The following is a 64,119-nucleotide window of genomic DNA, read 5'->3' as shown; positions in this document are numbered from 1 at the left end:
TGTATGTATATATGCCTCGGTACACGAAACGACATTGGAAATACATCACCGAAGACAGCGCGCCCGCCGAGCCAAGAAGTTTGAGATGAATCGTTAATATAGTTTATGCAAGTCTTACCTCCCCTGCGGAATGAGTGATAATTCAAGAGCTGTCGGCAAAACATGACGAGCGACGAAGCGTGATGGGATTTTTATGACAGCGTTACGTGTCGTCACGCCATTGGTGCCAGCTCAAGAGCCCCGCCCTGCCGCTCCGGGGCCTCCGCCGCTGTTTGTCCGTCAACACAGCTGTAGGCGCGTGCCGCTGCTGTGTACGCCCTCGCTCAGCGGTGACCGGCACGGCGACGAGACAGCGGTCTCCCCGCTCCTGACGCTCGGGGGAGGGGCAAGGGCAGGGGTGCCGGGCGCTGTGTGTCCGCCGAGAGGGTCGACTCGTCTGAGCACACCGGCTGTTGACACAGCGCCGGACCGGCCGGCCCGGACCGTCTGGCCACACACAGCTGGCGGCCGAGGGGCCGGATGGAGGCGTCACTGCTCGGCTCAGCTCTCCTCGCTCATCAGCACAGTCTCCGCACACTCGCAGTCATGCAGAATGCTAGCACACGCTGGCTGGCTCTTTGAGGAACGCCCAAATGTGCATCGATGACCACGGGTGTTTGTTGTGCATAGGCCGCCCGGAGTCGCTGACGGTGCACAGTGGTGATTGCACAGGTGCCCAGTGGTGATCGCCATCGCACAAGTGGTGAGCATTCAAGGATGCACTCAAGGCCTTGCCACTAGTTCGCAAGGCTACACCAAGCATGTTTCCAGGCGTTATGTTTGACATGGCAGCGCCGTTCAGGCCAGGACCCTTCGGCGGGCGCAATGCCGACCTCCACCATCGGCCCTCAGCCAGTGGACATAGCCCGCCGCTGCCTCTACCATCGGTCCTCAGCCAGTGGACATAGCCCGCCGCTGCCTCCACCATCAGCCCTCAGCCAGTGGCCATAGGCCGCCGCCGCAGCCGTTGCCGGTCTGACCGTCATGGGACCGGCAGCAGGTGGCCCCTGCGCGGATGATCGCAGCCGTGTCGCAATTCACTCCTCTCGGCTGAACTCGATAGCAGCAGTTGGAGCGGCGTAATATGCTAATTGGGAGATTAAGTCGGTTTAAAGGCACTCGAGGACGGTCGGTTTGAATCGGATGAGTCTGAAGTGGCGGCCGATGGGGTGTGGAGGGGTCGCACACGTGGCAGTTCATACACAATGGTGATTGAAATCTGAATAGAGGTTCCGAGATCAAACGGGAAGTGCACCATTGCATTTACGACGCCTCATGCGCACGTCAGCTTACTCGTTACTCATATCGGAAACTTCAACTCTTAGTACAAACTTGTGAGCGGTGCATCCAATCTTCGGCGGCAAACTGTGCGGGCGTGACAGTGCGACGTTTTCGTGTTAGGCTGGTGTTTCCTCAGGATGTGCTGGTCCTTTCTCTTTCCGGCGTCCGCGGACCGATCAATGGAACACCATATGCTGCGTGCTACGCATCTGTCCCGCAGACCCGTCAGGTAACACGACATTCACCCTCTCGTCATGATCCTAGATCACAGCATTACTTCTCCGACGTCCTGAATAGTTCCATTAGCTGTTCCTCCATGTCTTTTCTGGGAAGGTCGTCACGGTGCTGACTGAAGTGCTCTCCGCACCGTCCTGTGTTTTGCGATCTTTCCTTGACTTCTGGAGTGTTTCTGCACAGCTTTCCTTTGTCAGTTTCCTTCACGTTTTTCGTTTGCCTTGCTCATGCTGCATACTTCAGGCATGTTGTCAGAATATCCTCTAGGAGAATGGTCGAGGGGGGGGGAGGGGAGGAAGACGTTGGTGTAACTTTTCACTTTTCTCCCAAATTCTGTAAACCAGATCGACCAGTATCCAGCGCAAGTGCCTCGGCTCAGGGAGGTGGGGACGGCTCATGTCCCCGTGTCCTCCTTTGGCTACGTCCATGTCTTGTTCATTCTTGGCTTTCAACAAGTCTGCTTCTCCGTTAAATCTTTATATCGATACATGCTTTCCTCCGTCGTCGGGATTCTGTTCGTACCATTTGTTCCATTGTTTTTCTCTGTACTATTGTTTAACGCTCTGTCATTTCACCGCGTGCCATACGTTCCAGTCTCTCTTTAACGCTTTGTTCCTCCTCGTTCATCGCGTTCATCGCATGTCGTCACCATTCTGCGTTCATTTTTCTGCCTAGAATCGCCGAGTCCCTGTTTCTCGGTATGTTCGCTGTCCACCGCGCCCGTCTTCCGTGCCTGGGCTCCCTGCCCACCACTCGCGTCTTCCGTGCCAGTGCTCTCTGTCCAAGGCTCCCGTCTTCCATGCCAGTGCTCCCTGTCCGCCGCTCAGCTGTGCGTCCAGCTCCCGATGTCCCCTGTTTACCGTTCGCTGTTACGGCCCCGGCTGCCTGTTTGCCTCTCCTCCCGTGTTCAGCGTTCTCGTGCGACCAGCCGCCGCTCGGAGAGCCGTTGTCAGCCCGCTATGATGGACTGTTCTAATGACGGCCGACCCCGCGGCACGGCCACGTGCTGAGAGCCGCCGGCCACCACCTGCCCCCTCCCCCTGGCATAGGGGAGGGGACAGGCTCGCCGCCGTTGCACGCGCTGCGGCCGATCGGTAAGCGATCTGCGGTTGTTGCAGCGGCACTGACATGGACGCGGCGCCGGCCGGCCAGGTGCCGCCGCCGCATCGCCGCAATTAGACCCAATCAAACACAAGCGACGCCATTAGAGGGGCGCGCGCGCCGCGGCCGACACGGCTCGGCCGACACCCGTCATCAGTCGCAGGGGGCTGCGGGGATGACACGGCACGCACGGCTGGCCTCGCATCGCCGTCAGCCGCTCCCCTACACTGCGCACGCTCCACACGACAGGCTAAGAGCGATGGGCGCTTCTGCACTGGGAGAACGGCTATTTGTGCATTGATAATGCACGCTACGTAGACATCATGCAAGTAAATGAACGGGTGGGTGAAAGCCGCGTACTTAATTTGCTGTTTAAATATTTAACGTCCTTGCAAAGAGTTAGCGCTTTTTAAAGTGCTCGATGCGGCTTACGATAATTCACTAGGAGATTGACGCACTCTAAAATGTAAGCCTTTTGAATGGTTCGAATGGGCGACTATATGTCAAGAGAACTTGCTAAGCCTGCTGCGTGTACCCTGAACCCACCACCCAAGTCGTGCCGTTCTTCTCAAGAGAACTTGCTAAGCCTGCTGCGTGTACCCTGAACCCACCACCCAAGTCGTGCCGTTCTTCTCAAGAGAACTTGCTAAGCCTGCTGCGTGTACCCTGAACCCACCACCCAAGTCGTGCCGCTCTTCTCAAGAGAACTTGCTAAGCCTGCTGCGTGTACCCTGAACCCACCAGCCAAGTCGTGCCGCTCTTCTCAAGAGAACTTGCTAAGCCTGCTGCGTGTACCCTGAACCCACCACCCAAGTCGTGCCGCTCTTCTCAAGAGAACTTGCTAAGCCTGCTGCGTGTACCCTGAACCCACCAGCCAAGTCGTGCCGCTCTTCTCAAGAGAACTTGCTAAGCCTGCTGCGTGTACCCTGAACCCACCACCCAAGTCGTGCCGCTCTTCTCAAGAGAACTTGCTAAGCCTGCTGCGTGTACCCTGAACCCACCACCCAAGTCGTGCCGCTCTTCTCAACAGTTCCACACCCTCCCTTTCATCAAACAGGAATGCGAAGGGTTTTTCGCCTTCTATGACGCCGCGGCATGGCCGGCCCGGGTCTGGGTTGACCCTTGTTGGCGAGTTTCCAGCTGACCATTCCATTTCAGTCGGGCCAGGCAATGTGTCCTCTCCGGGGCCCGTACCCAGTGCCACTGGATTAAGAATCCAACATCCTTGCCCTAGACTACGGAGACAGCATTGAGGTTGGTTGGTATTGCCTTGCAGCGCTGCTGTGTAACCCACATAACCGTAAAAGTTCAGCAACGCCCTTCCCATGTCCGCAGTATGAACGTTGGTTCAATCTGTAGTGCTCCCCATATAACCTAATGCTCGCCGGCCCGGGTTCAGCAAACATGTCTCTTGCGCCACTAAATCAACAGCGTTTCATTTTCCAGCCCTCTATGTGACAAAAAGCAGAAGGTTCGATCACATCACCGGAGCTCGCAGGAAGCTCCACTGGGTGCCGTTCAGCGCAGTCGTTTGGCAAGGGACAGCGTCCTTGTTCACACGGAGATCCACCGAGGGCCGTATCATACAGCATCAAGTCCCTCACAGAGCACCGCTCCCATGTGCCCAAGCGTACCACCCGTACATCATCTGACTCGTACCAGAGCACAGACCAGCGACCCTACCACCGCTCCGAAGTGTCCACGCACATATTCCGTGCACCCAGTGACTCGTACCAAAACACGGAACAGCAACTCTAGTTTGAATGCGTTGGAGTTGTTAGGCCCCTGTATGCGTCTTAGCGATGTGCTCGTGTTGCTAAGTGTGCATCCCCATTGCATGTATTTACAGTACTGTACAGTGTATGTATTTACAGTACTGTGCAGAGTATGTATTTACAGTATTGTACAGTGTATGTATTTGCCGCACTGTACAGTGTATGTATTTACAATACTGTACAGTGCATGTATTTACAGTGATGTACAGTGTATGTATTTGCAGTACTGTACAGTGTATGTATCTACAGTGCTGTACAGTGTATGCATTTACAGTACTGTACAGTGTATGTATTTACAACACTGTACAATATATGTATCTACAGTACTGCACAGTGTATGTATTGGCAGTACGGTACAGTGTATGCACCTACAGTACTGTGCAGTGCATGTATCTACAGTACTGCACAGTGCATGTGTTTGCAGTACTGTACAGTGCATGTATTTACAGTACTGTACAGTGTATGTATGTACAGTGCTGTACAGTGTATGTATTTACAGTACTGTACAGTCTATGCATTTAGTTGTCCTGTGAATGACAGGGCGCTTTTCAATGTGGCGAAGCCCTGACAGGCTGCAGGGCTAGTGTGAAGCAGCTATGCACAAAACAAAAACCAGGGCATCAGGGACTGGACGGCAGAATAACGATGTGCGGATAACATCGGGGCCAGAGCACATGCCTGTCAAAACACCCGCGCATGTTGGTTGTTGCCGAGCAGTAAGTACACAGTTATCCACACGGCGTGCTGAGCAATAAGTACACAGTTATCCTCGTTGCTGAGCAGCAAGTGCACAGTTATCCGCACGACGGAGGTGTAATGCGGCCCAGCATCACTTCAGCGCGGACGTTTTGTCGACAACGAGCGGGCTAACCGGGACCTGCTTCGCCCTGGTCTGCTTTGCCCTCCTGCCTGAAGCGACCTCGCTCACGGCCCACGAGCCGCTGCCAGGCCGCCCCATCAACAGGAGCCCGGGCCGCAGGCGGATGTGGCGCGCGCCGCCCGTATCGCTGCGAATGTGGCGCGCGACGGGAGCGGCCCTGCTATCGGGCTGCTGCTGGGAAGATCTGGACTTTTCCGGCCAAATCTCCGCCCTGTTACAATGCCTCCTGTGAGCCGCCTATCTGGGTGATGTTGATATTTGGGGTGGCGCGCCGGGAACAGCGTCAACAGAGGGCTTGATTGCGCAGAGTCGTGCGCCCGGCCGGCTGGCCGGCCACACCTGCGCAGACTTGATCGGTCACTTCCGGGGCCGTCACGCCCCCGGAACCGTCCCGCGGAGCAGGGCGTGGAGCCAAGGCCCAGTGAGGTTACAGCTCGCGATCATCTGGGGATTGTCGTTCAGTGCGTGTACAGGCGATACGCAGGATGATACTTCACGCTTGATGCTGTTGGCCTACCCGACGAATTGAAGGCGACCAAGCTCCACCCACGTTTTGTACTGCCTTTATCATTTACAAATTATCAAGCACTTCGAAAACGAAGCTTTCAGATGGAGACTGGTGTGCATGTCTTGTCATGCAAAGTGATGTTGAGCCACATTGTACCTCCGCCGTGCTGGTATCTGCGTGCTCACTGCTCAGCACGCGGCGGGGAGGGGCGGCTTTCAACAACCAACATTTAGGGGTGTCTTGACAGGCATGTGCCCAGGCCCTGGTGTTATCCGCACATTGTTGTACTACTGTTCAGCCCGTGATGCCTTTGTTTTTGTTTTGTGCACTGTGTGGTGCACATTCACACAGCTGCTTCACACCATACTGACATATCAAAGTCTCAAAATCCTGTCCGTTGCCTTTGATAATGTCTTGGCTGGTCAGTTGTCAAAGCACAGTCTGACCTACCGCGTGGTTTGTGTGGGTCGACACCCAGATACGGCAAAGCTGGCCAACAGGCAGCCACTGTCTGCTTGTGCTGTGTTGCTCTGTTATGTGGCGAGACGTGGCGCCCGGTGTCCAATATATGAGTGTCATTTTGGCACACACCCAGGCCTTTTAGAATGAGGCAAATATCTTATAAAGCAGGTATTTGTGTTTATGCCTCCGAAACCTATATATAGTTAACAGACACAGTTCTCAGCGTGCCTAATTTTGTATTGTTTTGTCAGAATATCTATAAAGTCGTACTCTCCACCCGTTCCACCTGCGTGCTGTCGAGCCACTAATGGCAGGATGACACTGGTGCAAGGTACCGTACTGTAGAAAGAGACATGTACACCAACACAGTGCAGTCGGGCAGGACGGGCAAAAGCGTCTCTGCGTGCCCTCCGACCGTATCCCTCCGACCCAGGAGCGCGTCGCTTTAGCGGGCCACTCGAGCCGTTTCCTCGCGACCGGGGTCCTCTGCGCGTGTCAGCACACCAACAGCTGGCTATCTGAAGCTCAGAATTTCACGATGTAGACTCGTCCTGGCAAGCTGGTGAGCAGTCACCGACTGTTTGCATCAACAGTTGACGCGAGTGATTCGGGCCGCGTGGCTGGCTACCATGGCCAGTAGCCATAACGCCGCCGTGATCAGCCACACTTTGTTAGCTAACCACTGCCACCTGTCAATAACAGGCGATAGCCTCGAATTCTGGGTGCCGATTTGGAAACTAACGACGAGCGTCTGCCAATTGCAGCATGAAGTGTAGGCCATTCCATCACCATAAATTCTGATTGCTCACCGACAGCGCCAATCGAATCTATATGGTCCAGCATCCGTTGTCCATGCACCATTGGGGCTCACCGTTTGCAACTGAAAATTGCCTTAACGGATAATTTGCACGGCAACAAACTAGTGCCACCGACCATGAGGGTGCTTTTTGATTGTCAGAGGGGCGTTCCTCATGACGAGCTAATATGCTGTCGTAATTAAGCCGAGCTGCAGTTTGCACAGCACGCGGCGCTCCCACAACAGGTTGTAGCCGTTCCTGAAAGGAGTACAGGGGAGAGCAAGCCATTGCGGTACAACGTCGGTGACCCATAGACCACTTCTTCATTAGGGCTGTAAACGCCAATCAGCCAGCGGCTGGGCTGTAGATGTCAGTCAGCGGCCGGGCTGTAAACGCCAAACAGCCGCTGGGCTGTAGCTGTGCAGTCACACGCCCGCTACGGTGTGCAGGTCCCCCCCCCCCCCCGAGCGGGGCCGGTCGGCGGCGGCCGACGTCGCCGCCGACGCCAGTGTGGCCGCGCCGTGTCCAATGGCTGAAAGCGGCGTCGGTGTCGACACAGCTGCCGCGCGCCGCGCCATTGTGTCGGCGGACAAAAGCGGCGCGGCGGAACTGTGCGCCGCAACCGCCGCGCCGCCGACCAATGAGCGGCTAATGAAGCCGAGCCGATGCGATTGCTACGGCCGGTCTGCTGCTGCCGCCGTCCGCTCCTCCACCCCCCCCCCCCCCCCCCCCCCCCCAGTCCTGCGGTTCGAGGGCAGGGGTTTGTGTCTTCACAGTTCGGGCCTGCCCGGTTCGGTAGTGGCCGCCGCTCACTCCTTCAATCACACACTCTCCGAACCAGCGGTCAGGGGCCCCCGTCCTGAAGCCTGCTCGCTGCAGTCACCTACTTCCCGCTGTCGCCCCGCTCGTAGTCCGCTGAGCTAGCCGACGGTAGTAGTGGAAAATGAAAGGCAAGAACGGATACCAGTGCTTTCTATCTGTCTCTCCAGTCACATGTCTATTATGAACGTCTCTTTGATGCTCTCCTCTTGCCTTGAGTATTCACAGCTTTCGTTTTCCGCATCTTACAAATGTGCTCAGAGTTGTTTGAATGCCTGCATGTTTACCAGTTAGGCAACCTTTGTGATTGGCGCCACCCCCAGCTCAGCACTCTGGCCACGGGGTCCTCAGATATATTCCATACTCTCCCTAGCGCATACAATTCGCACAAAGACACCATCAACGATCAGAGTTCATTTAAAAATTGCTTGCGAAAAGCATTGATGCTGCTCATTCCCAGGTGAGCTGTAGTTGGATCAGAGCGCTTTTACCATCCAATATATGCGCCTGGATGTTTTTAAAAGAATGCTGCGCAGCTAAAAATATTTGTTTTAGGCCTGCTGATTGCATTACCCATGGCAATTTTCCCATGGCAATTTTCCCTATTCCCATGGCAATTTTGCCCAAAACCATGCAGGAAGTTACTTCGCCAACCCGGCCAGAGCTCAATCTCTGATTTCATGCACTTTGATCTAAACCTAACTTGCTTCACCTGTTGGCAACTACAGCCTAATCATGCACCCCGGCAGGGCTGGTTTAGCCAACATTTTTGGAAAGCACACCCATGTTTTCACAGCATTGTCATTGAAACGACCGCCCAGGGTGGCGCGCTCCCCACACAAAACCCGCCGTCCAGCTCCAAACAAACGCCGGCCCCTCCCCCCGTGCCGCCAGATGAGCAGCCACACCGCCGGCTCGAGAGCGGGGGAAGGGAGGGGTAGTGAACTGCACCGCCGGAAGGGTTAAACCAAATAGGAGTATTTTCACCGTGATTGACTGACAGTTAAAACGCAGCTGCCGACTAATGAGATTAGGATTACTGGGCCGTCGGGTCAGCACAGTGGTGCGGGATTAAGCGGCGGCTGCGCAGGGGAACGAATGGCGCCGCCGCGCTCTCGCTACCGGATTAAACCGCCAGCTCTGAGCTGCGGCCGCTTCATTCCCAGCCAGAGAGATCGAGCTGCGATAAGGCCCCGCTTCCCCAGGCGGAGGTCAAGCTACGAAATTGGACCGGCCTGTCTTACGGCGCCTTCCAACACTGGACCGGTCTGCCTCCCGGCTCCTTCCAGCACTGGACCGGCCTGTCTCACGGCTCCCTCCAACACTGGACCGGTCTGTCTCACGGCTCCTTCCAACACTGGACCGGCCTGTCTCACGGCTCCCTCGCCAGCCGTGGCTCGGACAGCAGACGTGGCACTCGGCCCTCCATCACCGCCACGGCCGTGCAGCCGTGCCGCGCGAAACACGCCGGCTGCCCATTGCCAGCCGCACGCAATCCGTGACACGGCCGCTCTTCCCACTGGCAATTTCAGGGCATTTTAATGGAATCGTTCCGCCCGCTGATGGGAGGCAGATGAGCGGCGTGCCCCCTCCCCCACCCCACTTTCCCCCGGCGCGGACGCTGCCCCGATTTTTGCCGGGAAGCGCTGAATTAAGTGGGGTGGGCAGTTTTTGGTGGGCGGCGGTCGTGCTGGATGGTTCGGCGCGGGGATGTTTTATTAATAGCCACGCAGGTGTCTGATGATCGCAGGGGGCCGGCATCATTTGACCCGGCCCCTGCGGGACGGCTCTGTGAGCCATCACTGGGACCGCAAATGCCATGTATTAGAGACGTGTAGTGCAAGGCTGAGCCAAATCGCATCCATTTATTAGCGAACTGGCCTGTAACGTCCTGCGGGGCGCACGACAGAACCATGTTAAAAACAGACATCAGTGTGCACTTAACGAACAGCGCAGGTGCGACTTTTGATGCGCATTGCCGCTGGTTAATATTTGCGCTTGGTTTTCACTATCACGTTTTTGCACAGGAAAGGTAAAGGTCGGACAACCCCGGCCGACGCGCTGAGTGGGATGTTCATCGATTTGAGACGCATCGCGCTTTTCGAAATTCATTGTCATGTGTCTATTGTTTGAAACGTACGGAATACCGAACGCGAGACAACGTACCGCATTGGACCCAGACCAGAAAAGGGAAGAGTAAGTGAAAAGAAATGGACAGGAAAGCGACAAGAACATGTAAAAAAGCGACAATGCGAAGATGGAGTCGGATGCGACACCGTATGCCACCACGGAAAGGAACAGGGGGATGAGGTACTAGAGTGAAATACAAAACCTTAGGAAGGTCAAAATCAAACGCATGTGCATACACAGCCAGAGAAGGGGAAACAGGCAGAAACAAAGTGTCAAAGGTTTCTGGCTGCGATCAGGAGGGGACTACTCCATGTAGCGCGGCTTGTTCCAGGCGGGCCATCTGGTATCCGTCTCCCACCCGCTGGAGGTGGACCAGGAGGGGCCCGCCAGGAACCGCAGGGAAACGAGGCGAGGCTCATCAGGAGTCACCGGGGGATCATGTGAGGCACGTCGGAGACTGCAGAGGGGGAGGAGAAGTCAGTCAGAAACCGCCGGAGGACCAGGAGAGGCTATTCAGGGACCGCAAGGGGAACAGGAGAGGCCCACCAGGAGCCGCTGGGGGAGCCGCGGCACGTCAGGAGTCGCTGAGGGACGAGGAGAGGTTCGTCAGGAGTCACCGGGGACCAGGTGTTGCTCGCCAGGAGTCGCCGAGGGACCGGGTGAGGCACGTTAGGGACCGCAGGGGGCGGGGGACGAGCAGGAGAAGCACGCCAGGAGCCGTCGGGGCGTGACGGACTCACACCTGACGCGGACACGAGGTGCTAACGACCCCCAGCCGCTGCCGGCAGCTGCGACAATCTGGGATGCTCCCCACCGGGCAGCGCGCCCCGCCCTAATTGCGCTGCGGTGGCGGGGCGGGGGCGCCCCTTACCCTGCCCCCAGTGGTATTGACGGCGCACCGGACCGGTGGGATTTGTACAATGCACGGTGATGGAGCGGAACTAACGGTGCAACCCGCTCCATTGGAAACTAATGTCGCAAGTCAGCGCCGGTCGGATCAAAGGCCGCCATTTCCGGTGCCGTCAGCTGTTTGCATCGTGTGTTTGTGTCGCCATGCCCGCTGGTGATTATCGTTTTTCTGGATGTTTACCGAGCCGGCCATGTCACTGGCGATTGTGTATGCAGGCTGAGTATGGGTGTTGGTTTGATTCTGCTTGTTTAAACTTATGCATGCATGATGCTTTGCCCAAGATGACTAGATGGCTGCAGGGCTTTGCACGATGCTGTCTTTGAATGCTAATTATGGTTTTCACAGGTATGGTGTAATGCATTAAATGCTATAGCGTTAGCACATTTAGGGGATGGTTATCAGGAGGGGATTTAGGATTTTGTCAAGGGAGAGACTGCGCTTCACTGTAGTGCCCTCTGGGGCTTGGTGTCCCCCCCCCCAACCTCACGAAAAATATTCCTGGATTCGACTTTTCATTTTTAGACTGCTACCTCTTAATCGGGAAATTGGACACTCCGCTCATCGTCGGGGATTAGAGATCGTTAGTAGATGTGTACATGGCAAACGTTTATGTTTTCGAGAGGCCGATGGATCATACCATTCTCAGGTAAGTGATTAGGAAAAGACTCGCAAAACGAGCTTGAGTTGGCTCCTAAATACCGATGAAGACAGGCACAATAGCATGGCTCGAACAGCTAGCCGTCGTTAAGCTACGCACGGCAAAACCAGCCCAGATGCGTTGTTTTAGGTCGCTGGTCTCAAGCAAATAGTTAAATGCGAGAGCAGCAGTTTGCACACAAATTCGAAATCGTAATAACATGGCACTGCAAGAGGAAGTGACATCACATGACGCGAATATTAAAGACATTGTGGTTGTAACAGAAAAGGGCGAAGCCAATGATATTCGCAGAATTTTGTCGCATTACACTTTCTAGAAGCAAAATTCAGGACCTGAACTGTGAAGAAGATTTTATGTCTTTAACATGGATACCCGCCAAACTTATGCCGTATGCTTTGATAGTTATGGAGTACACAGTCCAACGTTCGAACTGAGGACTGTGACTCCAGCGATGCATAAGATTATGTGTTCCACAGATTCAACAACAAACGGATATTAGATATTCTGCGCCACAAGCAGGTAAGTTATTTAGTATTCGGACCAAGTTCATATGAAACAGTTGGTAACGTAGCTTTAGTCACCTTTTTAGAGGCACGAGACATTGTGTGCGATAAATACCTTTGCGGGAGCAACATTAAATATGCGTATTTACCACAACAAATTTGCGCGTGCCTGTTAATATATTTGGCGCATACTGGCGTCAGCAAATAAGCTGCTACTGTTGTCGTTGGTGAAACTCCAAAAATATCGACATTTCGTATATCTCGAAGCGCGACATTCGTATTTGCTGCCCCGCACCAGTATCCATCAAATATCTAAAGCGGCGCGCGCAGATTTGTTGTGAAGTGGCGAAGATGCAGGTTTACTGTTGCTCCCCCAAAGGTGCAACAGCATCACACACAGTGCTCCTCATCACACACAATGCTTCATGCACCTCAAAAAGATAAATTAAATGACCCGTTACCAATTAGGTATATGCGTGGGTTACTTGGTCAAATGATTTCCATCCCTACGCCGCTGAGGTGTAAAACATAGTTATCAACTTGGACGAGGAGCTCTTTTCGTTACGCCAAAGCGGAACGCCTTATTTGCGCTTCGTATTTTTGATATACATGATCAGAGGCATATGTGCATATCAGTGGCAAATTCGCTTGACTCACACATCAACCTTGTCGTTATCGCCTGTATTGATTCGATCACGGACATATTCAGTTGTTATTGTTGTTGCCTTACACATATGCCTGCTCACTGGCGACGGATCTCGCTTTAGATATCGTCCAATGCAATGTATACATTGAACTTCAGCTTCAGCGAGGACAAAAACACTGAACTTTGCGGCCCGACTTGTGACTGGGGTGCGGCGCTGGAAACACATCTCGTCAGCGTTGCAAGCGCTTGGCTGGACAAGGCTGGAGGAGATGGCGTGCCGTCACCATTGAAGGCAGGTGCAGAAAGACCTTTTTGCAGTCAATGTCGCTCAGCAATATTGGACAAGTTTGTTCGTCGCGCCCACGTGTCGTCGAACGACGCCCGTGCCGCGGCGGCCGGGATGCTGCAGCTCCCACGGTGTCGACTGGCCAAAACTCAGCGAGATTCTGCACACAGAGCTGCATCACCCTGGAACGCCAGGTCCACGGAGCCGGCCGCCGGGGGCAGATGCGCGTGACGTCGCTGCGCTGCGCTTGGGCCGGTTTCGTTGAGGCGGATGCTCATGGGGAGAGTTTTCGGTGGCACCTGCGTTTCGCTTTTGCTTTCGCTGTTTCATTTCGTGGCGCTTTGTCTTATGTTTAGCAGCGCTGTGTTAGTGCTTAGGCTGAATTCGTAATAATGCTGCGTGAAGGAATTATGATAAATGACGGTTAAGTGCTTTTTCAGTTCTGTCAAGAGCCATCTACAATGCTATTCATTAAAATTTAAAATGCGGGTCTAAGAGGACGACCCTCTTCCCTCACCACTGGCCGTGCAGATCTGGACCGATCTCCGCGAATTTGTCAAGGATACGCACGGACAGGGGTGAAAAGGTGCCTTGTCTGCGACCGACAAGTTCAAAGTTTTCAAAAACCGTTGCAATGTCTCTCTAAATGCAATAAACCACAAAAACAAAGACAAACTCATTGCAATGCGGCACAAACATCACACATTTTCGCTTCGGGTGATCATCTGCACTAAAGCTTTAATTGCTGGCCATCAAACTCTGAATGAAGGTTGAGACTAAACTAACAGAATTATTAGAGTAAGACATACTTGACATAACCAGCCTAACTACAGCTGAAGAAAGAAGAGAAGAAACTACACGTCTGAGACGTTTGGCTTCCTATTCAGTTGGGTAGGTGAGGCGGGATTGTACCTCCTAACCAAGGATGCAGTTTCCTATTGTAGTTAAAAGTGTTTCCCATTGTTGTTCATTTATCGCGATTTGGGAGTACAACCCGAAAAACTGATTTTAAAGAACTACACCCGTCCTGCCAGCTGCAAAGAATAGCGTCAAATCTGGGAAAAACTGCTTTAAGTGCTTTTCGGGGGCAGGCTCAGCCATTTTTTTTTCCTGCACCCTCCCCCTTTCCCTTCCATTCCTTACTCCTACGCATTTTGCAGAACTGCATTCCTGTAACCCTACATTTACCGTTAACATGGTTCCACAAGCACCTGAAACAATGCCACTTTGTTTTCATGATGACATCGTGCAATCAGCTGAAAGCGTTGGCGACCTTCATGATCCTGGTAGAATCATTGCCGGTGCAGGACTCGCACTTCTTAACATGATCCCATTTATTTAGAGAACAGCCCATACAATATTGGTATCAACAGATACAAACGACGTTTTTGAACACCTGTAGCACCTTCATTTGGCTTTATGGGTGATATGATGACAACTAAAAGCGTTTTATTTCATGCCTGTCCTCCGATCAATACGCTACGTCTGAGGTGCAGCAGGCAATATGAGAGCCCTACACCAGCGATGCTCGACCTCTTACCTCAAAGCCGCAGTTCCTCTCTGTAGCAGGAAGCCCAGGATGAATGCTTGACATGTGTCGCCCCAACGACCTCCGTTGACCTCTGAAGCTACAGCCCAGACATTCACAAACAACAATCTTAGCTCAGCCGGGCTTTTTATCGCTATCCCCTTAAAGTGAAAGGCGCTGATCTCAGCGGAATTGGAAAGGCACTGTGTCACCACGGATCTGTGACGTCAGCACTGATATAGCACACTTTGTAGTATGTTTCTGGCACCTGGAAAAATATCCTTATTAAAGTTACTACGTTAGCATTTATGATAGCATTTCATGGCTCAACAGCGAAACGTCACCGTTTCGACATGTGCTCACGCTGCAAGCGTTAGCGAGTACAGACCGATACTAAGCTTTGAGTTTCATCCAGCTGGGATGATCTGTTGTAATGTGGTCTTTTCTGTTGGAATTTGCCTTAATTTTCGCAATTTTGTCACCAATTGGTCCGCAAAAGCGTCAGCTTTGGTCACCGGTCATATCCAGTAAATCAGTGTTCCACCCCTGCGCACGGACACTGTGGCCAGAGACACAGCCAGTCACGGCAAGAGAGGAAAATCACGGTTAGCAAAGGGCCTGCTACTGGGCCTGCTTGCTCGCCTGAGGAATGTCATCCTGTCTGTAGAATCAAACGACGAAAAAATGCTTAAAGGCTTTAAGCTTGTGCGCTCCTAGTCTAAGGAGAAAGACCACCGACGCCCAGTGTGTTAGTCTCCATAGGCTGCGCGGCGTTGGCCTCGCAGCTATGTCAGTCTCCATAGGCTGCGCGGCGTTGGCCTCGCAGCTATGTGTCAGTCTCCATAGGCTGCGCGGCGTTGGCCTCGCAGCTATGTGTCAATCTCCATAGGCTGCGCGGCGTTGGCCTCGCAGCTAAAACCCGGCGGCGGTCAACGGGCAAGCAAAGACAACCGCGCAAAGGAAAGTAATGTTTTTGAACGCCTTACTGAATCAACTCGTATGTGTGTAAAAGGTATCCCGGACAGAAGATTTCACCAGTGCAACTTCCAGCTCGATGCTTACGTTGGATTAGCCAGCACAGCACCACAAACTCATGCCGCAATGGCGTCAATGGCGTAATCTTTATAACTTGTGTTATTGAAACTAGTAATTTCGTTCAGGGAATCAGCCTGGAAAGTGCACGACCAAAATTTCCTGGTCAGAATCTGGAGGGCTCTTCCGGTCCAGTCCGGGGTACCCAGTAGCTGCCTGTCTGGCGATGGGGGACCGCGCCGCCTGGTCGATCCGGAGATCCGCAGAGGGATACAGCATGCACCATGAGGTTTCCCTGTCTGTTGCGACAGGTCCTCCGACCGGGGCTTCAGGCACCGGTTCGACGCAGCGGTCCTCACTGACGCAAAAGGACCCATTACCGGTGTAGGGGTTCCAAAAATGGGCACCGAGACACCAATTCCGCTAATCGGCCACTGGTTGAAACAGCGCGTAGGTACGTATGGGCTTCCGTTCGGTTCTGGGACCTCTGACCGACACAGGGGCTTCTCACCATCTTACTGTGAGAGTGAACCCTTACATCGTCATTTCTCATACATCTTTTTATTTTGAAGCGGTCCCGAACCAATGCAAGGGGTCGTTTCACATTTGGGGGTCACGTAGCTGTCCATGCTCAGAAAATGTGCCCGTGGCCTACTTTGCTAACACTGTCGAAAGAGGGTCCCCTGTTAGGTGCTACGGCCCCCTGACCAGTACAGGGGGTCCTTCAGTGTTTCAGGGGCCTGGCCAATGCAAGAGGCCTGACTACGCCCACAGGCCCGCTCTTGCGCCTTCTTGGGAGCGAGCTTCCTAGAGCCCAGACCGGCACGGAACCGACTGCTCGGCATTGGTGGTCTTAGTCGGCTGATAAAGGACCTATTCTGTCTCAGGGACCCTCGATCGATGCGAGAGTTTTGCTGACTGAAATCTTAGGACCGGGGGTTTGGGCTTGGCTCCCTTGGATATCACCTCTAGCGGCTTTCCTATCTGACACTCCAATTGGGCCCTTCGTCTTGGGCCGCATGAGCAGAGTATATGGTTTCTCCTGAACAAATAAAGACTGAGACATCTGTGGCGTCCCTGAAATTTGTCATCACTTGAAAAGTAAGGTTTTGCTGCCCTTCGCAGTGCCCTCTGTAATTGAGTGCCTGTTGCAAATCAAATTTATTATGCCCCAAGAGGAAGGTTTTTTCGTCAGAGTGGAAAGCAAGCACATTGTGTTGCCCCCATATTTGGTGTCAGCTGAAATGAAGGCATCGGGACCGTTAAAATGGATCAGTTGAATTTGTTGCCATTCGAGAAAAAACATTATGGTGCCTCGAAATCAATGTTTCGCTGCGCTTTCGCCGAATGGACGTCCAATTATTTCTTCAATGGAAAGGCGTGGGCATTAAAATGCCCCTTGCATTTTACTGCCTGTTGAAAACGACGATACTGGGGCCCTTTGGGTGCCACCTGACATCAGGTGCCTCTAGACGCTTAAGACTGGGATGCCAACAAATGGAAGCTTTGAAGCCACTCCACGAAGCGGACAATCCAGTTTTTCACCGTAAACGGCGAGGCAATGGTCGGGCCTCTAAATGGTAGTCCCCATATAAAATAAAGGCAACGGCCTCTTTAAATGACCCGCTTGGCTTTAGTTCCTCTTGAAAATAAAAGTTGTGGTTCCCTTCTCCCAAGGAGCTGATTTTGGATGTGGTCGGGTTCGGAGACGCAACATTATTGTGACCCTGGAATTTGCTGGCCCTTGAAAATAAAGGTTTGGAGTCTGTGTTGTTATCCAGAATTAATCACCATCTCAAAATTTATGCTATGGTGCCTAGAAAAACATTAGTTTCTGCCGGCCAACGTGAGGTTGTGGCGCTCCCTCGGTGCAACAAAAACTCGCAGGGCCCCAATGGAAAGGGTATGGTCCCATGCCCCGCCCCCTCCCCCTCCGCTCTAGATCCGCCCTGCAGATAAATATATTACAGCCCTTTCGCAGAGTATTCACAAGCGCAAAATAAATATGAACGCGGAGAGATGACAACATGGAACTGACTGAGAAAACAATGAAGTATTCACCGCTCAGCTGGTGGTGCTCATCAGCATGCTTTTCAGCTTGGCAGGAACCCTTGGTCTCCTTCGCGCCCGCTTGCGCTGATTCTCGAGCCGTGATACGTCCAAACTCGACGAAATGAGCATAGAACAGAACGTATAAGCTTTCAAAACCATGACCAAAAAGTGAATTCCACCAACAGGAATTACCGGAAGAGTGTTTGGATAAAGGAAGATCGAGCACACGATTTGCCGACTCCCCCGTAAGACAGTCTCCCCCTTAGCATGAAACATCACAGAAAGCACAATTATTCGTTTTTCCTTGAATCTGTCTGATATAATGCTAAGCATTGTAAATTTGTACTGTAAAACAACCATGTAATACAAAACATGACCCCTGTCGTATGTAGCTTCAATATGCTTCTGGTCCTTCCAAACAGGAGTACAGCCAGTTGGGGAGAGGGGGGAGGGGAGAGGGGAGCAGGCGATCCGCCGTCTCAGGCTCAGATTTGTTCGTATTTCACCACAGATGGCAGAGAGTTCCCGAACAAGTTAAAGATCGGCGTGATACGCACTTACCGAGCCGCGTCACTGGGTCATGATTGGAGCTACCCCGAGCATCCTCTTGACCGGTCTCCCCTGTATGGCAAAGTGGGTCAACCATATCATTTCCACCCGCCCCACACCCGATTTTAGAGTGACACCCCGGCCATCAACCAACCAGTCGAGGCGCCACATTTGCAAAACATTGCTAGAAGCGTACATCATAGATTAAGCAGGGGAAATGTTCACTTACCGTTCAATACTTCGACGCCTCTCCCTCCCAGAGCTGGCGGCCGCAAGCAGCACACGTTTTGGGAAATGCAGGGTGTTTCAGAATGTTCAAGTATAGCATAAATGTAGCTACCAAAGCTCAACTCACGTTGTTTTTATTTTTAAATGCTTAAAAGTGCGGCATTTAAGTTAAATTACATTGCTACCTGACATCCGCAAAGAGGAAAAAAACAGTATTGTTCTTAGTGACTTACGAAAAATACAATATTTTGCAGCCTTTGTTTTAAATAGTGTTTGGTATACTAGTTGAAAACGTTGCGCTAAAAACTCCCTGTGGAAAATAACTTTGCTAAAATTTTAAAAACGTCACATGATCTTCAACAAGACTATGCAACTAACTGGAAGTGATTTAGCATATTCAGGATGTACGGACTATTTCGGACTCGTTCACATCGACACTTTTTAATCACAAATATATTGCTAAATGCATATATTTTTGCATAGATGTCAGTGCTGGTGGTACGCCGAGAACTTTGCGAGAATTGTCAGCAGTCTTACATTGTCCGCGGTGGCATGCTGAGAACTTCATAGAATTAGCGAAGAGTCTCCGCAAGTTCCCGTAAGACGACTGTCCCCCTTTCATGGCCTCATGAAGCGTCAAACTGGTCTAAGCTGCTACCTGCTGCCTTGTGCTCATTCTCAAGAGACAAGCCCTTGAGGATGTGCACAGCTCAAAATATTAAGTACCGTCGATATGATCGTCGTTTAGCACCACAACGTCGTTTTATCAGTAGCTGCTTGCATGTTGAAGGCTTTTAACCCCAAAACAACAACTATGAATTCTTAATAATACCGAAATATCAGGGGCTTTCTTTCTGACATCAAGTCCAAAATGTGGCCACAGAAATAAAGTGGATGAAATCCGTGAAGAAATGCATGTGAGAAACAAGATGGAAAAAGTTCATGGGTTCAGTCATCCCAATGAAAAACGCTAAGTTCCACCAGGGGCTGAAGTCCTCCCCCCCCCCCCCACACCTGAATAGGAAGCTACACAGCAGTTCCGAAGCAACAGTTTTATAACGAGATTACCACACCTATTATGGCTTCTCCAAATTTTGGTACATCAGTACAGTACTGTACTGATGAGTGTACAGTGCTGTACTGTACAATACTTTGGTACAGTACTGTATCCCCTGGTTTCAGAACATAAAGACGTTGCTGTAGGAAAGGGTTAAAGTGGAAAAGGACTAGCTCCTAGTGGTTACACTGTCGTTTTGCAATATCACACTGGACCGTTGAAGTAGTTCTTATTGAGACCAGAATTCATGGATGAATGCATTCGTATTTGCATTTGGATTAATACTTGAATCCATTCGAATAAAAATAAGATGCTTCAGTACTTGTGCAACGTGTGACATGTCAGGGATTCAGATGAATTAGTATAATCTTAACTAAGTCTAGACGTTTTAGTAGTTTAGTGCGATGCATTTTGAATAAATTATGCTTTAAAATCTCGAACTAATACCTTTCAAAAAAAGGGAGAACTGGAGGCCCATGAGACTAGATAGCCAGAATCTGTGTCGTCAGTCTGCCCCGCGCCACGGCTGGGCTCGGCCACTCCAGTTTGTGTTAGAGTTAGAGACTTAGTCGCCCTACAGACTCGCTCGTAAAACCAAAATACTTGCATAAATCTCAAATCAAGCTTGATGGGCCGGCAATGTCCGGCCATCACCTTTTCTAGCCCTTTTGCAGCCACTGACTGCAAGCTCGTGTGATTAATCTCAGTACCTAAAGTTGTCCAACACAAAGCGTGGGACATTTGCAATCCATAAGATCATATCAGCGAGCTTTTCTACGCAACATTGTTATATCGCCATGATTTCGCCTCCCCTCGCGATTAGTACGGAGCGGTCAAATCATCAAGCTGCAAAAATGTTTGAATATGCCAAAGCATGGAGCACATGGTGCCTTGCCGTCACGGCGACACGAGACTAACCGATTCTGACGGAATTTAAACGGACGATTCCATTGGGAAAAGTGTGAGTCGATGTGCGAACTCTCCGCTCGTCTTGAAGCGTTATCGAAGACTGATGTCAGATCTCGGCAATCAGAATAAATGAATACATGAAACCAGCCAGTTGGTGTAAACAAATCTGTCCACTGCAACTCACTTGCGTATTTCAAGAGTGTCCCACCCATAGGTACGACAGCAGTCGACCAGGAAGCGGTCAACGTCACCTTTCCCGAAACTGATCTATGTCATAACACCTGGCAGTTGTCACATTTGTTATGACCTTGCTCTTCCTATGCCGCACAAGGCATCTTATCAGCATAATATATTCTATGCTATGTCATATTTGTTGGTGGGGTGTTAGTTTTGAGTAAGACCCTGCTCATGTGTATTCTAATCCGATGCGGTTTAATGCATGGGTCATCGTCCATGTCTTATTTCAAAAACCTTGTGCATCAATCTGAAAGGCGCTCTACATATAAATGCTGTGACAGAGATAGCCAGACATCTTTGAAGCTCAGCAATACCTGTCCGTAATAACTTCTTAGCATTGCAATTTATATAGGCATCTTGCTTTTAATAGCTTTCGTCACATTTCTTTCGTTGTTATTAGCAAGACAGGCACCAGCACTTTTCTCAATTTCAGCATTTCAACTGTAACTTGCGGCATCCATAACAATCGAAGTAGTCTATGACAATGTGTAAAGCATGGCGTATGCCAAATGATGTCAACATATTTCAAATGCTAAGATTCTCAGCCAATATCTACCCACTTACCTTCAGCGTTCAATACTTGTTCATTACAACACATCATCCGGTGACAACAGAATAGTAAAACGAGCAAGATGCCATTAGTTGGAGACAGATCATTTGACTATTTTGAAAATTTTGACCATTTGTTTAATACGATTTTGAGACTTTTAGCCCAATCACGGAAAGGACTTGGACGGAAATCACGGAAAGGACGTCAGCAACATGAAAACACTATTGAGACAATGCTACGTGCCAACGCATATCATCGAAACGTGTTTGAGGCGTATCATTGCCAGACAGCAGACAAACATGCGCACAATTTCTATCAGGCTGCAGTGCGCACTCTTATGACCAGTGCATGATGGCACTTGACCGACACGGCTGGTGAGAGTGCGTAAATGACGAATTGCGGCTTAACGTCGTCTTCCTGGCGTAAACTGCGATGTAACATCGGATTCCTGGGAGGCCACATATATTTTGCGCAGAAGTTCCTCAAATGTTAAAATTTACATCGACATAGCAAAATCGGCCTAAAGCTAAATATTCATATCAGCAGAGCGCTTTCAAAATGAGGCCCGCACTGTTATCCCATTTCCCCTACTCAGGTTTGAGTCAGAATGCTTAAAGTGATACATTTACATCACTACACGAACCTGAAGTCCGCCACGTGCAAATGAAGTGCGCCCAGAAGCATTTGAGCGATTCTGCGGCCTCCAGCCGCCCCAATTAGCTATGCTGGGTTGGCTGCCTCATGCCTGTTCAAAATAGCATCCGTTTCTTGTGAAAATGGGCATCCAATTTTGCTACCCGCACGATATTCATACCACCTGAAGCATCCATTATGACACGTCCGGAAACATTCGGCTTGGCGTCAGGGCACCTCGAATAGTTCAGGTACTTCCGACGCCGCGAAAGACATGCACGCTATCTCTTGCGGCGTCGGCACACGGCCTCCGTTAGCCAATCAGGCGCCTCCGCCGCACCTCGTCCAGGCGCCATTGGTCGCCGAGCCACGCTTCCCACGGCTTTGCCCCGCCCCGGCCGAACGGCCCGCAGTCTGTGCCGATCGCCGCACGGGCGCCGCGTGTCAGATTCGGGTGACACGTGCCGCACACACGCCACGGGTGCCGCCACTTAGCCGCGCGCGTGCCGCACTCAATTAGCGACTGGACGCGATTTGCGCGCCAAGTGCTCTGATTCGTCTCGTCAAGTGGACACTGGACCCTTGCAGGAGAGGACCGAAGACGACGGCTGTAGGGAGTCCGGCCTCGGCAGGAGCTGGCGCCGATCGAGGTCAGGTCAGATCAGGTTAACAGCGTGCGGAGGCCGGAGCGGAGCTGGACTGCGGTCCCGGTGCCGACCCGTGCAGGACTCCGGCGTGCCCATGATCGTCCGAAGCCCCTCCGCCATGGAGAACTTTGACTACGAGGCTTTGAACCGCTGCTTCTTCGAGTCGCACGAGTTCTGCGAGTTCATGGAGTCACCCATGTACGACTCGTGCTCATCCAATGACGCGTCGTACGGTACACGCGGCGGCGGCGGCGGCGGCGGCGGCGAGCTGGCGACGCGCCGCCGCCGCCGCCGCCGCTCGGGCGCCACGCAGCAGGTCCATCAGCGGCACGCGGCCAATATGCGCGAGCGACGCCGCATGCAGAGCATCAACGACGCGTTCGAGGGCCTGCGCACGCACATACCCACTCTGCCATACGAGAAGAAGCTGAGCAAGGTAAGGCTGCATAAACGGAAACGCATGATACATTTGATCTGTTAAAATGTTATTTTTATGCGGGTCACAGATTTACAAAATCGATCGTTGGTCTTTCGCGTGGCCCAGAAACAAGCTTTTTATTTGTTCTTACCATAAGGCGAGATTAAGCGAATAAGTCGAGCACACTTAAACATACGCACTTTGATGTGCCAATCACGAGCGCAGGTTTGTGCTGGGCAAAGGGAGGGCACCATACGCAATTCGAACGGGATCTAGGATAGTCTCCCTCCATTTGAGTCTTGTCTTGGTGGCCAGAGAATTGCTGTGCTTGAAGCATACATTCCCGTGGTAATGAGATCACGTGTTTGTTCTTCATCACATGAGTCTCAAAAATATAAAGCAAGTGGGCCACTCAAGCAGTTCTTAAAACTTTTTTCCCCTTGAGACGATCAAAGCATGTTCACGGGCAGTTTTTTCTAGCACAGCATATCCCGTGCAACCGAAATATTTTCCCTTTTCTTCGCTTTTAGCAGCAAGGTTATAGCCTGTAACATCCGCATTTCACCTTTAATAGAACGTAGGCTAAAGCCAACCCTTCGTGAAGTTACTGGAGCGTAAAAAATTGAAAAGGCTCGAAGGGATGGGGGGGGGGGGGGAATGTGGTGCAGTTTGCTATCCATAAACCGCAAAATTTTCGGTGGACCCTTTCTGTTCCTTAAATTTTGTTGTGTTTTTCCATAACACATGTATGTATCCTTGGTGCTGAGCTCACAAGTGCATTCAGGGGTAGCGGAAATTTTCCCAAGCTGGGGGCCGATAGCCTTTTTGGTTATCTCTTTCCCACTAAGACACCTAAGTCAACGTTACATTTTCAGAAAGTTGGGGCCCTAACCCCCTGCCCCACTCCCTTGCACCCTGCGTGCATGTGACCTGATTCTTGTAGAAGCGAAGTGACCATACTGGAATGCATATAAGACCACCAATCACTGTTGCCATGCTCTGGTCCTAGACATGAATCAAGAGGAAGTGGCCATTTTTGACCGCGTTGGGATCTCGTTTGGCTGGACCTGCTTATGCGTTCTTTTTCGCCGGAGGGCGTCGAACTCGACTCGCTTTAGCAATGGAGAGGGAATTAGCGAGACATCAGACGTCAAAAAGTCCATCCGATCCCACACCTTGGCTCACCAAATTTCCCCTGCTCAAACCAAAGCTGATACGATTTGAAGTAAAGCAGCGGTCTACCTGTCAGTGTTGCGGCTTTGACGTGCAAGACAAGACGTTCCGGTACAGCTTGCCAAGACAGGGGCGAGGCTTCATGATAAACCTTTCCACGCAAACAGTTATAAGGCGGTTTGGAACTTAGGGGCTCCATGCTGGGATGGGAAGTCGTGACTTTAATGGAGAATGTATGCAAAACGTTGTCCTCCAGCCGCCCAGTGGTTACACGCATGAATGACATTGCGTGCGCTGTGCATGACAATAAGCGGTCTTCAAAGATGTCTAGAAAAACTCATTATAAAGCTATGCTATGAAAACGCTTGGTCAAATTTCTTTAAACAAACTTTGCTTACAAGCTTCTTGAGGCATGCGGCAATCTATGCCAGGACTCCGACACTTCTGACACCTCTGCCACTAAACAAGTCAACAACACTAAACAACTTGACCCGCAAGTAGCCGGGAACAATGTAATGGCGCACCGAACATATTAGGAAGCCACCGGTCGCCGAAAGGGTTGCGGCCCGACAATCAAGCGGCTGTCAAAAGTTTTGGCTACTTTGCATGCACCTTACAATATGCTGTCCCCTGCCATCATGAAATGTAAACATTACTAAAAAAAAAAACGTATTCCATGGGCTCAGGAGTGGGTCAATAGCCGAGGGATTCGAACATGGAGCTCGTCGTGAGCACGTTAAGCCCGTGCACAGAAGCGCCTTAAACCCCGGTGGAAGTCGAAACAGAAGAGAGCTGCCATGAAGTGTGGGGAATTGAACCCGTGCGCAACTTGAACATACAGCCACTGACTGGTTGTAGAACTAGTTCTGGAGTTCCTAGAAGACACATAAGAAATCGCGAAGCTTTAAGATATTTTGCTCTCTTGCGGTAGGATTAACAGGCGCCCGGTTGGGGCCAGCTTGACCCCGAATATTTATACAGAATAATTTTCGAACGGTGCGGTGTGGCTGCGTCAAACCTTTCATAGTTGTACGCATTTGAGAAGTGGATTTTATGATACAACAATTCGATGTGCCTTGAAAGATCGCTAACCTACGGCAGGTCAAAGTCAGGCCGTGTCTGTCAGCGAACGCAATTTCTAGGGAACTGCTCAATCTGATACGACACAGGAATGTTAGACGAAGCCATACATCTCTGAGATGGTGTCTGAGGCAACCAAACTATTACATTTAGGTTTACAACAAATTCCATCGACCTAGAGTGAGGTATGAAGGTCAGACCAAAGTTTAAAGCCACCTGGTTTTTTACTCGGGAGTCTGCTGGAAGGGAAAGCTTCCAGTACTCATTTCGAATTTATTAATGAAATGGACTGCAAAAGACATCTTCTATGGACTTGTTAAGGTTTAGGTTAGGTCGCAGATCTAAAATGGTCAACAAGCAGCTGGTCTGGTATCTGGGTTCAAGGTGGTTGCATGAACAGATCTGGAGCACTTTGGAAACCAGTATGAAGTTGGATTTGTTTACTTTATTTGATCAAAGGTCATGACCTAGGAACCTCAAGTTGCTTCGAAGTGACACACACGCGGACCAACTCACCCTGTGAATTTGTTGTTTCTAGCACGCCTCATTTTTGAGATCTCAAGGGGTCAACTTGACCCCTACCACATTCGATGCGAAGGGTATGGGATTAGCCGTCCTTGCACTTGTTGACAGTGCAATGCACATTTCTGAAGGAACGCACGTCATGATGGGCAAAGGAAAAAGCCCTGTGATGAAATCTCTTCTTTGCAAAATCCAGCATGATTCGGCAAATTTGTCAAGAACCGCCACAAAAACCGACTGCAAAGACGTACCTCGCATTCAGTTGTCGAATGCCCGAGCGCCGTGCGAAGGGTAGATGCCATTTATGCAAGCATTGATGCATGGGCCCTGTTAAGTACCACCGCCAAACAAAACAACCATTGAATTTTTGTAAACGCATAGGCTTACATTTGTGACTTTAGGGTTCTCACCTTGGATAAGTCTTGAAATTATCGGCTAGCCTATTGACTGCACTGGTCTAGATTGGGAAATCATCCGACATTTGTTTCGTTTATAAAACACTTTTTGAGTTAAGCAGCAAAGCAGTCATGCAGGGGTGGATCCAGGGAACAAGTACTGGACGCTCGCGCCTCCTCTGACCGGCAAATAAAGTGAAGTCTGGAGACCGCCTTAGGGCACCGAAGGCACTCTTCTATGGTGGCCATGGGAGGGGGAATGTATCTTGGTTGTGGGGAACGGAGATAATGTCAGCCGTAGAGAACTTAGATCATCCCCGTATTCCACTTGGACCTCACCACAAACCTGTGCGTGTCTTATGGCCCGAGGCGTATAAAGGTTATCGCACCGTTTATCCACTCAGCTGTTACGATTTTTATGTGGTGATAAGAGCAGCCAAGACTTTTATTACGACGGGAGGGAGGGTTCTAGTACTATGCTACTATAAATAAGTAGCATATGTCCTTATGTGGAGGTTAACATCCGGCTACATTATCATACGCTCGGGTGGGGGTCAAATTGCCCCCCTTGAAGGTTTTTCAAAATGGTTTCCGGACGACGCGGCGTAGCCGCGCCAAATTTTGAATAGCTATAGACAATTGAATAGCAGATCGTCTGGCGTCAAAAAGTTAGAGGGATCTTGTAAGGTCGCTGACCTATGGCAGGTCAAAATCAGGCCTTGGTTTCAGCGAAGGCAATTTCTAGGCAGTCGCTCAGTCTGATCCAACAACGGAGTGTTAGACGAAGCCATATATCTCTGAGATATTTTGTTAGGCAACACAACAATTGAATAAGCAAATTGCATTCGCCTAAGGTCAGGTATGCAGGTCATACCAAGGTCAAACCAAGCTGTTTTTTGACTCTAGGGCTTGCTGTATATTATAGTTTCTGGCGCCCACTGCGAGTTTATTGATAACAGGAACTGCATTATGCACCTTCCATGAACTTATTAAAGGCCACCATAAGTCACTGGCCTAAAATGACCTTGGTCAACATTTTGTTTTAGGAGCACACTGCCCAGCGTAATCCTAGTCGTTTATTCAAGTGCAAAGCTTAATGCAGTCTTGTGTGATTTTGATCACCATGACCTTCAAAAGGTCAAACAAGGCCACTGACCTCCAATGAGCACGTGACCTTTTGCTTAGAATAGTTATCTAGACTGTAGGAGCCCTTTGTACATCAACCTGGGCTATGACCTCGTTTTACCTTATGTCACCCAAAGTTTACGACCTAGGAACCTCAAAATTTGACCTACGTGAGTTCATGTACAAGGTAATACATGCTATGAATTTGGTGTCTCTATCTGTCTTAGTTTCTGAGATCTCAGGGGGTCAAATTGGCCTCCACCCGAACGAAATGTATCCAAACGGCCACCCGGGCGCGTGTTTATGGGTCAAGTTACCGGTTTTGGCGGCCAAGCTCTCTGGCCAGATTACTCAGTCTACCCTCATTTTTATTTTATCCTTGGATTAGGTCACAGCTACTAATATCCCTGCAAAGCATTTCTGCGTTATTGAGGTTAAGATTTTCTGGGACGTATGTGGCACGCGAAAATTTTTGGCCTCATTTTGGTACCGTAAGACATTTTTCAACCTAGCTGTTTGCGATGACATCCATCAATTACATTGACCAATACTCGTGTGGGATTTAGCCTAAAAGCAAACTGATTTTACTAGATGCATAAAAATGCGCTATACAAAAAACACAAGGTTGAATTTGTTGTAACTGTAGTGTAGCAAATGCGTGTGCTAATACCAGGACCTCTACACGCCTGCCTTTTATTAAAGGGAGTGTTTTTTATTTCTATGGGGTCTTAAGATTAAAGTAATCTTGAAGGCCACACGGTGCAGTTTACAGCCATGCCTTTCTTAAGACCGAAACACCTCTGGCTTCTGAGGTACACGGCCGCGAAAATGGGGAAAGGTATATCGGAGAGATTATTCCAAGGTAAGTTTGACATTTATCGCTTCATAAAATGTCATTCAAATCCTGGTACGCCATATTCCATAAGTCATGCAGCGAGATAGGCAACGAAAGTTATAATGGCCAAGCCGTTTATATCTGACGTTCGTGAGCACGATTCCAGATGTAACGTCAATTGTCTCTCAATCGATATTGTGCACGGCAGGATGAAAAAATAAAAAAACTTTTAAGTAGTATATATGCCAAGCAAAAAGTTGGGTTGTCTCAAGCAGCCTTTTTTCTTTAAAATATGCCAAGGGTTATAAACGAGCTTGTTCCATTATAGCTGATGCTTGCCTCAATATCTTCGAATATAAAACATTCGTTTTGGCACGCCCTCGGGTCGGGCATCAATTTGACCCCTCCCCTTTTGAAAGTTTTTCAAAATAATTCATAACCGGTGCGGCGTGGCCGATCTCGCGTTGGTAGGCGCACAGCTATGTACGACAACCATACGTATTTATGGGAAGGTAAACATCCGCCTACATTAACGACGAAGTTTTGGCGCGGTTGCGACGCGCCAAATTTTATATATCTGGAGACAATGAAATAACGGATCTTTAGGTATAGAAAGCTAGATGTACACGATTAAATCGCTGGCCTATGGCAGGTCGATGATGAATTGAACGATTGCACAGGAATTATCTTTGCTGACAGAATCGTCATGGCTGTCAGCAAAAGAAATTCCTGTGGAGTCGTTCAATCTCATGCAACAACGGAGCATTAAACAAAGCTATGCATCTCATAGTTTTGTAGATAGTGTCTTAGACAATGAGCTCATCGAGGCTGGGATTACCACTAATCTCATTGAACTTGGGACCATATGCAGGTCAGACGGAGGTCAAAACCAAGCTACTTGTCACTGAACAACGCGCTTAGCGAGATAGTTTTTGATGGTCTTTCGAGTTTCGTGATCAGAGGGACGTCAACAAACATATCATTTGGACTTCTCACAGATCAGAGGTCAATGATATAAAGTAACTCTTATCGGCTGTTTTTGTTAAGACCCGTATGATCTGAAATGAACATCAGTGGCCCTTGCTCAGAACGGGTATATGGGTTCGAGTACGGGCGGTTGCATGAGGAGGTCGGAAGGTACTTCGGATGCCGACCTGGAGTTTTACCTTTTTGGTCCAAAGGTTAACAGGTAACTTGACTTGGTATATCTCGAACTTTGACACAGATGTGTTTGTACACAGGCTTCCTTACTTTGTTAATTTAATGCCTCTGATTTTCTCGTCTTTTATCTCAGGGGCCAACTTGACGTTCTCCCTCAGCAATCGCGCGGCAATCAACCGGCCACCCATACACATGTTCACATGTTGCGCATTTGAGGCAGTGGTGAAGGCCCATGAAAGGCATGCATGTCATATTTGGAAGACAATTCAATTTCATGTAGGCTGGCTCCCCTCAGCACAGCAAAGTAAACAAGGGATCAGCCAACAAAACAAGCTTTGCATAAATGCGTGCGATTGTGCATTATGAAATATCAACATTTTCTGCTGCGGGCGGCGATGCACTTGCCCCTTTAAGTCTGAAAACTTGTCTTAAACCCGAGTCGATAAAACCCGTGGATAATGTAAAAGAACGCAGCCATGTTGTCTAAAACACAACCGCCACAGGATTGTAGATGAAACTCAAATTCGCCGGCATGTTTGCCCCGAAACGTTTAAGGCAAGCGTAAGTGTTGAATGTATACAGACAACGCCAACGTTATTTTTAGTGGTGGCATGCATTTATCCGAGTTCAGCTGCTCATGGCTGCTTTCTGGGTCAGAGGTGATATCTTTGGACAAAAAGCTAGTGATGTAGCAGTTAATATACATTGGCTTTCAGACAAACCCGTTGGTTGCAGCGTGCAAAATGCTCGCAAAAATATACATATTGCCACGAAGCCACAGCAAATGTCGTTGCCGTAACCAGCTTTGGTAGAGCGCTGAGGTTATCATCACCACATTCATGATGTGGCGAAACGCGTGGTGGAGGTTTCACTTTCCGAAACAAGTATTAGTATATGGCTCGCCAAGGAGAGCCATTTGGTCGCTGGTTTGACAGTGTCAGCCAGATTACGGGACGCCAGGACTTGTGCAACTGCATAGGACAGTAAAGGTCCTTTCGTGCTAATTTGGTGGGGCCCAAGGCAGAATGGGTCCGTTAAGTATCATTACAATTCTGGGACGGTGGTTCGGAGCGCATGCAAGATCGTATTTTGAGCACGGCATCCGATTGAAATTCTGTCCCATCAAAATTTTTGCTTTCTGTTAAGCGCATTTTATATCCATTTCATATCTGACTCCATAGCAAAATTTTGGGGTCACGATCACACACCAAAAATAACAGTCTGTTAAGCGATTTTATTTTCTCATAAAAACATGCAGCAAAGAATTTTGGACTTTGAGTGAAACAACTATAGGCTCGTGGCCTTCCATGGTAGCAGACAAAATGACGCTTGGCATAAAAGTCTCCGCGAGACTAGTGAATCAGTGGTGCCAATATCATGTTAAGGGTGCAGAAATAAGCGTCTGGGGTAATGTTTGACTGTGAAAAACACGCCATGTATAAAAGGGTTTTACCCTCATTATCTAAAGTTAACCATCATTTCACGAAAGGGTTTTGAGGCTGCGGAGATCAAGTTAAATCCGTCGCATCTTTCACAGCGATGACACTACACAGAGGCATCAAAGAAGATAATCTTTGTGTGATGGTCATCTTTTGCTCACGCTTGTGTAGTCACAGTCCAGCCAAAAATGCTCAAGCCAACAATTGGCGCCCAAGCCAGCATTGGGGGAGGCAACTCAATCTTGGTGGTGGTGGGGGGGAGGGGGGGAGGGGGGGGGGGCAGTCCTCAATTTATGTCCAAATCACCTGGGAGAAATTAAGTCAACCGGGTTGTTAACTGTTCCCTAGACATCGATAGCTACGACATGGATAGAAGTTTTAAGTAGCATCCAGTAAAGCTACCGTTGCGATATTCCATATAGCATTTTGCTCTGCTTTCACCGACAAACATTGGCGTGAACAACACATTGTGGCAAAGCTGTGTTAATTGGGTGACAAACATTACCTTGGCTTGCTGATACATAATCGCTTACTTGATTGTTTTTTTCTGCCCATCTTCCCAGCTTCCAGTTTTGCTTCCGCGATCTAGCATAGAAATATCGCCGCACGCGTTACGTTGGCTCTGGCGGAGCAAGTCCATGCTTCTGAACTGCTTCCATATGGCGGCTGGCCTTACGCACTAGCAAATGGACCACTCTATTCAGCTGTCCTATGTAGTCCTGTGCATCTACATACCGGACCAAACCGTACTGATACCCGGCGTATGGCAGCAGCCCGTCTCATCCCCGCGCTCTGTGATCAACTCCGGAAGCCTTGCGACTCACCAGTGGTGTGTATGAGCCATTGCTGTAGGTGTGGGAACGAACTGTGCGACCGTTTTCACGTGCTACATTCATGATATAAGCTAAGAAGACCTTAAACTTCTGGTTTTTCGGCATTGTGACTTTCTATGATGAAAGCAATCGGTAAACAGCCGACCTCCCAGTATACCAGAACGCACTGCAGTTGATTACGTTAGTGAGCAATTATTGGGTAGTTATTATTATTATAAAACATAAGACAATAAAACATAACTCAAGAATTTGGGCCGAAGCATTGCCATCTCTTCCAAGACTATCACACTCGTTCTTAGCCAAATGTGTAGTGTTCTGTAAGGAATCATATGGACCTTCCTATCTTCACACGCGCCCGGGTGGCCGGCTGAATACTCTGCTCGGGTGGGGATCAATTTGACCCCCCCTGTGATATCGGAAGCTAAGACAGCTAGAGACACCAAATTTACAGGGTGTGTTGATCTGTGACCCTTGATCCTTAACCCTTGACTCACTTAAGCCAAAGTTTGAAGTTCCTAGGCGATGACCTTCGGGTCAAATATGATCAAACAAGGCCATATTCCAGGCTGGTCTCGTAAGTAGCTTCAGAACTTAGATAATTGTTTCAAAACAAAAGACAACATGCTCATTAAGGTCAGTGACTTTCCTTGACCTTTTGAAGGTCATGATGACCAAATTCATACAAGACTGCTCTGAACTTGGCTTTGAAATTGCTTCCGCTGAAGCCATGGCCTGACTTTGAGCCGCCATAGTACACCTGAATTTTTATGCTAAATGATCCGCTATTTAACTCTACAGCTATGCAAAATTTGGCGAGGCTATGCCGCGTCTTTCGGAAACCATTTTGAAAAAACCTTCGGGGCGGTCAATTTGACCCCCACCCGAGCCCGTGTTACCAGATGGATCATGCCTACATTCCACATGAAGTGTGCGACCGCTGTGATAAATTGCTTTCTTCCTCCACCCCTCGTCGTAACGATGGCTCTCCCACCCATATTCTTCTCCCGCATTTCTATTTCTCCGCTTCCGGACACGCCACGAGAAGCAAATCTTCCTCGCCAATAGTTCACGCATCAAATATTACATATTTTACGTACTTTGTTCAGCGCATTTGCGAGGAACGTTATTCGCAGAGATAAGACGGAAGTAATAGGCTAATTCGTCGAGAAAAAAAAAACAGGAGAATAGGGAAATATCAACCCATCTATTTCTTCATTCTACTGCTTTTTTCCGAAGCATAAGGCTACTACTTCTGTCTTATCTATGTAACATATTTTATCTTCCTCGCACGTCCAGCGCCACGACACACCCATCCATCCTCCGTAAATAGTTGGGAATTTTCAGCTCGACCCGTAAACTCGCCCTTCGTCACAGAGGAGGCTAGACCACCTGGAGGCTTCCAGATTTTAAAAACGTCTCGAGACCTGCGCACAAATATTTGTCAAGACTTCGTTGGTTTGGCTGTAGTGGTCTGCAACCGGTACGGAGCCGATATTAACCAGGCTAAAGGCGACTCTATTTTTGAGCTTTTTAAGTTGGCTTCGCTGTGATGATCCTTGGAACACGCCGCAAAATCTACATCATTCTGTTGGGGTTTCGAAGTGCGTGCCATGGGAAAAGAATGATCGACCCTGGACGTTATTGTTACGTGATGAAAAGTTCCTAATTTCAAGCAGGCTTTCTCTTGCCTCGTGAAAATTCTACTTTTTGTAAAAAAATTACTAAAATTAAAATTGTACTTTTAAACAGGGATAAAGCTGCGAGCATACGCAAGAAGAAGCCATTCTCATCTCTGGCTGTTCTTGGTTTTTATGATCATGCGTTTCAGTGTTGCAAACTTCTGCAATTTTTGTATCTTACTTCAAGTCATTTCGCTTTCGTCATTGTCCTGGTGATATTCTGATGAAACATCCTGAGACTTTTAGCAGCATCTCTGACCAGAAACGCTGAACAACAAACTAATTTTGGGATGGCTACGCGTTCCATAAAAACTGCAAAATAGCAAACGGCCCGTATTATTCCAAGACCTGCACGATTATAGCAATGATCCGACTGTCACGCTGAACGGGCATCATGTAATACATAAGTTGATATTGTTTGCAGGTGTACGTAATGAGCTATCATTAATTAACTTATACGGGGTCTAACGTCCTCATGCAAATATTCTAAAATTTTACCGAACAGGTCTGACACAGGCGCTAACGGCCGTTCGGTGTACACCATCTGGCAGGTGGACACGCTCCGTCTGGCCATCGGCTACATCAGCTTCCTCGGCGAGATGATATCGTCCGACGACGGCCAGCAAGCGTCACACAAGCTCAACGGAGAGCTGCCCAAGAAGATCGTGCTTCAGTCGAAAGGTGAGCCTTGTCTCGGAGACACGCGAAGATGACTGACACCTGCAAGAGCCTCGTCTCGGAGACACGGGGAGATGGCCGACGCCTGCAAGAGCCTCGTCTCGGAGACACGCGGAGATGGCGACGTCCGGAAGCCGGTGTCGCGTAAAGCCCGTTGAAGTCGACTGATTAATATTTTCAAGGTCAATTCCAGTACAGTGCTTATAGCTCAGTTGCCGAGCCAGCGCCGAGCACATGGGAAGCCTTTGAGGCCATATGAACGTTCCTTTCGCTGAGAACATATGCTGATCCAACATGCAGCTGAGCGCCAGCCTTTCGCTCGGCGATGGTCTGCCGACAGTTTGCCGTTTAACTGGCCCGAGAACTGCATCACTAGATGCGTACAATATCCATCCGGGTGAATGGCGCCCCAAGCTTGGCATCGAAACTCGCCCACAAATGGCAAAAACAGCGCACATTTTTAAAATGGGTTTTGATGCCGGCGCTTTTGATTATGATTTGTTGGATTTCATTTGCTGTTATAGCTTCCCATTCCCTTGCGTGCCACTACGCATATTAAGCCATACCGTTTATAAAATTAGTTGTTATGTGATAATTAGATGAATAGATCAAATTGGCTTATGTTTTCTGTATAACAGCAATTTCATGCAAGTGTAAAACTGGCGTATGGAGACTGTCTACCGTCAAAGTGCTTACTTACCAACCCGGGCTTGTTTTCCTTTTCTGCTACCAGTTCGACCATAATTGATCGGGTTGATGCACACTCGACACCTGCACCCGAAGTGAGAATTAGTATTCTCCAGTAATACTTGCATCGCTCTATAGCTATGCATTCTTCTTAAAGGGAGTGTTCCACATTTGCATGGGGTTTTGAACTGAAAGAGTCATTTTAAACATCATTCGCTGTAATTCAAAGCCTTGCCCTTCTTAACCCCCGCCCTGATAGGGGCCAGCTGGACTTCCACGGATGGAGGGCGTATGATACTTCCAACTCCCAAAGTTTTTTTGAGAATATCTCTCCAGAATGTTGTGGGTTCAATCGTTCATGGCTTGCACTGCAGAGTACAACATTTAAAGAGGTCTTACCGCACAGGTAACATGCTTTCTAACCCAGATCATTCGCCCATCCAAGACGAGCTATTTGCGCACGACACCAAGTTGTACATTAAAATCGTTTTGCCTTACGGATCGTAGCAATTTTCTCGAAATTGGGATTTTAGAATCACTTAATTTTCACCAAAAACAAAACCCCCATTGCATATCATAGAATCCGCACATCCTCTGCAAATCATAAGGTAGTCTTTTATACAGACCTAAAACATCTCTCGCTGTGTGGTTTTCGATTTTTCAAGCCTACCTGTTTGCGCACAGAGAGGTCATGCTTTGTTGTAGTAAATGTAACCGTTGCCATGTCTAGCGATGTCGGTAAAGCGTAGTGATATTCATTTTACCCTTGTGCTCTTGTCCCGATGATGGTGCACAATATATCGAAAAGGTGACAGTTACATAAGTGATGCGAATGCTGTCCTTGCCATCAAGGTTTTACTGCTATATATATATATATATATATATATATATATATATATATATATATATATATATGTATATATATATACATATATATACACATATATATATATATGTATATATATATATATCATATATATGTGCGCGTGTGTGTGTGTGTGCGTGCGTGCGTGCGTGCGTGCGTGCGTGCGTGCGTGCGTGTGTGTGTGTGTGTGTGTGTGTGTGTGTGTGTGTGTGTGTGTGTGTGTGTGTGTGTGTGTGTGTGTGTGTGGTGTGTGTGTGTGTGTGTGTGTGTGTGTGTGTGTGTGTGTGCATCTATAAGCTACTCATATATGTCCCTCTTAGCTGAACAGGAATTACAGCCCTGTTTTCATACGTTCCTTGCGCTTTTTCGCGAAAGATGTTGTTGGGCATCATGATCATTTTGTTTAGCGTCGATCGCCGAAACTGGGTTTCGACATAAGGCCGATGCATTAAGACGGGACGCAGACTGCAACGCAGCACTCGCATTAAGCATATTAGAGGCGGTTAATGCTGTTTTGGTGGGCATTTTCGGACGATACCGCCATCCATTTAGTCGGCTGCCACCAATCGTCAGCATTCCGTAGGTGTTCCATGGAATATTCACGTCGAACTGTAGTTTTGTGCACTTCAAGAGTAATTTCGAGCTAGGTGACTATGAGCTTGGTCAGTTTTTTTAGTTGATATTTGACCGACTTGTTTTCACGTTCCGGTGACACGTCGTGACAAAATAACGCAACTTGCTGCAGGCTGTAGAATTTGAAACATCGATGGAGAATGTCAAAACACTCAGACAACACAAAGATAGACTTAAGCCCAAACCTACATTAAACGTGTAATTAAAAACATGCAGGATGTAGGAAAATAAAAAAATTCCCAGCAATCACGGTACCAGCACGGACCTTTAAAAGTGCGGCTAGCTCAGCCAGTTGTACTCAGCTGAACATCGCAGTTTTTGTTCTCGTTGTTCCTTTAAGCTGTGAAGCAATTAGTGGAAAAAATTGTTAAATTTCATGTAGTTTTGAGCTTCAATTCTTATTGTCCTTATTATTCTCAATCTACAGAAGGTTGGGGAGGCTGAACTCATCGTTTTTTGGGGGGGGGATTGGACATTGGGGAAGGGGCAGTGGCCCAACCAAAATGATACAAATCGACGCCCGATGGCATGATATTCTAAAGCTGGCAATGTGTGATTTTCGGGAAAAATTAAACTTTGACCCAACAGCACTAAGACTAGTACCATTCGGGAGATCTATTTGCAATCAGTTTGCTGATGTTCTTGCTGAGCTTTATCTTCATCGGTTTGGAAACGCAAGGAGAAACGTTGCATGAACCCCCGTCAGTCCGCGTTATAAAAAAAACGGCGGGTAGTGACGCGAGTAGAAGGGAAGTTTCCACATTTGTGTGAAGCTTTCAGCCGAAACAGCCATTGTGAAGATCACGCGGTGCGGCACGCAATCCTGCCCTTCCTGATACCTAATAACCCCCTGATTTCTGAGCTACACGCCCACGAAGGTGGGCAGACTATCTCAGTGCCATACCTCCATGCTTGGCGCCATAGCTACGTCACTTAGATTCCGCCACATACCGGCCCATGTTAGCCTCATTGCCCCTATCAATGCCACCCCCACCCGGACTCCCCAACCGCGAGCGTTGTTACTTATTACGGAGACAAGACTCGTAATCCAAAAGCGTCAGAAAAGCGGCACAACCGAGTATGTGAATGCAGCTTTACTTCTGAAACTCACGGAAGAAAATGCCACGAACATCACGAGAAAGTGCCAAAACACGAGCGCACAACGATATTTGATTAAGCAGCACATCCAGCACCACTACAGCCATCTCTCGACGAGCTGAGGTGCTACATGTGAGTGTTAGTGCGGCGGTCATGCACGGCTATTTTGTACAACACTTCAGCGCCACATAAACCTTTCACGGCACATTCGAACAATGACGTGCTGAGGAGCATATTTACTCAAAAGAGAAACTTTGCTGTCTAAAGTGGTGTTTTCCTCTTAAAAATATACGAATAGTTTTAAAGTAATTTATCATATCCGATGTTTGCCTCAATATCTTCAAACGTGGAATATCCCTTTGAGACAAAAAAACCATCTTGTTTCCGATCTGAAAGCCCGCGTTGATGTACGGACCATTTCGTGCAGACCATATCAAGGTCATTCAATCATGCACAACGCCATAAGACCATCACTTAAACCCGACCACCCCATCGGCCACGTGACGTTCAAAGCCAAGAAGGATATAATCTTCGAGCCGCCCACATTTGGCGTTTGTGCCCACAATTTACAGATGAGATAAACGCTAACTGACTCTCAATCAATGTTAAGCAGGCTGTGCAAGTTTGAATCACAAATCACTTTTGTGCTACATGCTATAAGAAGTTAAATATGGGTGCTGGCTATTACAGAAATAAGACTTGTAATCAAATAACTTAAATTAGCACTATCATATGCAAAACCAATGTGAGGAAGGGCCAAAACCCGGGCACATCACAATATTTGGTTAAACAAACACCTCCAGCAGCGCCACGGCTACCTCTGGAAATATTTAAATGCTACAAGTGAGTACTAGGGTGGCAATTTCACACGGCTAGCTTGGCAGCATCGCAACGACACACAAACTGAAAAAATTGTGGCGTCTTAGGCAGTTTTGCACTTAAAAGTATGCTTATAGTTATAAGTCGGCTTATTTCATCATACCTGATGCTTGTTGAAGTATATTCAGACATATATATATATATATATATATATATATATATATATATATATATATATAGGCTATATATTGAAACATTCCCTTTAATTCCATGAAACAACAGTTTTGACCACTGGCATAACACATTCTGCAGCTGTGCATCCCGTGCACCTGCACAAGGCGAATGAATGCGAACCAATCATGTCCGAGGGCCGACCCAGGGTCCTATGAAGCCTAGGTCAATTAACTTTTTGGGAACCTGCAGAGGGTGTGACACCCACAACAAATTTTGTTAGCTTGTCACATTGAAGTCGCAAGGCCTAACACGCTAGAGCACGGCAAACAATTTAGGCAAATGGTTTGTTGCGCAATGTTGTGTTTAATGCAACTAATCTAAGACATTCATATGCGATTAAATGCGAATGGGGCTCGGGGTTAGTGCAGAAAGACTCGCCAAGTATATGAGGAACCTCATATGAACGCTGCTCCGAAATAACGACATCGGCGCTTCCTGGGTTCCCGAGGGGTTCGTGTCTCCTGATCATACTCTAAAGGCTTCTGCCGTTTCAAGAACCCCTTATGCTCTCGGTGGCTCAATATCTTATAGCGTCTCCTGACACTTGTGAGTGTCCTGATACTTATAGCGTCTCCTGACACTTGTGAGTGTCCTGATACTTATAGCGTCTCCTGACACTTGTGAGTGTCCTGATACTTCCGGGATGCTGATACCTTTCGTGGCTCCCTGACATTTGTGTGGGCGTTCGTATTCGTGGGGCCCTGGAATAGCCCTGGAAGATAAATTAGTGGAGCCTTAAATTTTTTTGACATCTAACTCCAATGCAAATAGGACGTTCATAACAGTGAAATGCTCTCTATGAAATCAGCAGCGTAAAGGAGCTACAGTGAACCAAAAGCTCTTTGTTCCGACCAGGCGCTCAATTTTATATCTAGTGTATGCACGTTTGACTCATATATGTCCACCAGTCGCACCTTAATCAGACGTAAAAATGTTCGCGTAAACGAGCCGTGACTCCATCAGTCATAGACATTGCAACGTCAGTGCAGTAACTAAATATCACATACATTGTGGTTCCACTGCGCGTCTGGGAAACCAGAGGTACGGGGTTCGACTCCCCGCGGTGCCCGCCATTCCTGCCAGGGTGAGAGGCAGGCGACGCCATATGGCCTCAGCAGCTGAGTGGGTCGTAAAGCCCCAATGACAGACAGACAGACAGACATGCATTGTGACGCCAGTGCAGTAACTAAATATTACATGCATTTTCAGGTCAGTGCAGTAACTAAATATCACATACATTGTGACGCCAGTGCAGTAACTAAATACCCTCTCAGACTGAGTGTACCCTTTCCCGAACTTCTTTCGGGTCCTGCAGCTCGATCTACCGTAGCCACTCACGTTCCGCCCCTCCCCCCCCCCCCCCCCGTCCCCGGGCGGAGCCCCTGTCGTGGCCCGGGCAGGCGTCCCCCACCCCCGCCCGTCAGGACCGGCGGCCCAGGCGTAGCCAATTTGGACGGTCGCGCCGCTCCTGAATACTTGATGGTGCCGGCATTGTGCGCCGACGGTCGCCGGCCGTTAAAGCCTCGTTAATATCTCACGCCGGCCCGCTGACGGGCGGAGCGGCGGCGTGGCGGACGGCACGCCGGAGCAGGGCTCACCTGGTGTCGCTCAGACCTCACCTGGTGTCGCTCCGGTCCGCTCGGAGGCTGGCGGTGCCGGGCAGAGGCCTCCCGCGGAGAACTCCAGGCCCAGCGGACGCTGTCAGGGGGGGGGGGGGGCGCGGGAGACGGAGCTGAGCCGTTCGGGCAGCCCCAGCGCCTGACCGGAGTCTGGCGAGGGCACTCGCTTACAACGGCTGTCCCCGGGTGAGCGTGGACAGCTCCCCGTCGGCCTCCCAGAGGGCACTCGCTTACAACGGCTGTCCCCGGGTGAGCGTGGACAGCTCCCCGTCGGCCTCCCAGAGGGCACTCGCTTACAACGGCTGTCCCCGGGTGAGCGCGGACAGCTCCCCGTCGGCCCCCCAGTGGTCGGCAGCTGCCAGCCGACTTCGAGCGTCACCCATGACCATGGCCTTGGACAAACGCTACTATCAACTATTGTTAACCCATCGATGATCACGGCACGTGATGGCGTAGTTATTACCGCCTCATGGCATCTCACAACTCCGAACGAGACCCAAAAGCTTAAAAGTAGAAAAATGCGCACACGTTTGAATGTGGTTAGTCATTTCGGGCGTGAAAACATCCGTGTCTGACACGAACTCCTGGAACGCCAGCCTCCATCGGCAGATGGAGGCTGGCGTTCCATCGGCAGATAAGAGTGGTGTCAGTGCTCTCCGGCCGTGCTTCAGTCTGCTGAACGGTAAAGATCAGGTTTTCAGACGCATCCTGTGTCTGTCTACTACATCACAAGCGTGTCAAATATCACAAGCCCGTCGTAAAGTGACATCCGCTTGTGATGTTGGCACCCTGCTTCCTTGGTGAGGGTAGGAGAGAAATCTCTTATCAGCTGCATAAACTAACAGCCGCTGTCAGGGGCAGCGCCGCTGGATGTTCACAAGGGAATGAAGCTGATCTAGGGGCATTCGAAGCGGATTCGGTGATCCATTCCATCCCCCTCTACAAAAGTCCCTAAGATCTTGCCCGCTTTTGTCGAAAAATATATTTTAGTGATGTATGTGTGGGTGCATGTATATATATATATATATATATATATATATATATGCGTGCGTGCGCGCGTGCGTGCGCACGAGCGTGTGTGTGTGTGCGTGTGTGTGTGTGTGCGTGTGTGTGTGTGTGTGTGTGTGTGTGTGTGTGTGTGTGTGTGTGTGTGTGTGTGTGTGTGTGTGTGTGTGTGTGTGTGTGTGTGTGTGTGTGTGTGTGTGTGTGTGTGTGTGTGTGTGTGTGTGTGTGTGTGTGTGTGTGTGTGTGTGTGTGTGTGTGTGTGTGTGTGGTGTGTGTGTGTGTGTGTGTGTGTGTGTGTGTGTGTGTGTGTGTGTGTGTGTGTGTGTGTGTGTGTGAATAAATCTCCCCTTGCCCTGGCGGTGGCTCAGGTCTTCATCGCTGTGACCTCTTGGGCTGGCGGGCCTACTGTCTGCCTTTCTAACGGGTCTTCCCACGCATCTGTTAGGTTTCCCCTTGAACTGCCTGGGGACTCCTGTCGACTAATAGGAGTTGACGTTGGCTATCTGGGGCCTCCTATGAGACATATATTGTCAGTCGTATGCTTTAAGCGTTTCTTTTGATTTGATGAAATGCTCCGTCTTGGTCGTCTCGGGCCGGTACTATGAGGCCTCCGGGAATTTCAAGGGAGACAAAAAATTGCTTGCTCCTCCATAGCAAAGGTAAATGATCTCTGTGCCTAAATACTCTCCTTGATGTCGGCGCTACTGACTAAACTGCGGAAACCCTTCCCATGCGCTTTCCGCACACGAACAAGACGTATGCGTGCATGGTGCAAAACTGCAATCCGATTGTTTTCCCTCGGTGTCTGATTTCGAGTTATAATCCGGAGCATCGCACCCCTCTCCCCGACGTAATTCAACGATCATGCCTCCCATAAGGACGATGGACTAGGTATGATCAAAAACACCACCGAATACCGTTCGGTTGGCCGGCCGTGTGGTGTTGGTGCTGGGACAATGCTGCCAACACCCTCCCCTGTTGTCAGACAGAGGTCGGCTACGCGTGATGATCGTTCCGCAACAGTGGTGCTGACACTCTTCCTGTTGCCAGATGGTGCTGACACTCCCTCCTGTTGTCAGATGATGCTGACATCCCACCCTGTTGTCAGATGGTGCTGACACCCACTCTTTTTGTCAGATGGCGGCCAGCTGCGCGGCCACTCGCTCTCCTGGTCGCACGAGCGTCCACTGGCTACCAGCAACAGCCAGATCAGCACCAAGCTCTGGCACCCGGAGGACCCGCGCGAGAAGCCCGTCGAGGAGTTTCCGTTCGGCTCGTGATGTGGCGCTGTGTCGTGCGCGGCCGCCGTGACGCCCGCTCTGCTGCGTTTTGTCGCGCGCGGCAGCGCGGCACCGGCCGGGCGGAGGCGGACACCGCCACCGTGTCTGACCTCTTCGTGATGCCGCACGGCCAAAATGGCGCAGAGGCAGGCCGATGTGGACATATAGAGCGCACGCAGAAACACGCTCCCAAGAGGCCAGCACGCTCGCAGCCATTGCCGCCGACGTCATCTGCAGGGAAGGGTCACTGTCGCGTGCGCCCCTCGCCAATTATTTGGTGAGGAACAGCCGAAGGATGCGGGCCATTCACGTGTAATAAGTTCTGAGTCCCCGCTCGCAGGCACGGCCCAACGTGACGACTCTGTGACGCGGCGCGTCCCTCCTGCTGCGCTCCGAGCTGCCGGCCCACAACCAGCGCGCATTGGGCGGTGTCTGCTGACCCGAACCCAGCACTCCGACAGCGGTCTGTGCCCTGCGAGCTCGCCGAGCCCGCCTGCCAGTGCCCATCTCCTGCGCGGAGGGCTCCGAGCGCGCGGCCCGGTCTCAGGATCGGGCGCTTGGAGTTCGGCGTTTTGTGCACTGAACCTTTGGGTCGCGTCCCGGCTCCGAGCGCGCGGCGCTTCATACCAGGGGAAGGGTGCCTGCCGTTACTATTGCCGGCTGACAGAGCTATGTCCGTGTGAAGCTGACCACGAGTCGTTCGTTTGTTGCGATCACCTGAGAGGTTGTCATAGAGCTTGCGAAGCGTGAGCGTCATTTAAATGAACGGACGGTGGTGAGATGACTGTGGGTTGCAGCAACGGTTAAGAAAATCATGCAGCCAGCCCAATTGGAGTCAATTTTTTCTAGTCATCGTGCAATGTGGTCACGTTTTTAAGGCTGCCTAATGCGTTGTATAATCATATTTGACTCAGATGTTCACCTTCCTTATAAAAGTGTTATTTTGATAACATGTGATTAATTAATACGCTTACGTCGCATTCCACACGCGCCGTCTTTGGGGGAAATGCGGATGTCAGCTGGACCATCGTTTGAGTTCCTTATGCAAATATATGCGGTAAATATATGCATAAAGCTTTGCAAAACGTGGGTTTGGTATGCGGTTGCGAGATTGTGGTCGTGTGTGATGGGTGAGCCCAGCCTGTGCGTGTTCCTGGCACGGCCACTGCTCTGAGTCACAGTCGAAAGCGACGACAGACAACACTCAGAGAGATGTGACAAAAGGAGATAGCCTCCACTCGAGGGATATTCCGGCCTATGAGAGTGAGCCGTCAACAATGACAGGTACGCCGGAGGCTCAAAAGCAAACAGGCCAGTTTGAAGACGCCAGCTTATCTAGATAAGGCCACAAAACGGACCATGCAAATAGAGATGACTATCGATGGCGTAACTCAAACAACAGGCAGGTGACAGGCAGCCGTGTTGTTTTTAAATACGCCGAGCCGGCTATCGGCCCTATGTTTGACTGCTGGCATGGCGATTCATCAAGTCTTGGCAGCGCTCCAGCTTTGACTGTCCGGTAAGGTGGCGTGTGATTAGGTGCGTCTCCAGCGGCCGGTGGCCAGCAGCCGCCTCTCATGACATGTAGGCGATGGGAAGTTGCGTGTGATTACGTGCGTCTCCAGCAGCCGGTGGCCAGCAGCCGCCTCTCATGACATGTAGGCGATGGGAAGTTGCGTGTGATTAGGTGCGTCTCCAGCAGCCGGTGGCCAGCAGCCGCCTCTCATGACATGTAGGCGATGGGAAGTTGCGTGTGATTAGGTGCGTCTCCAGCAGCCGGTGGCCAGCAGCCGCCTCTCATGACATGTAGGCGATGGGAAGTTGTTGAGCGGATGCCGGAGTATGGTGGCGCCCTGGCAACGCTTGTATCCCTGGCGCTGGCCTGTGCTATCTGTCGCTGTCAGGTAACATGCCGGAGAGATGCTGGCGTCACACCAGTTTAAGTGTCGCGGTGACACCCTCAGAGTCGCACGGATGCTTCTAGGAGGAGCTTAGGAGTGCCCTGTTCCTGACCTCACGAAGTCAGATGCCGATCAGTGGAAGCCACCCTCTTGCGAATCATGATACTGTGCACACACACCTGGGGTCCTTGGTCTGCGTGAACACAACTCCGTGGAAGAATATTTGCTCTTACCGCGGACGAGTAGATGTAATACACCACCAAATTCTGGACATATATGGCTAAGTGTGAGTCCTATGGTCATGGACTTACAAGGAACAATGTAATACCGTTTCAGTATTTGGCTGAGGGCCTGGATGTAATCGCAGGCCAATGTTATGACCGAAAGCGGACCCAGCAGAGAACGATACCTTTTGCCATATGAACAGGTCATTCGTATGGCTCCAGGCCGCTGCATAATATAATGATCTGATTATTAATGACCTACAGCAAGAAGACACCATCTTTTTCAGCAGTGAGATCCTGCAATGAACTAGAGAAGGCCGCAATAATGTACTGATATTGCATGATCGGTAGCCAAGACGCAAAGAGAGATGGATGACACCACCAAGAGGAGGCCTCCGTTTTGAACCATACAGCTGTAGATATCCAAGGTTTGGGTACCTGAGGACCGCGATACGACAGAAGGCCCGTATCATGACAAATAAGCTTACAACGCAGTAAACAAAAGGTTCTCCGGCTTCGAGGAGCTCCGTTTCACGGCTTGGAGTAGGTCCCTGTTGCGATGGAGAGGTCACGGCATTTGAGTGATCTCAGCTGCAGGCATATTGGATGGTTTTGTAACACTAAATCAGTGCCGGCATGTACTTGTCCGAAATTAGCATTCAAATAACATCAAATGTAAGTCCCAAATAGCATCCCACTTTTCGTACTTCTCACTTATTGTTGCATCAGACGCATACAATTTGGGTAAAAACACCAGCTTTTTCGAAATCATTCTGAACAGCTCAGAATTTGGAACTGAAGTAGCCGACGCTGGGCGGGAAATCTCATCTGACTTCCAGCTCACCATCACAAAATAATGCATTTCATTTGCCGTGTTTTTTCAACGTGTGTCTCTGAAATGTTTGAAATACGCTAATGTTCCAAAATGCTTGTGTGATGAATTCTAGGAACCCTTGAAGCACTGCTTAGACAAAAAGATATGCGAACATGAAGCTTTTATCCCACAAATTCAACGAAATGATACAATATGGCTTTGATTTCTCCCTAGAAATGGCTTTGATTTCTTCCTATGCGTTTTACCACAGTGACTCTTTTTGAGGCGCATTTTGGCTTTGGGAATGGGAGTATCATATGATCCATGCCACGCACTGGCTCAAATTTCAACCCGTGCGTTTCTCGGTAACGCCTTTGCCCGCTGGGCTAAACAGACTCTTTTATTCGATGGTTGTCATGCCGACCGTGGTCCCGACTGCAGGGAAGAAGGCAGTGCCGTTACAAAGCGTTGTCATGCCGACCGTGGTCCCGACTGCAGGGAAGAAGTCAGTGCCGTTACAAAGCGTTGTCATGCCGACCGTGGTCCCGACTGCAGGGAAGAAGGCAGTGCCGTTACAAAGCGTTGTCATGCCGACCGTGGTCCCGACTGCAGGGAAGAAGGCAGTGCCGTTACAAAGCGTTGTCATGCCGACCGTGGTCCCGACTGCAGGGAAGAAGGCAGTGCCGTTACAAAGCGTTGTCATGCCGACCGTGGTCCCGACTGCAGGGAAGAAGGCAGTGCCGTTACAAAGCGTTGACAGCGTAATGTGGACTAAAAATACTTATAATTAATAGCTTTGTTATGTGTTGACGTTGCTGCAGTGACACTTCTCAATGCTATTATTGGACTAACTGGTGGTCCTGAGGCATAGGCGTAGGAACGTCTCAAAAAGTGGGGGGGGGGGGGGGGCAAGCTCAGGGCGTATTTCAGGAACTTTTCTGGAAAGCAAGCCCCATGACTGGAGGGGGGGGGGGGGGAGAGATGGTGGTTGTTATTGCTCTTTATTCAAATGTCATGTCTGCTATGGTAGATATGCATCTGAAGCTGTTTCTCATTGGCGCGCTATCTTGCCCTTTCACCTCATCTATGCCATTCGGCAAATAAGGCTGTCCAGCTTCCCGAAATTATTCGTCCACTTCAACATAGTCTTTCCTGGCGATGCAAAATTCCACGAGAGGGAAGGCATTTTGGGTCACTGAGGAGGCATCCGCCTTCACAGAGAAGATGCCAAAATAAGGCCTGGACATAGGCTGGTGAAAATTTTGAATGCGAATCGATGGCTAACAGTGCGACGGATTTTTCATGCGCCTTCCTTTTGCTAGCTGATTTTCAAGGGATAAGGCTTGTCGCAGCATTTTAGGCGGAAACAGATTCGGAAGCTTAAAACTGCCAAAAGCAATATGACAAAAGCCATGAAACTGGAGATTCTCCTAAGACAACCTAGCCACAGAATGAGGGCCCTTCTGTCATATACTCCTGATCTGAGCCCTGCTGCCGTCCGCCATCGACGGCCACTGCCCAGGCCAGGCTGTCTCCCGCATGACTAATTGCAAACTGATCGTATGGCCGCTTTGCAGCATATTTCTGAATCAACATTGCTACTTATTGGTGTGTAAAACATGTTGGACACCTGCGAGAGCATCTTTTTTTCGAACTGTCCTCCCTTACACCACACCACCCCAGAAAAAAGCCTCCGGGAAGCTGCCTGCCTCACGCATGAATTGGCCCAACGGACATTTAATTGCGTATCATTTAACGTAAACGACTTGATCCGTTTTTGTGTGCAGGCAAGGTCGTAGCCAGAGCCCTGCTAATTGGGAGCACAGAGTTGGCAAACGCCCCTCATATGGTGATCCTCCCCCAAAAAAGATCCCCGGATATAGCTTACTTGCTAACATGGGATACGGTTTTCTTCGTTTCATTATTATTTACACCTTGCAACCAGAACAGAAACCAGAAGCTACCATGTGATCAATTCTGTTTGTATTTTGAAGTCAATAAGCTGCAAAAAGCAGGCGTTGAACGACCGATCGAATAGATAAGACAGTAGTATTAGCCCTATTCCTAAAAAAAAAAACAGGAAAATGGAGATATAGTTGGGTGGATATTTCGGCAACATGCCTTCATCTAAGCAATAGTAGAAGTGAGCTCAAAATTGTCTGCCGATAATCCTACTCCATTCTCAGTTGTTTTTTTGAACAAGCAAGCCACAGTTTTGACGGCACACCAACATTCAGGGGATCAATCAAAGAGCAATTGCCAGCCATGAGCGCATTACTCAGCTATTCCGCCTCGTTTTCATAGCACAACGTCTAGAGTTTTAGTGAGTGCACTGTACAGAGGTGCTGCGCTTGCCATGTCCTACAGTTGACCACGCGCGCAGAGTCTAGTAGTGCGCAATACAGACCCGTGAACGGAGAGACTCACGTTACCTAAACCGTCGCTGTGGTTACTTTTCAAACTGTGATACTAAAATACATGCTATCCCCCGCGCAGCACAGCCAGAGCCGATCCATGACGCATTTAAGACTGCCGTCAGTTCACCAGGGGGTGTCAACTTTTGTAAATTACTGGGGGGGGGGGGGGGGCAAACCAAAGGCCCGACAACCTACCCCCAATTTTTCATCGGATTTAGCTTCCTTTATTTTGATTAAACGCACTGTACATTTTAAATATTTGTGCAACTTACAAAGGTCTTAAATGTAAGCAGTATAGAAGTCACGCAGGGTTGGGTTCAGGGAGCAGGCACTGGACGCACGCGTCTCTTCTGAAAGGCACGTAAAGGTGCCCCTTTAGAGGCTACCTTAGGGCGCCAATGGCGCCCATCTATGGCAGTCATGGTAGGTGGCACACATTTTGATTGTTGGGGATGGGGATGGGGTTAACTATGGCAAACTTAGGTCATCCTCACATTCCAGAGCCTTTCACTTTAACCCCACAAACCATTGCGTGTCTTATGGCGGTGGGTATGTGAAGTTTATTGGATCGTTCATCCGCTCAGCTGTTATGATTTGATTCTTGTCAGAGCAGCCACGACTTTTTATAAGTGGTACGAAGCGCCACCACGCAGAAAGATCAAAGCAGCTTTGTGTTATGATTATCTTTTCTCTACGTTTTTGTAGTATTCCAGCCAAAAACAATGGGGGGCCAAGCAACCATTGGGGGGCCCAACTCAAAATGGGGGGGGGGGGCAGGACCCTCACAATAGAATGCAAGTCGACATCCGCGCAGTTCATAATGTTTCGACCTCACGGGGGTCCCTCTCCCCCCCCCCCTTAGTCATTCAGCGTTCCACACCCAGTGTCAAAAGGGAAAGAGACGCACATCGCTGCCAGCCCGCCCGAGCCCGCAGGTTTTCGCTTAAGGGGAGCGGGCAGACCCTCCGCCATCAGCTCAAAACAGAGTATCAACGATACGGAGTCACCAAGGAAGTTTCCTGTGCTGCATTACGATTGGGTCATGCATGCACTAGCATATCAGGATGGAGGCGTCATCTCGCTTGAACCTACAACAGACATGTTATAGCACGTATTTCACACCGTGATCGCTCTTGCAAATACCGGACGTGAACATTAACACGACACGATACAAAGTTTTGATATAGTAGATAGGAAGTGTATCGAAATGTGTGGTATTGGCAAACCATGCCTTGAACGCTGCATTCGTTCCCTTCATGGACATCAAACTGTACGCAGTACATTAGACATCCAGCAAAGGTATGGGTGACCGGCACGAAATAGCTATCACAGATACGTGAACAATGGAATTTATCATGCGTGCAAAATTAATCATTCACAGACGTGCGGGAATGGATGGTGCATATTCACATGTGAAACGAACAGATCAAGCGTTGGCTGAGTGAGCAATTTGTGTGTGGGGAACGAACACCATCGGTCGACGATGACGACGGCTGCCGCATGCGTAGGCGTGGTGCTGCGGAACGCAAGTGGATCGCGCACTTTCAAGTATTGAGACTAGGGACTGTGCACGGTTTTAAGCGAAGAACTAACATGCACATGAGGTAAGCATCAAGACCAGCATACTTGTGCGGAACAGCATTAACAACATTGTATACGAGCAGAGTGGAAGTAGCAGCTCCGTGCAGAATGGGAGCAGTGTATTTGTGCGGAATACGAATGCCTACAAACCGTTTTGAGTGAAACGGTCATATCGTATTGATCCAGAATGGCTGGGTAAAAGATGGAATGATGACAGGACATGGGCGATAAAAACAAATGGTCCCACGCCTTCCTACAAATCAGGGCCGAAAGCACGGCGCACGCTTTTAACCTACACGGCTCACCCTTAGTCAGTACTCGTGTTCCAGCCGGGCTCAGCAGTACCCGTTCCGCGTCCCCCCGCCCCCCTAAGCACCGCCACCGCGGAGGAGACGCGATAAGCGGGCGGCAGCGCATCTCGGACCGATAAAGATGGCGCTGCGCGAGGCCGGTCGATGGCGGCGCGGCGCCCAGGTGCGGCCGTTCCCAGGAGGATGGCCGGCCGCCACAGATCGATGCCCGCCGCCCGCCGACGCATCCAGAGGCCGCCGACAAATTGCACGACAAACAGCCGACTAATGGGCTGCGAGGCGGCCGCCGCTCGAGTGTCCATTTGGTGGGGGGCGTCCGCGGCCGGGGACCAGTGTTTGGTCCCGCCTGGCGTGTCTGAGGCGCCGTCGGCCGGCGGAGCGGCGGCTGGGCCCGACCGACCGATGCTGCCTCGCCGGAGCTACTGGCGGATTGTGGGCCCGGCCGCTGCGCTGCGCTGCAGCTCCTGCAGGTACAAGAGGACACACAAATGTCCAGTCAGGCAGGCTAATCGAGCGATTGGACTTCGATTGGACTTTGCATCACAAGTCATTTGCTGGTGATTACGCGATGCACAATTTTTGACGCTTTAAGGTGTTCCTTTTGCATTTTCATATTACTCTGTTGATGTGCGTGTTTCCCCGGCGCCACAGAGCTTTTATCTCAATCTCCAATTCACCTGCAGCCATTTTATTCACAGCAGTTGTTTTAATATCGTTCTTACCAAAGCCTCCACCTAGTGCATTTCGTTGTCTGCCCAATGAACACTCTAACCATGGCCAAATAAGAAATCACACGGCCTCTGAGGGAGCCAACGGCCGACAGTGTTGGCGCCGAACGGTCTACTCGGAAGGGGTGTATACCACAGAAGCTGGCTGATTACCTGAGGAGGTGTATACCACAGAAGCTGGCTGATTACCTGAAGGGGTGTATACCACAGAAGCTGGCTGCTTACCTGAAGGGGTGTATACCACAGAAGCTGGCTGCTTACCTGAAGGGGTGTATACCACAGAAGCTGGCTGCTTACCTGAAGGGGTGTATACCACAGAAGCTGGCTGCTTACCTGAAGGGGTGTATACCACAGAAGCTGGCTGCTTACCTGAAGGGGTGTATACCACAGAAGCTGGCTGCTTACCTGAAGGGGTGTATACCACAGAAGCTGGCTGATTACCTGAGGAAGCGTATACCACAGAAGCTGGCTGCTTACCTGAAGGGGTGTATACCACAGAAGCTGGCTGCTTACCTGAAGGGGTGTATACCACAGAAGCTGGCTGCTTACCTGAAGGGGTGTATACCACAGAAGCTGGCTGCTTACCTGAAGGGGTGTATACCACAGAAGCTGGCTGATTACCTGTGGAAGTGTATACCACAGAAGCTGGCTGCTTACCTGAAGGGGTGTATACCACAGAAGCTGGCTGCTTGCCTGAAGGGGTGTATACCACAGAAGCTGGCTGCTTACCTGAAGAGGCGTATACCACAGAAGCTGGCTGATTACCTGAAGGGGTGTATACCACAGACGCTGGCTGATTACCTGAAGGGGTGTATACCACAGAAGCTGGCTGCTTACCTGAAGGGTAACCAGCCAGCGGTCTCACCCCAAACGAACAATCGGAGTCGTCGCTGCCTTCCGTCATGTACGGCGCCGTATCAGAATCGTGTTCTCGGCCGACCCGCCAGCGCTGAGACCACTTGGCTCCGGAGCAGGCTCGAGTTCAGCACTGGCAGCCGGCGCTGGCTCAGCGGCCGGCGGGGGTTCAGCTTTTCTCAGGGGGTTCGACTCAGGTTCAGCAGCAGACACTGTTCCACTGGCGGCCAAACCAGTGACACTGCTCTGACAACTGACAGCTACAGTGGCTCGAACCAGGCCGCTGTACTTATCATCAATGCCTTCTATCAAGGCAGCAGAGACAGACTGGCTGCTGTAAATTAAATATCATAGATCCTAAGATCTGGCGCGCAAGAGACAGAGCAACAAAGGAGACAGTTCAACAAAATGCTGAACCAATCCATGAGCCACATTTGACTATCTTCTACTTTACCGGTCGCGAAGTGAGAACCTGCATGAAACGCACACAGCCACGCGCATGCCGTCCAAAAACGTGTGGCTGTCATCGCTGAGCGAGGCAGCCGCTACTTGACTCACTTTACGTCCGAGTCAGGCCGCACCCTGTACTCGTTCGACGAGCTACATTCCGTGAGCTCGCAGTGCGAAAGTCACGTCAATGTGCTCGGCTGCGGTGGCACGGCCGTCAACACCGGGACGACAAGCGACGTGTTCCGGCTGTCTGAGCTGGTCACCGAGTCACCCGTACACTGGTTCATCTGCCAGTTGCACGGCAACGAGCTAAATCTCTGCCATCTGCTGCTGAGATTGGACGGCACGACCACGGGATCGAAATTTTTCTGGACCCAGGAGCGTCGGAGAGGTCTGGGAGAAGGGCGTTGGTTCGTTCGAGCCCATACCGGGGCAGGTGCCAAACCTGCCGGTTGACCTGATCCAGCAGCTGAGCACCGACCAGCAGCTGTTGTACCTGCTGGCCTCCGGCGTTAAAAACGGCTCCGACCGGACCGCGACAGACTGGCGGCGAATCGGACCATCGAGCCATGCCAAGTAAATATGGAAACGCATTATCTACGAATGTATAGCCATGAATGTTTAAACTTTATCACATATCACTTGGCATTTCAAGTGCTCACTATTGGGTATTTACTCATTGTGATAAGTTATGCCATAGTATGTCAAATCATTTGTTCGTTGGTTCATACTAGTACATTTGCTGATCGGTATTCCGCTACAATCAAGTGCTCTGAATTTAGGCATAATCCCATACATTAACACGCGCCCGGGTGGCCGGTTGGATACCCTTCGCTCGGGTGGGGGTCAACTTGACCCCCCTGAGATCTCGGAAACTAAGAGAGCTAGAGACACCAAATTCACAGAGTGCGTTGATCTGTACGTAAACTCTCTTAGGTCAAAGTTTGAGGCTCCTAGGTCATGAACTTCAGGTCAAATAAGGTCAAACAAGATCAACTTCCAGGTTGGTCTCCAAAGGGACCCTAAAACCTAGGCAACTGTTCTAAGCACAATGCCACACGCTCAGTTAGGGTCAGTGATCTTGTTTGCCTTTCAAAGGTCATGATTATCAAAACGATATGACTGCTTTGAGTTTTGCATTTGGATAAGCGACAAAAATTACGCCAGGCAGTATGCTCCTAAAAAAATAATGTTGACCTGGGTCGTTTAAGGCCAGTGAGCTATTCAGACCTATCAAGTCCATGGAAGGTGTATAATGCAGTACCTGCTATCAATATATTCGAAACGAGCACCAGAAACCATCCCATACAGCAAGCCCGGGAGTAATCAAACAGGTTGGTTTTTAACCCTGGTCTGACCTTCATACCTGACCCCAGTTCAATACTATTGGTTTACTCAATTGTTGTGTTGCTTGAGACAGTGTCTCAGAGATGTACAACTTCGTCTAACACTCCGTTGTTTGATCGAATTGAACGATTCCCTAGAACGTGCCTTCGCTGAAACCATGGCCTGACTTTGACCTGCTATGGGTCAGCGACCTTACACGGTACATCTACATCTTTGTTGTCAGACGCTCGGCTATTCAATTGTACATAGCTATGCAAAATTTGGCGCGGCTTTGCCGGGCCGTTCGGAAATCATTTTGGGAAAACCTTCGAGGGGGGGGGGGGTGGTCAATTTGACCCCGCATCCGAGCGCGTGTTAGAGGCGCAATAATTTTCGTATGATCTCATGCTCAGTTCGTAACGAATTGTCCCAATATATTCGCTTTTGTTTTCAGATAGTTGACAATGACCGTTCGCCTGCCCCTGACCTAAATATCTGCCGAGACCTCCAGCACCACTCTTAACGACCTCGTCCAGTACGAGGTTAGCTGGCCACTATGTGCCGGTATGGTTCGCCATCCGCCAGAACAGCAGCTGCGACTTTGGCTCACACAACTTGTTCCGGAGCATCGCGCGACTCCACGAGCTGCCGCAGCACACAGGCCACGGTGCAGTCAGTCCTTCAACACATCAGGTGCTGGGCCCGTCGGGAGCAGCCGCTGCTGGACATGCTGGGGACAAGAACCGTGTGACTCGCCAACAGGCGGCTGCGATTGTCGCGTCGCGCGTGGTCATCAAACCGAGGATCTTCTTCAGCCTAGGATCTCCGCCATCCCAGCGACAAACTTCGAGGACGTGGGGTATATCCAACTGATCTGGCGCGGACCAGTCCCGCAGCCTCCATTGTAAGACCTCAGCGACAGCGAGCTGCAGGACAAATTGCAGGCTCCGCTGGCTATCCCGTCCGATCCCGCTAACACCCAGGCGGTGCGGAGGGTCATGCGCACCGCCACCGAGGCGTGCTCGGCGGAGGTGGGCGAGGAGGCTCGGCATGGCCTCAACACGACCAAGCTCAGGCAACGCCAGGTTCTCCCAAGCGTCTGAGAAAGATTTGCTTCTATGGAGGTAAGCTGGTAATTGTTAACTTATTGCACACTCAAAAGTATCAGACTGCCTTTTCAACTTCAATCTATTATACAATCGCTCGAATCTTTATCTATCTTTATGTCTCAATTCGTCCATACGCAACTTGAAAATGCATGCATTATTACAAGATGCACTGTCTTCTTTTCAGCACTTACATGATTGTTGTGCTTCTATCACAGCCCCTTTAAATGCGTCTGCCGCAGGTGATCATAACAGCAGGCCACACCGAGGCAGCCGTCGCCGCCGCTGCCGCCGCACCATTCCGTCCGCCCGCTGTCTGGATGCAGGCCAGTCATTCAAAAAAGGCTAGACTGGTCAGCGGGACGCTCGACCAGCACGCGGCGCTCCCACTCGGCGCTTGGGCCCGTGTATCGAATATGCGGGCCCGGCCAGGAACAAAATGTGCATGGGGTCACCCTATCCCTCCCCCTCTTCTACGCCCGCGGTGCAGGCTGCAAACCTTGTTACATGTGTTACATTGTACACCAGACAATAAATTCTGAGTCATATGTTATGCATGGTTCTGTTTGCAGGACGCGAATTGTCTTAAAGAAGTGAAAACCCAAAGCAGTACTAACCAACGTACTCGCACAAGGTCATACTCAACACCACATTAAGTTTCTGCAATATGGCGATCAATCGGGCAATGTCTGATCCGCATGTTAGACCTCATATCGGGACATTTTCTTACGACGGCTTAAGAAGCATTGGGTAGCATCGTTTCTACATGCAAAGCCATGTTGTATCACTTGCCGTCCATGGCTTAGTGTTACATGCGGCGGCCGGCGCCGCCCAGCATGCGGTGACTGCAACGCCGTCGATTTACAGAGATATTTTGATCGGCTCGCGCGTCACGAATCTGAGTTTTGGGGAAGAACCTTTGCTATGCCTTTTTTTTTGGGGGGGGGGGGGGGCTCCAACGCCAAAGAACTTCTTGGTCTCGCTTGGTTTTGTTGTTGATGACACACACTATTACCCATTAGCACCACAACGCTGATGGCAAGTTTTTCGTCAATTAAGTGGACCGAGTTTGTGAGATTCTATTTTCTTCAGCGCACGCAATTTCCTTTAATGTATTCAGAAAGAATGTACGCCAGAAACATGCGGAGGAGGACTGTCACAATTGCTAAATTTAAGTATATTTGTTGTAAGGATAACAGCCATGTTTCCACACAATCGGTCGGCAGTGCCCAGCCCAGCGCGTGCATAATGGAGGCCCACAAGGGATTATGATGGGCTAAACCACAACTCATCGTGGAGAAAGAGCTCCGTGACGAAAAAAAAAAACGTAACCCAGCAAGGCATTGGACATTGGTGCGAAAAGACATGGGCAATGCACACGCCTCACTTAAAAGCGTTTGCCCAGACTGATGACACATCAGCGACGGTGGGCTTAGTCACAACCTGTTGAGACAAGGGCGAGCGTGATGCCGTCACATGTGCGTAATATCCACTGCAGAACTGCTCACAGAGAGGCGCTACGCGCCGACCGCGAGGATCCAATCGGTCGCTGATCTGATATTGCCGCTAACGAATGGGGACGGCGCAAGTCCGCCACGGGTAACGCCGAAGATGGCGCGGACAGGACCTACAGGCGTCCAGGTCCCCAGCACAGCGCAGCGCCAGCCGTGACAATGACGCCTCGTAACCAAGTGTCAATGGGGCAAGTTGAGCACGACAGTACAGTGTCAGCGCGTCAACAATTGTGTGCAGCTTCGATCAGCATGCTGTATGCGTCTCAACCCCGCATATTGCACAACATCTAACCATGCCAAGTAAAGAGGCACCTCTTTCGTATTCCACACCATGACCTAGCGCTTACTTTCACCATACCTGCACCGTCAAATGGGAGTTTCATCTGAAAGGAATAGCATTGCACACATCCTGGCATACGTGAATTGGCTTCGGAGTGCAAAATGTGACCACAAATTAGCTATCTATATAAACATACTGGTGCTCATCACCAAAACCAGACATCACTGTGCCCAGCCCTGTCCACTAATACCCGTCTCCGCCTGCCTTCGACCCACGCCATATCTACAGAAGCACGTTCACAGGGCTTGACGCACCTATAAACACCACACATGTCCATCCCTGCCTGGGACAGGCTCCGCTCGGGGCAGGTCTGATACAACTGCTCCTTCTGCGGCCAGCCGCCACCGAGCGCCGCCACGGGCGCAGAGCCTGGCCGGGCCCTGGGCCGTGCTCACACCACCTGGATCTCGCCGCTGCAATGCTGGCAGCAGGTCATCGTCAGGTGCTCCATGCGCGCCTGCGGGTGGAAGCGCTCCAGCATGCCCCGGTCCCTGCATGCGTCTCGGTGCGTCGAGAACTGGTAGCAGACGGACGAGGAGAGCAGCTGGAGGAGCGCAATCGGGGCGTCAAACGCCAGCAACGGCGAACGGCCGGGACATGGCACCGCTCCAGCGAGCAGCAATACCGACACTCAGGCACCAGTAGTGGTGACAGTCACATATGCATAGGCAGCACATTTGAGCACACGAACACCGCTAAAGAAAATAATATCGGCAGTTGTCAACCCGACGCGCGCGTGGTGCATAGTACAACACGTGAAATGCAATTTTCAGCGTTACATACAAATTAGAGCAACCATACTGCTCAGCACGGATATCTGCAAAACTTGCTTATGCAGGCGTAAAACGCCTCATTTTCTGAGCTAGAATAAACTTGTCTTATATTCATTACATTCATACATATCAAATTTCCCCTCTGTGATGGCCGTTACAGGTGACGCCTTCTCTGCATCAGCAGTCAGTCAGCTTCCGGGTCAGCCGGAGCCGGCCGGTGGCCCATTGTCATACCTTCTCGGCGGCCGCCTCCGCCGGACTGAGCCGCGCCTCCCCGGCGGAAGCGGCGACGGCGGGCGGCGCGTCTGGCGGCGGTCGGCCCAGCAGCCGCTCGTGCAGCACGCCGGCCAGGCTGCTGACGCGCTCGGCCGGCTGGAGGGCGTCGTCGCGCGGCGGGCCGGCGCCGGCCGCCTGGGCCGCCAGCGGGTCGAACGCGTCTCGCAACGTCGCCAGGCACCTGTCGGCCATCGGGGCTCATGTGGGAGCGCGGCGCGCCGACGCCGTCGACGTCTCGGAGGGCGCCGGCGAACTCGAGGACGATACACAGACCGATGACGAAGCCAGGGATCTCTGGGCAGCGGCCATGACGCAACAGCATCTCGCTCGACTGGCGTCTAACGGGCGGCGGAGCCTACAACAGCAGCATCCTGCTGGACTAGCGTCTAACGGGCGGCGGCGCTCACAACAGACCTTGTCCGGTTGTGGCGGGGCCATGCGAATGGAGTGTGAGGTGCAGTATCTAGCACGTATTGGGGTAGACAAGTGTGACAATGATTTCACTACCAAAAGCTCCCATCGCCTGTTTTCAACCAAACGCCCTCACCAGATCCGATGTCAGCGCCGAGTGACTGTACTGTCGCCTACCCTCGCCCACACCGAGATAGATGGCTTCATTCCCACTACGTTCGCTGTTGCCGTGCGGTCCCTCCCTCTTGACTCGTGGCCGCGACACAGACCTGGCGGCCGTCTCCAGCAGGTAAGTTGTCTGGCGGCGCTCGGCGAGCATCGCGCGCAGCGACGCCTCGGCCTCCCGGCACCGGCGACCCAGCACTGCCTTCCAGCCGGCCAGCTCGTCCACCATCAGGCTGCAAGGTGGGGCAGGCGGAGACGTCAGCGCCCAGCGGCTGACGTCCGTCAGTGACGGCTACAGTCACTGACACCATGCCGGGCCACTGCGACGCCTCCAGCCATTGGGCGGGAGAACTGGTCAGCTGTCACAGACGCATGGCAGAACCCTTTGGCTGTCTGCAGGGCTGCTAGGAAGGGGTCGGGCAAGCCGTCACGGCCCGGCAGGAACGCCGACGCAACATTATGCGGCCGGGCCGGGCGTGGCAAAACACCACACATCGCAGGCAATGGCCGTCAGACAACAGCATCACTGGATGAGTCCTGGCCCAATGGCAGGCGGCAGGAGCGGAAAAGGCAGGTCCCCTGTCACCGGTGCACACCGCAGCACTCCGCTCGAGGACCCACTGGCCCACTTGCCAGTTGGGGGTCACGCAAGGTGCCGCTCTGCGACACCGCATCCGTGGGCGGGAAAGCCCGAAAATCGTCCACCGGCAGCGCGGTTTCTACTCTGGGAATAGCCGCGACCGAGGACTTCCAGCGCCCCGACTCAGCGAAACGCCGCTGTCGGCCGCCGCCATGCCCACCTGCAGGCCATGAACTTGGAGCGCCAGACGTCGCACTGGATGGAAAGTTGGTCGCGCCCCTCGCCCTGCTCGGCCGCCTCCGCCGAGAAGGTGCGCACCAGCTGCGCCAGGTGCGCCTTGTCCTCGGTCAGCAGGTGGAGGCGCGACTCGATGTCCTCACCGATCGAGGCCACCAGCAGCTTCTTCAGCTCCGACGTCACCTGGCGACATTCACGCGTTCATGCGCTCACCAGGAAAGTGGTGATGGTGTAGCGTGTCCCATAAAGGTATTCGCGTTCAAAACGAAGATCCCCTAGAAATCAACCACGCGACTTCATTATTTGGTATCAATATTAAATCCTACTTCACAGCGAGATAAACAAATGTGTTCAACCTTACCCTGAACTCATCTTTTCAAGGTTTACCCAGACCAGCGTGCACACCGGCATCCCCCCCCCCCCCCCCCTCCTAGATTTGTATCTGTGAGGGCATCACAATAGTGCCGTGTACACAAAAAGCCCCCAGACACTAGGTCAAATCGAGCGAGCGATGAGTACCACCACACACGGTATATCGCCGGCCAACTGCACACTCGTATAGTGCCATTAGGCCAAGAGGGGGGGGGGGGCACTAAGTGTGTTGAAAGGATGATTCGGCACTCGGGGATGGATCACGTGCGTGAAACATGGTCCACACATGGCATACTTCCTCCCCGAACGCCGAACTTGAGTAAAGACTCACTGATTGTTGTGAATAAATTCCTACGTATCACGCTGTACACTGATGGGCATATTTTTACATGCAGCCTCGAAAGGAAGGACTTGGGAAAAAACCAAGGCGAGACGTTTTGGGGGCCACCCGGTACGTGATGGAGGGGACTATCCAGCCTTTTTCGATGCAAAGTCACAGATGAATTCCGCGTAACATGAGGCGTGCACGCCAGTGCAGTCCAAAACGTCACCACTTAGCTATGCAGAAACAAAGGACAACCCGGCCACCCCACACTGCGCTGGTCACGGGCTGACGCAATCACAATTATTGAGCGCTCGAGACAGCCGCATTTGCCCGGCCGTTCAGCGACGGCCGGTCCCGTCAACCCACCTCCATAGAGACGTTCAGCTGCTGCTGCAGCTGCTCCTTCTCGCGTTGGAGCAGCTTCAGCTGGGCGTCCGTCTGCCGCTGCTCCGCCGCTACCGGCGGTCGGGCCGGGCTGAGGCCGGCGCTGGCGGCGGGCGCGGCCAGCTCCTCCGGCGGTGCCAGCGGCGACACACAGCCAGCGTACGGCTCGTACGGCACGAATCGGGCTTCACGCGCTGCAGCGCCGGCTGGCGGCGTCAGGCGGCGGGTGCGCGGCTGCAACACGGCGCACTAACAGCGGCGGCAGGCTTCATCACAGCTGGTGTGAGGGCAGACAGAAGTACATCGCACCCAACCACGATACAGAACATGATGCCTTACTTGAACTGTGCTTTATATATATATATATATATATATATATATGCATATATGTATATATATGTATATGTATGTGTATGTATATCCATATATCTTTACACATATATACATATATTATATATGTATATATTTACATATATTTATACATATGCATATACATATACACATATATATAATATATATATATATATATATATATATATATATATATATATATATATATATATGCATATATATATATGTATATGTATGTGTATGTATATCCATATATCTTTACACATATATACATATATTATATATGTATATATTTACATATATTTATACACATGCATATACATATACATATATATATATATATATATATATATATATATATATATATATATATATATATATATATATATATATATATATATATATATATATATATATATATATATATATATATATTTGTCTTGATTTATTAGGACCCGCGGGCGCCGTAGCCCAAATGGCGGAGTGCACGATCACGGCGGGGGCGCTAGGATCTCAGGACTGCGACAGGCACTCGAAGGGCACCAGTTCCGATTCACGAATCACCGACAGGCGACTTTAGTTAATAGTGATGGCTTAATATGCTAAGAGAAAAACCTTCTGTCCATTTGGATAGATGGGATGGACACTGCTGCAAAACATGGACTACAAGCAGCCCGGAGAAGTGGACGCCAAATGAATGAAGCTCACGTCACCATACCTGCTCATCCAGTGACGGAGCCAATCGAAAGATTGGCTTGTCAGCACCAGAGGTCAGTTCAAGGTCGCCAAGGATTTCAGACAGCGAGGCGCCCTGGGAGCGTTGGTCCGTGATTATTTTCAACATCTGCTGCTCGGCCGGAACCAACAGTGAACAGCTGGGGTCCTGAACTGACGTGGCGCCCACCTCCATGCCGTTCCCACTGGCATGAACCGAGCTCATCAGAGGCTGCATGGCAACTTGCAGTGCTGGAAATGGAATAAAACCAAGAATGGGTGAGATAGGCAGAACAGTACGCAAAAATGAGGCGCATTTCTTTTACTTAGCAGCACTTGCATTTGTACTTGTATTTGACGTCAGCCGACACCCCACATACAAACGTGGTTTTTACGTGTCATCAGTCTGAAAGATAAAATAATGTCAAAAAACAACGAAAAGTGATAAGAGCTTAAAAACACCCACACACATGCGCATATGAACAATGGGAGACCATCCCATCGCACAGAAAGGACCTGGCAGCATGCTTAAGAATCATTGAATTCAGTAGTCGAACACCTATAGGCAACTCATTAATGAGACGCCGCTGGGTACGCAAAGGACCGCTGTTCTGCCGCCGTGCCCACCGCCGGGAACGCAGAGTTTGGTCCATGCGGGTAGATCGGTCTCTGGTCCGCGCATCAGTGTATGTTTGAAACAAGCAGGCGAGACCCTCAGGTTCACCTCGCTCATGGGCTTTGTGCGCAGAAATAACAGTTTGTATGCCACACATTTGGCAAGGCGTAACAGAGTGCAGGTAACACCGCGCACGAGACATGGTCACACTTTCATACTTTTGTTGGCCAAGAACTACACTAGTAGTGAAGTCAGCTACTTTAACCAGTCCTGGTCTCACTAAGAGCTGACTCCTGGCCATGAACCAAAATGCAGTATCTCACGTGGGAGACGACCACACCCTGCACTATGGTCAGCAGCACTCACTGCCAGAAGGAAGGCCTCAGGTGTGGGGACTGATCAGGATGCCCACACAGTTTTATAGTACATCACCCAGTGTGCGTCCCGGCCCAGGTAGCAGGTTAAATAGCACACCCAAGTTTTATTAAGGTTAGGCTCTCCCAAACAGTCTGCCCACCAACCAGCACCCTGACAGGGAAGAGTCTGTGGATGTTCCTGTCAAGTGCCAAGGAGTTAAATTTTGGATGTGTCCAGCTTGAGACCCTGGAGATGGAACCAGGATGCTAGGGAGGACAGGGTGGTCCCATGTTTTGGATGAGGGAAGGTTGCATTTAACATCTGATACCAGGATCTGGGTGTTGTCAGCATACTGGGTGACATGAGTGTCCAGCATGACTGGTCATAGACCAGCATGACTGGTCTGTGCAAATAATACAGTAAAGGTTGCTTAACCTGACTGGTCTGTGAAAATAATATAGTGAAGATTGTTCAACCAAACACTGATTCCTTGTGTGGTATGCTGCAAGCAGTTTCATTATATGCAGGCTTTTCATTGTGTCTTATTGTCCATGGTTAGAGGCATGACAGTTGAAACTAGTGTCCTTATATGTTGCAGTCCTGCAAAGGCATTGGAAAGCTCCTTTGTTTCATGGTCAATAAAATATCCAGATGGAAATGTATGCTATGAAATCTGCCATATCTCAAGAATTTTATATATTTGCTGATAACTGGCTGGCATGGATGTTGCTTTCTTATACCATCTGAAATCCTGAACCCAGCATTCCTGATAACATTGGCCAATGCAAATTGCCTACCAGATAATGACTAAACCCTTCATCCATAATTGTACAACTTACAACATCCCCAATATATTGAGAAGTCTAAGAGTAGTGCCCAGACATGTCACCAGGTTCATTTCAGTTGCTTGGAAAGACAAACTAGCAGCTTAATTAGTGTCAAAACTGTTGCAACTGCAGCTGAACAGTACCAATGAGTTAATGACCAGATACACACAATGAAGTCAGTAAGTCTTTTCCCCAGCTCCAGAGATATGCACTATGCCAGCATAAAAACCTGGGCATCACATGTTAATAGTTTATTTTGCCATTCATAGGAGACAGAAATGAAGATTATGTACTCTGAATGTAATTTGTTATCTTATAGCTTGCTTCAAACCCCTTGGTAGATAGACCATTGTTGACACAACAAACTATGCCCAATCACTTAAATATAACTACTGCTGATATATTTCATAACTATGGGAAAAATGAACTTCAGGGTGTGCCATTGAAGTTCAAGTGATACATCCACATGGCATACTTCACAGAAATATATTCAGCCAGGATACAGGGAACTGCCCAAACTTTCTGTCATTGTCAAGACTACCCTTAGCTGTTCCAATCTTGAATGAAGAGGTATGTCACAAAGATGGAAAACTGAGATACAGACAGCATGGCAAATACACACAAGTATTACAGGGACAGTGACCATAGGGCCCCCCATCCAGTTAACATAGGAAGCTAACAGTTGACACTGAGTCATATCGTCTCATTCTGGAGAGCGGCATAAAAAATAAATGTAATCCATTTTTCTCATTCCTTTACTGTGTGTGTGGTGTGTGTGTTGTGTGTGTGTGTGTGTGTGTGTGATTGGGACTTTACGACGCACTCGCTGCTGAGGCTATATGGCGTCGCCTGCCTCTCACCCTTGGCAGGAAGGGCGGGCACCGCGGGGAATTCCTTTACTGGTGAACCACCACACCTCCGTTACTGACACAGGCACTCCACGTTCGTCACTCCACCTACCTACCTATCAGCTAATGCACAGTGGCGGTTCCGTTCGATCATCAGGCGCAATACAACACCGGGTACTCCAAAGTTTTGACTAGTAGGTATCGACACATACTACAAGTATACCAGAATCAGAATTAACACCAGATTTAGGATGTTGTACCAAAAGTTAGCAGTGCTGTGCTAGCGGCATCTTTGGTTTGTTTGTGGCGATTAAGTGTAATCACATTTCTCAGTCGCAAAATCCGCAAAACACTTGAATTGTGGCGCAGTATTGGGGATGGCGGTCGGAGGATCAGGTTGTGTTCAAGTAATTTCAGATGCCTCTGGGCTAGTCATATGTATGTTGTTCGTTGCCAACTCGCACCGTGTCTCAGTTTACACAGTAGTGGCCTATTTAAATATTTTGGAGCAAAGCTGATAATGTAATGATTCATTACAGCACAACTTGCCAGTTATGAATGTTGTGGCCTAGGCTACCAGCTGTTGAGTGCTTGTGGAATACTGCATGCGAGGTGATTGGCCAAGGTGTGCTCAGGTATATTTGTGCTGGAGCTGAGGGTCTTGTTTTTTTTTTAATACATGAATGTTGAGACTTTTGTCTGATTGGCATTTCGTTATTCCACATAAGCATGGTGTAGGTGTACTTTCCTACCTAACATTAGAAAAAATCATTGCACACCATTCGTCGTGTTTAAGGCGGCACGTATAGTAAATAATCTCAAAACAGGTAGAATCATGCTCCTACCTTCGAATTTCAGTTACTTCGATGGCGGGCTCCCGAGCGCCGCGCGCACCGCACCGCCTGGACTCCCCAGCGCCGTTTCTGCATTGCCGTTGTGTAAATACAATATTTCTGCTTACCAAGAACTCTACAAAATGTACGGGACCAAGGTAAACCATTCGTCGTGTTTAAGGTGAACATATCGTAAATAATTTCAAAACAGATAGAATCATGCTCCTGCCCTCGAATTTTAATAAATACGACAGCGAGCTCCCGAGCGCCGCACGCACCGCACCGCACCGCCTCGGCTCCCAAGCGCCGTTTCTGCGTTGTTGCAAAAGCACAATATTTCTGCTTATCAAGAACCATAAAACATGTACGGGACCAAGGTAACAATAATAAAGCAGCCAAAATCGTTTCTTATTGAGTTTAGGTACATTTATGAAACACACAGGCCAGAATAGCC

The 64,119-nt window shown here is 50.1% G+C and overlaps 2 protein-coding genes across 2 annotated transcripts; one reads left to right on the top strand and one right to left on the bottom strand.

The window, feature by feature from the left end:
* The first annotated feature begins 22,569 nt into the window (after nt 1–22,569).
* On the top strand, nt 22,570–43,083 carry Fer1 (48 related 1). Its single transcript, XM_037220517.1, has 4 exons — nt 22,570–22,679; nt 22,719–22,887; nt 33,663–33,792; nt 41,887–43,083. The coding sequence occupies exons 1-4, from the start codon at nt 22,570–22,572 to the stop codon at nt 42,027–42,029; spliced, it is 552 nt and encodes a 183-aa protein (XP_037076412.1). The 3' UTR covers nt 42,030–43,083.
* Nucleotides 43,084–56,768: 13,685 nt separating this feature from the next.
* LOC119097487 (uncharacterized) lies at nt 56,769–63,574 on the bottom strand (the record flags this gene model as incomplete). Its single annotated transcript, XM_037220516.1, has 6 exons — nt 62,846–63,574; nt 60,189–60,436; nt 59,102–59,353; nt 58,022–58,221; nt 57,326–57,454; nt 56,769–56,826 (listed from the first exon to the last, which is right to left on the bottom strand). Coding segments are annotated over exons 2-6 (873 nt in total), but the record flags the coding sequence as incomplete, so codon positions are not given.
* Nucleotides 63,575–64,119: the final 545 nt, after the last annotated feature.

This window comes from Pollicipes pollicipes, unplaced genomic scaffold, assembly GCF_011947565.3.
Source record: "Pollicipes pollicipes isolate AB1234 unplaced genomic scaffold, Ppol_2.1 Scaffold_4295;HRSCAF=5057_pilon_pilon_pilon, whole genome shotgun sequence".
Taxonomy (NCBI): domain Eukaryota; kingdom Metazoa; phylum Arthropoda; class Thecostraca; order Pollicipedomorpha; family Pollicipedidae; genus Pollicipes; species Pollicipes pollicipes.
Note: the sequence above shows the minus strand (reverse complement) of the source record. Positions and strands in the feature narration are given on the sequence as shown.

Bases quoted from the DNA above. Each gene is read 5' to 3' on its own strand.
- Fer1 (XM_037220517.1), top strand. From the start codon at position 22,570: ATGGAGAACTTTGACTACGAGGCTTTGAACCGCTGCTTCTTCGAGTCG. The intron at 22,680-22,718 runs GTACGGTACACG...CGGCGGCGGCGA, and splicing joins TGCTCATCCAATGACGCGTC to GCTGGCGACGCGCCGCCGCC. The intron at 33,793-41,886 runs GTGAGCCTTGTC...TCTTTTTGTCAG, and splicing joins GATCGTGCTTCAGTCGAAAG to ATGGCGGCCAGCTGCGCGGC.